Below are 72,089 nucleotides of genomic sequence, written 5' to 3' on the forward strand. Positions count from 1 at the left end.
ACCGCGCTTGCTGCGAGAAGACGCTCAGTAAGCGAGAAAACGCGCAAAAACAAAATGTGGGTGGCGACGCCACCTTGAAGTTTCCGCACTATTCGCCGTGACGTCGCATGTTTTGACAGCGGCTACCAGCGACTACGTATAGTTCCGAATCGGTAAAAATTAAGTACATTGTCCTCTGAGGGGGGGGGGGGGGGGCATAGACCTAACATACCAAGTTTGGGGTAATTTTGTTCAACCAATGGCGCGAAAATACGATAAATACACTTTGAAATCCGTGACGTCACGCGGGGAGATTTCGGCGCGAAATTTAAAAATTAAACTTTGAACTTGTTTTTCTGCTCTATTAATAAACCTGTGATGGCGAAATTAACCACATGAGAGTTCTCGGAGCACAACTTATCGATCTAAACCGATTCATTGTTTCTCTTTAGTGTTCCTTTAAGAAGTCAGGAGAGGCCCCGCCCAGACGACCGAAGCGCAGCAGCCGATCGCCTCCGCGACTAAAGAAATAGTACCGCTCATGCACGCGCCGATGTTCTCCGAAGGCGGAGCCACCGGCCGTCCCGCTCATGACGTCAGTCACGAGTGCGCGCCCATTGGTGCAGGCTTGTGTTCATCCGCCTTTGAGGAAGAAATGCCGCTGACTTCTAAAGTTGTATCCGACTATAGTGGGTCGCTTAAAGCTTCCAACCCATTACAATGGGCTCAGCCATAATTCTTCATCGCCATCAACCGTCGCATCAACAAAGTGCACATAATGCCTTATAGATGGTACCTCGCTTCTCCGCAGAATGACGAATAGTTTCGTGGTGGGCGCGTGGCGTAGTGGGTACGTTGCTAGTGTACTTGTATTAGTAGCCACAAGAGAGTTTATAACGGGATCTAGAAATGCCGCTCTTCCAGCTTTCGCTGTGACTGTGCTGCACTTTCCGCGCAGGCCTGGTGTTTTCTTTTTGTTCTGATTAATTGCTTAAGTAGGCAACTTTAATTAACTAACTTTTGAAGCAACGAAGCTGGGCAAAAGATTCCAATGAGCAAGTTGTAGATCGGTTTGCGAGATATCCGATCAGAAAGTTTCTAACTTTCTATGTACTAAGTATTAGCGTTTGTCTGCTTACTACAAATTCCCGCGAAATACAAAAAAATACCACGTGACATGCCCGCTTGCGCGCAATTGCGCGCGATGATTCTAGAGCGCCCTAACGTTCCGCATGCAAACGATCATAGCACTTGCCCTGTTGTGCTGCCTCGACAGGGCAGCGACGATGGTGGTGGCTGTGCGACGAACACGTCTTGCTAGCGGCAACACAAGCGATAACCGCTGCGCCTGCTTATCGCTGTCATGAACCGGCGCGAGGGAAGCATATCGTTTATACGCGGAACGTTAGGGAGCACTAAAATCACGGCGCGCATGGGCGCACAAGCGGGCATGTCACGTGTTTCTTTTTTTTAGGTGCGAAGCAGCTCTTTGACTAGCCTGTGTAACGCTGTCCCTCCGTGCGTCCGTACGAACGCGCCGCAACGTGCTCCCCTCGCCGCAGGTGTTGGAGCGGTGCCAAGTAGGTCACGCCGCAGCTGCGCGTTGACGTCACGCTCCCCTCGCAGTGCGCGCTGACGTCACTCTCTCCCTCGCCCTGCCGCGCGCTCGCCGCAGCGCCCGCAGCTGCCGCCTCGTCCGTTCGCCCGCAACACCTGCCGCTACCGCCGCTCGCTCCGCTACCGCGACCGCCGCTCGCTACGCCGCCGACTCGTCGGTTCACGCGCAATAAACCTGATGCGCGCCTAACGTACGCGTTGAAACATGTCTGTACGTGTCACCTCTCTCTCGCTTCACCCTCTCTACCGCGTTAGCGCCGTTCAACCCGTGACGCCACCCGTGCGCAACGCTGCTGCTTCGCGTCCCATCAGGGGTCCCTTTGGGAAGATGGTGTTAATTTTTTTTTGTATTTCGCGGGCATCTGTTGTAAGCAGAAAAACACTAATACTTAATGGATTGAAAGTTAGAAAATGTCTAATCGGACGTTTTGCAAACCGATCTACAACTTTCTCATTGGAATTTTTTTTTGCCCCGCTTCGTAGCTTCAAAAGTTAGTTAATTAAAGTGGCCTAATTAAGCAGTTAATCAGAACACAAGAAATAGTCTGACTTACTCCAGGCAATAGTCAGCAACATGCATTTGGTCGCGTCGTCATTGAGTGTGTCGGTATATTCTTAAACTTTTGGCTAGATTTAGCTGGGGCACCCTGTGTGTGTGTGTGTGTGTGTGTGTGTGTGTGCGTGTGTGTGTGTGCGTGCGTGCGTGTGTGTGTGTGAGTATTAGCATCGGGATCGAAGCAGTGACCTATCACAACCAAATATCATGAAGTAGCAGTGTCATTAATGCAGAACTATTATTTTACCAGTGAGCAGCTACTTACGCTTTAGACAACTGATAAAGTCAACATAAACCTTGTCCTTCGCTGTATCAATGTGTCACGGTGTCGCGTTCGCTTTCGGAGCTGTACTTCAACGCGCCTTTTTATTTGTTTTCTTTAATTATTTTTTGGTGTGGGAAGCCAGTACGGCTTTCTCCACACGTTGTTGCTAAACAAAGGTAATAAAAAAAGAGAAAACTTATTTTCGATCTTATCGCGGGAGCTACGAGGCCATGACAACAGTGGAGGACGAGAAAAAACGAGGCCCACCATGGTGAGAGCTAATCAGGAGGCCAAAGGAAATCGACTGGACGATCTGGAACAACTGTTAAGTATGTCTCAACGGCGGTGATATTGTACTCATATTATGAGGAGTCGGCAGCGACTTGACGGCACAAAGCAAGCTTTAAACATACAATGCACCAGGCGTATAGAGAAAAGTAACAAGACTGAAACTTGGTCGTACTTCATAATTAGGGCTCCGTGTTTTCGGATAAATGGAAAAAAAATCCGATAAACACGGGCCGGCAAAATTTTTCACAATTCGGATTTATCCGATAAACTCCGATTTTAACTGCCAGTTTTGTTCTTTATCGAGAGGGCATGTTCTAAGCGGTCACTGATATATGTCAGGCCCCCGGGAGCGCGAGACGGGACTTTAATATACGGTCCCCTGGCGGCACTGGGGTGCTCCAGACTATATCGAATATACGGACCTCGTAAAGTATAAGTAAATTCAACCTTTTCCCCACTCCCTCTTGACTCCAGAGCAGAGCTCTCTCAGCTGCGTAGCCGCTGTCAGTTCCTGAAGGGAGTGGAAGGTTGTCCGTAGCTGCCTTGCCTCGTCGTGGTTGTTCACGCTTCTCAAGGATGCAGACGACTCCTTTCTTTGCAAAACCACTCGATAGTGTATATACAAGGTTAAGCGGCAGCTATGGGCACCGTGCATACGTTAGGAGCAGCCACAGTCGCGCGCTGCCTCCAGCGCCAAAGCGGCCACGGCAGCAGATTTGGCGGGATAAGGGAGCAGACGACGCAGGCGGCGGCAAGACACTGCGCCGTGCTTTGGTGCTTCGCTTGAGGCGTTTTATTTCCCATTTGCTTCCAAAAGACGTCAAATTTTAGCAGCTGTCAGAGAACGTAGCGTTAGCGCGTGTGCTTCTTTTCGCCAGACCTCGTGTATCCTCAGGCGAACGCGGCAGCATAAAAGCATGGGCTGGGGAAGACAATGTGACAAGCCCGTTGAGCGAAACTGCGCACGTGTAACGCGGGCCTCCTCGCTCACTAAACAATCACAGCTTATTACCCTCAGGCTAACGCGGCAGAGAATAGCAAAGATACTCTAGAACTTGTTCCTTGGCGAGTTGGTCCCTAAGTTTGATAAACATGTTATTTCTGGCGCAATGTTTGAAACACGTTCGTGTAGTTCAGTCTTCGTCCTCAAAGGGGTGCACAATAACGTAACAATGAATAGATACCAATTGGCCCAAGCAAGTACCCTTATGAAGCTAGGACAGAGTAGGAGACATATGAGCGCCAATCTACCAACTGTTTATTGACAGCAAAGGCGGCAAACCAAGAGAACTTCCGACCATGCGCAGATGCGTGAAAGAGTGACGTCAGACATGTCATCACGAAAGCTATCTATTAAAGAACGATAGCTCAGATCCATATAGCACAATTGAGGTGAGGTAAAACTATTTGACCAAGGGGTTTGGGCACGTACGTCCCAGGCTCCCCTCACGACCCCACTGCGCTATGCGTTCATGAGTCCAATGCTGATGTGTCACTGGCACAGGCGGACCCCTTCCCTCTAATGTTACGCGCTTCCAATAGTTGATCCCTGCTCTTGCCAATAATCTTAGCTTGCGCAAAACGTGGCACACACGAGCATTATTTAACGTGCGCCGGAAGATGCGCATAGTCACTTTTTCCAATGCTATTGGCATGCTCCCTCGGGCGGTCGTTAATACACTGTCTCCTATGTAAGACTTGCCACAACTCAGGATACTCTCGTAGACGACACCTTCGGCACAATGCCTGAAAGGTTTCACGTGCCTCTTTTGGCACCCTTGCGGTTTAGCACGAGAGATTCGCTCGCACAGCTGCACCAGTTTATTCGGAGCGGAAAACACAACCGGAGTTCCATATCTGGTGGCCACCTTCTTCAGGTTATGGCGTGATGCCTGCCGCGTGAGCCATAACAACGGGAAGGCACAGCGCAACTGAGACAATGGACAAGAACACGCAACACACCATTGTCTCAGTTGCGCTGTGCCTACCCATTGCTATGAACCAACTCGCCCAGACCAAAGTCTTACTGTGAGCCATAAACCCCTTGCCCTTCCCTTTCCCTCCTTCCTCGTTTCTAAAGGAGGCGGTAGCTTGCGATCCTTGCGGTGGCCGCTTGCAACACACATTTGCGCATGCACACATTACCACCCCCGACGTCACACCACGTCAGCCCCACTGAAAACAATAGGGTAGTACGTGGCGCCATCTCTCGACAAGCGACCACAACTCAAGGCAGGACGGCTACAATGGGATAGCCAGCGACGCCACAGGCATATTTCTAGGGGAGGCGTTGGGCTCACCTTGTGCACGTAAGGCACCACCTGTGGTCTTCCACGCTCCCCTTCTCTCAGGTGCTCTTCCTGAGTACTGATTTTCAGTTTTCGTAGCAAGGATTCGGCCAGTGCGGCATTCAAGACCGCCCGAGGGAAGCCGGCCTTTTCGAGTCGGTCAATCCGAGTGCGAACCTGCACCATGTGCGAACACGACCTGCGCAGCGCAGATTGAAGGCAATGCAGAGCGATGTCCCGCTTAACATGCGCAGAATCATAAGGTGCCGTATTTACTCGAATCTAGGCCGGCCCCAGTAGTAGCGGTTTTTTACTGCGAGGCAAGTAAGCACAACAAACATGGTCATTTTTCTCAGTCAGGTTAATATATAAAAACTGCAAATAATTATCAGTGGGAAGCTCATGAGTGACCCCGCCACGGTGGTCTAGTGGTTATGGCGCTCGACTGCTGACCCGAAGGTCGCGGGATCGAATCCCGGCCGCGGCGGCTGCATTTTCGATGGAGGCGAAAATGTTTGAGGCCCGTGTACCTAGATTTAGGTGCACGTTAAAGAATCCCAGGTGGTCGAAATTTCCGGAGCCCTCCACTACGGCGTCCCTCATAATCATATGGTGGTTTTGGGACGTTAAACCCCAGATATTATTATTAAGCTCATGAGTGAAAGTTAGTCTTAAAATAACAGAGCTAGTTGGTAAGTATTCATGTTAAAGAGACAGGACGTGAAAACACGGACACACGAGAGATGTCAAGACACCACAAACAGAAGAGCTGGAGTGGGGGCTAGTTGGAACATACTGTAGAAGAAATTTTTTTAGCGCTGCAAAGTTGAGGACGAAAAAACATGGACGACACAGACGAAGCGCATCTAACAACTGAATTTATTGAAACAAGAAGGTCAAAAAGGAGAGGAAGAAAAGACGTAACATACGTAACAAAAGACGTGGTTTGCCTACAGTGCCCTTTCTTTCGTATGTTACGTCTTTTCTTCCTCTCCTTTTTGACCTACTTGTTTCAATAAATTCAGTTGTTAGATGCGCTTCGCCTGTGTTGTCCATGTTTTTTCGTCCTCAACTTTGCAGCGCTAAAAAAATTTCTTCTACATCACAAACGCCGACTAACAACTGAAAAGGCGCACAACGGCGGCAAAGAAAGAAGGCACGAAAACTTATCTGCGCATGTCCATGCAATAGGCGAACCTATCAATCAGGCACGCGTGGTGGTCTACGTGAGAGATAACTATTCAGACACTTGACTTCTTCTTTATGCAGGCTAATCGATGGTTGGCTCACGCATGCGCTACCATTATTATCAATATGCCTGGCCTCATCCATTAAGCGCGTTTCTTCCTTCCTGTGCCGGTACAAAATCGCGCATTCATCGAATTTTAGTGTGCACTTACACTCTCGACAATGTAAAGATAGATTAGATGGTGAGCCTCCGGTTTAGAATTGACGTTTTCAGCGAAAATGCATAAGAATGAGATTCTTTTTCGAGCCAATGGTTTCTGAAAAGGGCACCTGGCAAATCGCTGTGTCTAGTTACTGGCAGAACTGCTTAACCTCACTGAGTTTTTCACACCAGGGGCGTAGCCGGGGGGGGGGGGGGGGTAGGTTGTGTATATATAAACGCACACAAACGCACGCACGAACATACATCACACACAAAGCGGTTGCTTCTCAGTGCGGCAGTCGTCACGTGTAATTTAAACTGCTTACTGATGACATATTAGCACACAAAAGTTAACGTGGAGTGGCCATTTGTCGAACATGAGGGTGTTTAACGATTTCTGAACTTTTTAAGCCAATGCAGCGATGTTATTACGAGAACATCCACCGGCGTGCGTACATACGTACGTTCCAGAGGAACGTAATCTAATTATGCAAATATTAATGTCCAGCCTTAGGCTTTGCTTACCGTGGATTTAGGAGAAAAGGGCGAACGGTTTTCAGAAATCTAGAACACCTCGTGAAAGTTCTACTGCCCGTACTTGATTTCATCAGCACGCCGTTACTGATAGTAGAACATTATGTTAGATTGTACATTTCATGGCAAATAATTCGCGCATTTGTCCAAGGAAGCCTTTTCTATTTCATCCTTACCAGCCTATTATTCATGTCCACTTGAGGACGAAGGTCTCTTCACTAATCCCCAATTGATCCTATCTAGCATCTTCACTACTATTTGTTGTGTTTGTGTGTGTGGCATGCACAGGGAGCAAGCAGTCAGGTTGCAGTATCCCTAATACGGACTCCCTTGACGTCATATGGCACGCTGTGCAGGGGTTGATTGTGGGCTAATAGTTTCAGAACTGTGCATCCTTGCTTTTTTTTTTAATTAACGGCGATTAAAGCATGGATGCACCGCGTTCCTCAAAAATGCATCGTTCAGCAGAATCACCTTGGTTGAGAATGACTTGACGGACCTTCATTGTTCAACAGTACCTGCTGTGTCTAGCGTGTATAAGCATGCGAGAAACAGCTGCTGCGCACGTGTAAAAATAAATGTTTATTGTAAAGAAATACAAACAGCGCTAAAAACAATGCTCAGCGCTGAGGAAAACGATAAACGTGCCGCCCGATGTTTTTTCGGACAAATATATTCTGGTGCTTAACGAATACCTTTCATCTTTTCAGTGTGTCTTCAGCAGCTTCCCGCCAGCAAAACACCTGCGAAACAACTGGGTAGTTGCGCAAGACGGAAGTATTGAGCATACCCAGTTGAGTATGCGAGGACCGTAATATAGTACATCGCCAAGCACAAAATAAGGGCTTTCTCTAGAACTGTGCCAACCGAAAGTTTCGAGTTCTCTTGCACTTGATCGCAGTAGAACGCCTTGTTGTCGTACTCCCTCCAAACTCTGGGGTCAGGCGATGGGCGGGCTGCTGGCATGTCATCCTGACGAAAAAAAAAAGAAAAGCAAGAGGACACATTCGACGTTATGTTCTTAGGTCACCTGCTATTTTTGCCCATCACACAAAAACTTCTACATGGTAAACAGTTGTTCTCAATCTGTTATACACCTTGTCGAATTTTGGGTAAATAGACAACGTCAGAGAAGTTAGAAATTTGAAAGCGTTTTCAGCAGCTCCTAATGAAGCTTTCTAGTAGCGTTTTAACCATAAGCTTACCACAGTTATGAGAGAAAGCTCAGCATGATTTCCTCAGAAATAATCATCGATCTCCACGAAATACACGCGGGCATTGCACATCTGACCGAGTATGACTTTGACTTTGTTGAGCCTCTCCATGAAACTTCCAGTTTCTCTGAGAAGTGAACCACAGCACAGTCGCAATTTGATTAGAATCACGTACAAGGAAAGCAGTTTTACAATACTCAAGATTCATTCGTTAAGTAAATAAAATGGCAGGCAAACTTGGCTTGAAATTGAATTTAAAAACTTCACGCTTGTTTTTAAACGAGATGTCTCCGTCTCAGCAAACTTTTTTTTCAGCTTTCGTGCTGTTTGAATGCACAATAGCACAATATTGCAAACGAATTTTCTTCTATACGAGGTGAATGCCGGTCACGGCGAATGTTTGAACGGTAGCAACCAATGCATCATTCAAAATTAATTCGCTGCGGCAGTTCAATACTCGGCTGCGGCGGAGATATTTAGATGAGAGCGAAACGCAAAGAAAAAAAAACGCACAAACACACAAAAAAGGGTCGTATGCTCAGTTACTGCATTGTAAACACACCATGGTCGGTGCTGCTGCTTCTGCTGCTGGAGATCCTGCAAGGTGTGAGCTCCTGGCCAGTTGCTCGATAAAACTGTGACTGGCTCTCGTGTCACAAGGTTTTGTCATCTGCAAACGTATACAAATTCGGTGTATATTATCACGAAGATGAACGACAATTATATGCTTTATTACGACTGCTGTATGCGCTTCACTTCTCTGTAATAACATTAACAATGAGCAATCCAATAACATAAATATAAGCTGCCAACGACAACAGCAGTAATTTTATAGAAAAACGTTTATATATCATTGTTGAATCGCATGAAAAAATAGATTAGAGAACAAAAATGCCATCAAATAGCTAACGTTTTAACTGTATATGACGCATCGATTTTACCTTCATCGAGAGCTGCAGTTCGCACAGGCGCCACAGCTGGTGCATGACGCACGATGTAGTTGCGCACACTTAACTTAGAACTGCCTAAGAACAATTGGCAAATGGGACCAGAAACCATAGTAATCAGTGAAGGGGCACAGTAAATACGCACGTGTATTCACGAGCATGACTGCGGCTGGCTTTAAAAATTGTTATAAATTAGGCAGCAAAACTCCCTTTAAAGACTGTCGCTATTCAGAAAGTCAAATTGCCGAGCTTGACGTCATAAAAACAAGACACATGCCAACAGGCGCCCCGCACAAATTCAAGTTCACCCCGAAATAATTTCATCGACAGGATTTTTGTTTGTTTCATTTCCGCCGAAATTCTAACAGGAGTATTTTTGCATTCCCCCACCGTCAGAATACGGCGTGCTCAGACCCACAGTTAAATCAGTTAAATCCCACAACCTCACACTGAACAACACACCACCGCGGCTCCTTATGATGCCGTGTAATTACCAAACATTGATTCAAGAACAATAAAGAAATCGCAAAGAATCATTGGATGAGTCGTATATATGAGCACCCGATCTAATGAAACGACACTAACGTCTTCGGTACTCGTAAGTGCAGTTTTGTTTACTTTTTGACTATGGAAAAATTTTTCCGCTTCTTCTTAGAGGTAAAAAACGGCCCCGCCACGGTGGTCTAGTGGTTATGGCGCTCGACTGCTGACCCGAAGGTCGCGGGATCGAATCCCGGCCGCGGCGGCTGCATTTTCGATGGAGGCGAAAATGTCTGAGGCCCGTGTACTTAGATTTAGGTGCACGTTAAAGAACCCCAGGTGGTCGAAATTTCCGGAGCCCTCCACTACGGCGTCTCTCATAATCATATCGTGGTTTTGGGACGTTAAACCCCAGATATTATTATTATTAGAGGTAAAAAATGTAAATGCGAAGTATAACGACCTACCAAGCAAGCAGATCCTAACATCATTCAACTGCTAGTAAGAATATGCTTCCTTTGATTTCCGCATTTTATCATTGAACAGAAATGCAGAAAACAGTTCTTAGCCAAAAGATAAGAAGCCACACCCAATTCAAAAACACACAGCACACAACACGAACAGGTTATCTCGGTGACACCTGTCAAGAGCGACGAAGGCGCCTGAGCTGCATGAGAGTTCACAATAAATGCGACGACGATGGCAACAAAGTGCGCGCGTACTCGTATAGTTCTTTCAAAAGCCGCCAAAGGAATATTCTGACAGTTCAATACCGTCCTTCATATATATCAGCGCAAGCATGCAAAAATGTGAACGCTAACAGCGTGAACATATATGTGAAGAAAGAACTCACCCAGGCGGGCATGATACACTGGGCTGTGCCCACAGTAAGCGCCCCGTTAGATTGAAACGTCCCGAAAGCGTCGTGTAATCATGCGTCAACAGCTTGCGTGTAGCCATCGCACGTGCAAGGGGATGTTGCTATGTCCTTGCAACACCCCCTTGAAATTGAGATAAGTGTATTTTTCCATAGCGGCCAAGTACGGCACGCTCAACGAACCACACCAGCCTATCAAACATCCGCCGCTACCGTGGAATGCGCAAAAACTTCAGGCCGTCTATAAGGCGGCGGTGAAGGGTGCACGTTTTTTATATGCACTTGTCACGGCTAACTCCTTTTCTAAGGCCTACTATAGCCGGGAGTCTGAATTTTGAAGCATCCCGCCTACAAGGCGTGCGTTAGCTATAGGACTTGATTAATAGTGTAGGCGGTGTCCGAGGCCTGCGTTACGCTCGTTTAAGAAGTTATTAATGTAGTGTATACTCAGTTATTTTGCAAGATGATGATAAAATAGAAATCGGACGGTAATTTAATACTGAGGATGGGTCACGCTTTTTTTAAATCGGTACAACACGTGCAGTTTTCCAATCCAGCGGAAGTACCGCGGATTCTAAAGAGGCCTGAAAGATTACGACAAGAAATTCACTTACTGGTTCAGCGTAACGCCGAAGGTAGGGGTTGGGAATGCTATCAGGACCAAGGGGTGATTTCGTTTTCAATCGTAGTAAGCACGATAAGCTCACCCTGTTGAGAAATATCCGAAGAGCAAGAGTTCGAAAAGAGGGCTCGGTAGGCGGGGAGAAGACACTGTGTAAGTGGGCGTTTAAAAGGTTAGCAATGCTCCTGGGATCAGTTATTGCAATACCAGTGTGGACAGCGGCGTACCACTCATTGCAGAGCAGTCCAGGCAGCTGAAACACGGGGCTTGAATAATCACCTATTTTATCCTACGCAGTGGAAATCCTGCTTCGCTCGGCCGCGAACGTCGAAGGCGCGTGGCCTTTTCGTCGCTGGAATAGCAGCTGTGCTATCACCGCCCCTTGGTCTACCCTGGAATCGCCGATACTGCGCATGCGCTGGAGCAACTGACGTCATGGCATTCAAGCTATAAAATACGGCAGCTTCGGCTCACTGTCACTCATTGCAGAGCAGTCCAGGCAGCTGAAACACGGGGCTGGAATAATCACCTATTTTATCCTACGCAGGTATGTGTGCAGAACACATTTCTTAGTCACTAGGTCTTCTAGCTTTTATGTAGCTCCTGGACTGCTCTGTACTACAGTTGTACTAACCCTTAGTGTACTTGTGAACAGATGAAACATGGGTGACAAGGTGCCGACGACTATAAAAGAGGTAGCTAAACTCATTGCCGAACTTTCGGCTAAGGTAGACACGCACAACAGTGATTTGAAATCTGAAATGCAAGAGCTCAAACAAACAATACAGTTCATGGATAGCCATTTCTAAAGAAAGCGCTTGAGACGCTGAAAAGAGATAATACAGCCTTAAAGAAAGATAACGCTGCACTGCGTGAGGGCCTTGATGCAGCACGCTGTGAAATAAGAGATCTGAAGCAGTACAGCAGACAGCAGAATCTTGAAATTAAAGGGCAACCAATAAAAAAAGATGAAGACCTGGCTAGTAGCATTATATCATTTGCTGAAAGGTTTGCAGTACCAATAACTTCGGAGGAACTTGATGTGGTTCATCGAGTGCCCTCAAAAGACAAAACAAAACAAAATGTGGTCGTGAGATGTCGGTCACGCTCAACCCGCAACCGAATCCTTCAAGCGGTGAAAAAGAAGAAAATCACCCCAGCAGATTTCGGTTACGAAGGCGATGGACCTGTATATGTAAATGAACATCTGTGTGCGGAGAATAAGATTCTATTGGGAAAGGCAATATCGAGGAAGCGTGAAAAAAAATGGAAATTTGTTTGGTTTTCCAATGGAAAAGTTCTGGCAAGAAAAGCTGAAAATTCCAATGTCGTTCATATCCGATGTGAAAACGATATCTCTCTAATAATTTGAATAAAAAAAATTCGGCAGATCCCACGTACCGTGGGATTCGATGTTATGCGAAGCATGCGGCGGGTAGGTGACTGTGGCGTAACCTTTCTAAGTGCGAATGCACTTTATAAGCGACCCTGAATCCGCCGTCCCATAGCAACGGCGCGAGGAAAGGAGAGGAGCGTCTGTAGCAACGGCGCAGCGACGTCACACCCCACGTGACTGCGCGCGCTCCGCCTCCTCACCGCGGTTTGCGCGGGCGCGCGCCGGCTGCGCACCGCTCTTCTAGGTGGCATTGGGTGCAGTGCTTCGCCGCTCCTTCTCTCGCCGTTCGCTCTCTCTCCTCCCTGCGCCCCACTCTCCCGTCCGCTGGCTGGGCGCCTCTCGAAATGTGTGCTCGAGACGCCGCTGTGAAACGCCAACGACGACCACAAGGCTGAGATTATGGCCGTCAGGTACAATGACAACACAAACAGGTGCTGATGAATGTGTAAATAAATGGTTACGGTACAAATCCTCGTCTCGTCATTAATTTACGCCATTAAAATTACTGCGCCGTGTACTCTCGGCGCAAGAAATGCATTCGCATTTCCTCACGATTCCCTTCGGGGAGGTGGGGGCATTTTTTTTTTACTGAGCGACACGGTACAAAATGACGCTAAAGATTTGTATAAATTTTATACGCACACTTATATATGTTGGAGAGCCGCATATGTGTTATATAACCAGTTGTTTCGGTTGGGTAACGCTGCCAAAGGCAACGTGGGTATTACCAACACCAGAAGCGGTAAGCTGATATGTAGTGCTTAAACGTGTCCCGAGAACGCACGCACGTTTCACGAACCCGTGTGCATGTGTGCAAGAAGTTCTTGACAGTTCTTGAACAAAGGCATCATCACCGTGATCATTGAGTACCAGCAGCTGGTCACGACTTGTTATAGGATCCGGTCGTGATCGTGGTGACGAGGGGTCCATGTGTAATGAAGTATGAGGTATAGTGTAGCGGCCGTGCTACAGCTGTTGGAAATCGTGGCAGCCTCGGTCATTTCGTCGACAAATTGTCTGTCGACAGAGCCGGCGGCATGTCGGAACCTGAAGCCACCCTTCGTGTTGGTGAGGTATAGGCCGTCGAGGGTTGTAGGCCTGGATAGTGCTACGTAGACCAACATCAGTGGATGGTGTTTGTCGTATTTGTAGACTACCTGGGCGCATGTGGCCTACATAGCCTAGTCTACAAAGCGGCTGTCAATCAACCTGGCATCATCCTCGGTCAGCATGAGGCCATCGCCCAGCCTCGTAAGAAATGAAGAGGACACTGCGTCGTTCTGGCGGACTAAGTGCACTTTACGGTGCGGTGATGTGGATATCATATGTAACTTTCGTTAATGTGTTCCTCCGGGGTCGAGCAATGCTTAAATATAACTTGCTGAATCATAGGAATACAAACGTAATGTTTATTAGACTGCTATAAAAGCGGAGCCAACACGGAAACTACAGACGTTAATCTGATATGACGCCTGTATCGTAGGAGTAGACATCGTAGGAGTATCATGTAGTGTTTATTGCTTTCTTGTAAAATTAGATAGCCAGCACCACAACCACAACTGACGTCGCACCGATATTACGCCTGCGTAGGCTGTTTTTTCCAAACCAATTTATAGACCTGGCGTGGCTCAGTGGTAGAATACCTGATCGCCACGCAGAATGCTTGGGTTCGATTCCTGCTGGGACCCTAATTTTCATTCTTTCCTAATTCTAATTTTCATTTGTTGAGTCAACGCTGCCGATGTTGGTTTTCCTTAACGCTCTAGCATTTAAGTTACCAATGTCTGTTCTCGCCGTTCCTGGGTAGATATGAGCTGTCAATCACCTGTGGCGCATACCCGCACACCGCGGCAAGTGGTAAACGGGTATGTGCCACACGTGTCTAGTGGAAAGGGTTTGACGACGTACGCGACAAGATTTTAACGTTATTCATGCCATGACCCGGCAGTCATATTCGTCAAATCCTCTTACCCTCCCATGCAAATTTTGGTCTACACCAAGTTAAGGAGGCGATCATGAGAGCACCCAGACGTAGGCGGCTAGATAGATAGATACGTAGATAGAAACGCTCAAAGTGCCAGAGGTTCGCTAAGAAATGCTTCGCATTTAAAAGCTTGTCTGAAATGGACGTCGAGATACAATCTGCAAGCCATTTTGCAGAAGTGAATTCTTGCCATAGCCTCATCCATTGTAATATACGTAGCATACAGAAAAACATGGATCATTTCTGTACTTTACTTTCTTTGCACGCTTTTGATTTTGACTACATAGCTGTTTCCGAAACTTGGCTAAAACAGAGTGAAACTTACAGCATACCTGGTTACAATTTCTTTTCCACTGCGCGACACGACCCCCACAGAGGTGGTGGCGTAGCCTTATTTGTAAAATCTGGTATACCTTGCAGTGTTCTTGCTGATTACTCAAAATCGTATTCATCTGAGCTTGAAATTATTGCTGTTAGATGTCAAGATGAAGTAATCATAGTGGTTTATCGCGCCACCAGGGAAAAATTATCAGACTTCATGCAACATTTTGAAAGGTTACTACAAGCCCCGCCACGGTGGTCTAGTGGTTATGGCGCTCGACTGCTGACCCGAAGGTCGCGGGATCGAATCCCGGCCGCGGCGGCTGCATTTTCGTTGGAGGCGGAAATGTTTGAGGCCCGTGTACTTAGATTTAGGTGCACGTTAAAGAACCCCAGGTGGTCAAAATTTCCGGAGCCCTCCACTACGGCGTCTCTCATAATCATATCGTGGTTTTGGGACGTTAAACCCCAGATATTATAAAGGTTACTACAACACGTAAATACGCTCAAGCAAAAAACAGTAATATGCGGTGACTTCAACATAGATAGCCTAAAGGACTACCATTCGGAGTATTACAACATGATATTGTCATACGGGTTTCATAACGTTATATTTGCACCAACACGTGTCACACCAAAATCGTCTTGTATTGATCACATTTTGTGCAACTTCGACACTGGAGAAGCATGGTGTGCTACTTGTGACGCAACTATAAGTGATCACTCCCCTACGACTATATTATTCCCAGTCACACAGGTTCCCCGCACTAAATCACGAGACACCCATAGTCGTATTTCTTTTCCAGCCCTTCGTGCATGCCTACAAAGTACTGAATGCATTTATTCACCAGAATCTTTGCTGCCTGTCGAAGTATCTACTCCAGACGTGAATGCTTCCTATTCCAAGCTAAGTAAATGCTTAAGTGAGGCCTTAATGCAATAAACAACTACTAAGGACAAAAAGTATTATAGAACACCAATTTGCCCATGGATGAATCGGCCCATTTTAGAACAAATAAAAAAGAAAGATTTTTGGCATTCAAAGGTAAAAATGCACAAGAACAATGATTATTACTTACAGCAATTCATAGTTGCCCGTAATAAAGTAACAGCGCTGATTCGAAAAATTCAGGTGATAACGAAAAATTCAGGTGATTCACGAACAACATGGCGTATTATAAATTCGGTTCTTAAACCGTCTGTAAGCTATATGACCATGCCAGACATTGAAGTTCTCGGAATATCATTAAGTACCCTAGTTTTGACGTTTAACACTTACTTTTGCACCTTCAGTTCTCGACTGGCGACTACGGCGATCAGCGAAGAATAGATTAAATACCCTCCTCGTAACCCTAACACATTTAAGTTTACTGATATAACGGCTAGTGAAATTGTAGCTGTAGTTTGTGGTATGCCAGTTAAGTTTTCAGTCGGATGCGACAATATACCTTCTTTAGCGCTAAAGGAATGCATTGACATCCTTTGTGTGCTCTCCAGAAAAAATCTTTAATTTATCATTTTATACGTCTAGGTACCCCGAACTTCTTAAGTTGTCAAAGATTATCCCGATTTACAAGGCCGGTGACAAAAACATACCAGAAAACTACCACCCTATTTCCATTTTAAGTATCATAAATATTGTGTTTGAAAAATTATTAGTTAAACGAATCATGTCTTTTCTAGAACACGAAAGTATTCTTACAACCTGTCAACATGAGTTTAGAAAGGGCAGGTCAACCGACACAGCTATTTTGTCACTTTCTGAACTTATCAATTTTCACTTAGATAACAGTAGAACAGTGGTAGGTATATTTCTCGATATAAAAAAAGCCTTTGATACTGTCAACCACAACATATTATTAAATAAACTAGAATGCTATGGCTTTCGTGGAATGTGTCTTGAGTTCTTTAAAAGCTATCTGGAAAACCGTAAACAAACAGTACAATTAGCCAATACCCAATCAGAGTTTCTTAATACAACTATAGGAGTACCCCAAGGTTCTGTTCTTGGACCAATATTTTTCTCGCTGTTTATTAACGACTTGCCTAGCGTGGTACAAAACTTTTCCATATTTATGTATGCTGATGACACAGCTCTCATATGCGCTCAAGATTCTTTTAACCATACCATAGCATCTGTGAACTCGGAGCTTGTTGATATCCACCAGTGGTTCTCTTCAAATAGACTAACATTAAATTCACAGAAAACCAAGTACATTGTGTTTACTTCACCACGCAAAACCCTTGAGGAACACAGATGCACACTCACACTAAATAATTCAGCGCTGCAAAGAGTACATTCGATAAAATACCTAGGCGTTATCCTTGATGAAAATTTTAACTGGAAACCTCACATTGCCGAAGTCTGCAAAAAATTGAGTAAAGCTTGTTTTCTTCTATATAAATGTCGAGACCTTTTTGATTTACCGACTTTACGCGTAATTTACTTTAGCGTATTCCATAGTCACTTAAACTACTGTGTTGTTACCTGGGGTCACACTTACCGCACGTACCTAGAACCGGTAATAAAACTTCAAAAAAAGAGCAATACGATTTATAACGAATTCAGACTATACGGCACACACGCTACCACTCTTCCGAAACCTAAATATCATGCCGTTCAGCACACTAATAGATTATAAAACAGCTCTCATGGTCCATTCTAGTATAAACACTAACTATCCAGTTCCCTCATCAAAATTTTCATGTTCCAGTTATGCAAGCCGTAACAAAGTAAAAGGAAACTATCTTACTCAGCAAACAAAGAATGTATACGGTAACAGAAAACTTACAGCTAATGGAGTCGCCGTGTGGAATACCCTTCCACTAGAAATAAAACAGAATAAGAATTTCTCTCTTGCACTCAAAAAATATTTATTAAATAAAATATAGACGCCCAAATGTTACAATGTTAGAAATAGCTATATTAAATACATTTTCAAAGAAAGTTATGTAACATGCTATTACATTACTTATGTGCACGCTCATCTGCAATTATATAATATGTATGTATGCATTAGAATCTAGTTCCTTTCAGTACTTACTCGGTATTGTTATGCTGTCCAGATATATATGTCATGATTAGTTTTCATAGTATCCCAATGTCATTAATACTTTTTTGATGCGCTCATTTATTGTTGTGAAGTTTGGTATGCTCTTCTCAAACAATGCCTTACATACCTTTCTTTTTTTTTTCTGCCTGCATCCATGATCATTCGCCAAGCACTGTAAATACATTACGTTATGTTCACTTTTCCATGTGTAAAATATTTGTATTTGTAAACTTTCTTTTGTGCATTCCCTTTTCTAAATTACTTTTTTGAATGAATCCCAACTAGCCTTTGGCTAGGGATTCAGATGCATTTTTTACACTGTTGTATACTGTACACTATTTTTATGTCAATAAATTCAATTCAATTCAATTCAACTCGTTCGCGAGAGGGGTGGGCTGGCGTCACTCACTCTGTCCGCCGTATATGAGGGTGTTTCAAGAAATGTGTCCAACCTTCTCAAAAAATCAGGAAAATGCGATATTTGCTCGGGGCTTTCAGAACTGCTTTTTCTGTAGCGGCAGGAATTTTAAAGTAGATAAGGACATCATTTAGGACAATAATTAAGAAAGTTACATTAATTAATTTTTAATTAGTCGAGATAGGTGATTGTGTCAAATGGAAGAATTGAAGTTCTTCACGCGAGAAACCCATCCGAGCTTTGAGATTTCGAAAAAGCGTCCTCTAGTAATTATTGTAGCGTAATGAAATTCAACGAAATGCAACGGCTTTCAACAGCGAAAGCCATCGAATTCGGTTGAATTTCGTTACTTCGTAATTATTACTAGAGGCCGCTTTTTTGAAATCTGTGTGTTGGGATGGGTTTCTGGCACGAAGAACTTCAATTCCCCAATTTGACACAGTCACCTAACTCTACTAATTAATAAGTTAATTAATTTATCTTTCTTTAATTACTGTCTCAAGTCATGTTTCTAACCATCTTAAGATGCCTAGCGCTACAGAAAAAGTAATTCACTCATTTTAGACGTCTCAGAAGAATATGCCAGTTGCTTTCTTCCATGTTTCTGTTTATATTTTGCCACTGAATTTGGTTGAAATTCATTACATCGTAATTATTACTAGATGCCACTTTTTCGAAATCTCAAAGTTGGGTTGGGTTTCTGGCATGAAGAACTTCAATTCTCCTATTTGACAGAACTACCTAACTCCACTAATTAAAAAGTTAATTAATTAAACTTTTTAAATTAGAGTCCCAAATAATTTCTTTAAGCATCTTAAAATCCCTGCCGCTACAGAAAAACCAATTCTGAAGGCAGCAATGAAATACCGCATTTTCCTGATTTTTTGAGAAGGTTGGACACATTTCTTGCAACACCCCGTATATGACTTCAAGTATTTTTTATATTCATAGAGCTGATCAGTGTATATATATATATATATATATATATATATATATATATATATATATATATATATATATATATATAGATATATATATATATATATATATATATATATATGTATATATGACTTCAGGTGATTTTTTATATTCATAGAGCTGATCAGGTGACTTGCATTTTAAAACTGTTTGTTACAAATCAAGGAAGAATCTGCCCAATCAGATTGTGCAGGCTGGGCCGCCCTATACCGCGACAACACAGCAGTGTTTAATAACATTTTGCAAATATTGCCGCGAAGTTTAACAAGTACACCCAAATTTAACCTGATCATCTCAACATTGCATCAGCAAACTTCCCAGTCTTAGTTTGGCGTTGTAGATACAATGAGTACGAAGAACCTGCTATGACTCTAGTACCTTAAATTCTCACTTAATAAACATGTGGCTGACAAAGCAAGGTACTTCGCAGAAGTCTTCAGGATAAGCCGAGTGCCAATTTCTTTACTGTTAGAGCCCTCTAATATAAAGTCTTTCTTACGAAGAAGACCAATTTCAGTCTATTAAAACTTAAGTAAACCACATTTAGCTGGTTGTGTACACTTATAAGATTATAAATGACTACAAATTTATATGCTAGGTGTCGTTCCTTGCCCTCATATCTTTCCTTGCTTGGGTGGGGGGTGGACGGGAAAGCGGTGAAGTGGCTCTTTACTCCTCCCCTCCGGGGCGGAGTAAAGGAGTAAAATCGCCTACGTAAACTGTGTAAGCTCAAATTTTCCTTGAAAAAATGTGCGATTATAACGTTAAACTACCCATTGTTTCCTTCCGTATAGGTCGTCAGATGTTAAGATTAGTCGAAATTTTCTGGGTCATGCTCACAGCACCTGCTCGTAAAACGACGCAACAAATGACGCGTAAGTGATCCACTGCGTAATTACCACTTACGCATGACTGCGTAAAGAAGTAATAATGAACTATTTTCAATACGGCGTATTGTTTATCATTGGTTCTTCGCTATTCGTCAAAAATTTTCAATGTGCCATAAAATCGCCTCCTTGTTACGCGACTTCACAAGTATGCGAAAACTCGCGGCGTTAAAATGAAGTGTGCACAATAAGCAGCACATTACTGTGCTGAACAATAACTATTTTTTTTCGGAATAGCCAGGCAGTGTCTCTTTCTGAACGTAATTTAAGATGGCTGCCCGCCAATCACAATGGCAGCGGCTGCTTATAGCAGCGGGCGAGATGGATTCATATGTGTAATTGTGTATAAAAAATACTCTCAGTTGTAGTATAACGATGTTGAGCTGTTTTTGCGCGTGTACAACTCTCTGTGAACTCATCGTTGCTTACAAAGAGGTAGAGAGAGAAATAAACATTATTAGGAACAGACACAATCCTTTGCAGGTAGGCAGCCTTCTTATTCCAAAAAACCGTGGACGCTGACAATCTCCCTGGTCAGGTAAATCAAGTAACGGGGCATACTTGAAAGCTGGGCTTCTCAATGTGCTCGAGTGCACTGTTACAAGCCGCCGCGATCGCTGCAGGCTACCATATGATAAGCAAAGTGAAGCAGGCTAATCGGAGACTAAAGTGGGAGTCTATTTTAGCTGTCCTGGTTAGGCACAACTAAAATACTGTAAACTTTTGCACACTCATCAACTCACAGCAGCTTGGATATGGAGCAGTGGCGATGCTATTCATTTTCAAAGAAAGAAACTGAATTTCCTGAACAAGGAGAGCGTTTGATCGGGCCAGTGCTGGGCAGTATCGAAGATACATATATCTTGGATACTATCTTAGATACTCATCGGTTATCTTGTATCTGTATCGCGATACGTCTCGCAAAAGGAGTATCTGTATCTGTATTTCCGATACATTAAATAATGTATCGTGTATCTTAAGATACAAGATACCGCTATCGCAACACCACTATGCGAAGCAATTACCGCTGGCTGAACTGTGCTTCTCAAGCTGGTACTGGCGCATTAAGCCACCTGAATGAAACTAAGGGCGGCAACATAATTTTATTTTTCCGCCAGTCTTCTACTGAGGGCAGGCGACGAGGTCTGCACGTTCCTATTGGTGGAGTGGAGTCATGTGGCAGCTCGCGGTCTCCACACAAACAAGCGCGCGAACGTCTACGTCCAGCCCATGTAGCTTTTGTTTTCTCGATTTTTTGTTCTTTTTAGTTGTGTCAGTTCCATGACACTTGCTCTTAGCCACGGCCCTGCGTCGCGTACTCTAATGAGTGCAGCGCCTATTACGCAAATTATTATGCCGCTTTCGTGTCGTAATTGAAGATTCTCTTGCGTGGTGCTTCGTAACGAAATCTGAAGTATGCAAGAACGAAGTTGCCTTGCGTCTCATGGGTTTCACAAATCAGCGATTTGAAGCATCTCGTGGATGTAAGTTTGCCTTACATGCGATGACATTGACCTATATGTAAATAACGTTCTAAGGACAATAGATCCACGGATACCGATGCTCGATCTAATAGAACAAGCCTTTACCTAACAAAAGGTATCTCGGTGTACCATATTATTTCTTTTCGTGCTAATTATATATTCAAAGAATTTTTGAAATCCTAATTTGATTATTAGCACTAATGCTTTCTTACTTGTTATGTTGCATTCCGTACCTAGGTCTCTTTATTGTTTTTTTCGGTGTGGTCGCTGCAATATCTCTTTTGTAACGTGCTGCCAAAATAAGCTCTCTGCTTTATTGTTACTTTTAAATGTCTGCGTTATTTCTCCTACTGTTTACACATTTATACTTCACTTGAGTTTACTGTTCTGCCAAGGTGATTTTGAAAACAAATATATAAATATATGGGCGTGCCTTTGGTACTATACAGGAGGAGGGAATAACTTTTATTTAAGACGGCAAGATTTGAGGGATGGGCTCCCTTTCCTAGGTGGCAGCCATAAGTCCTTGAGCTCTGGCGGCGCCCTCGGCTTGCCGAAGGACTTGGAGTTGCACTTCTGGGTCTGGGCTTAGCAGTGCGGTCTCCCACTGCTCGTAAAATTAATATTTGAGATTTAACGTCCCAAAACCAAGTTATGATTATGAGAGACGCCGTGGAGGGCTCCGGAAATTTCGACCACCTGGGGTTCTTTAACGTGCACCTAAATCTAAGTACACTGGCCTCAAGCATTTTTGCCTCCATGAAAAATGCGGCCGCCGCGGCCAGGATTCGATTCCGTGACCTTCGGGTCAGCAGTTGAGCACCATAACCATTAGACCACCGTGGCGGGTCTTGAGTATAGAGTACCAAACATTCTGCTTACCGCTTAATAAGGCAGCGAAGTTGAGTTTGCGTTATAATAATGAAAATTATTAGGAGCCATCTCAAAGACGTTGCTTGGGGGCCCTCGAGAAGATTTTAGACGAGGGATTCGAGAAACATATATACCAAATGCTCCGCTTTTCTCATGAGCGTCCCAACGAGCCGTCTCAGGCAATTTTCCATAGGCAATGAATTTTCTACTGTCTTACCTTAAGTTAGTTCAGTAAAGAGTTTCGTTTCTCCAATTTGACTGCCGCCATATTAGTCGCCGCTATACCACGTGACAATACAATACGTCTGAGACGTTTCCGGGTTGCAGATGTTCTTTTGTTTAAGAAAAATTGTTCAAAGATCGCACGTTAGTCGATAACGAACGCTTTACACCAGCAGATACGTAGAATATGAACAGCCATTGCGGTTTTATGTCCCCTACGTATACACCATTCGTTACAAAACTCGCTTCCAGCTTTGTTGCTGCTGTACACCTGTCTGGTGATCAGGTATTGCGTAGTGGTGGTTTACAGACAAGGTTAAACTCCACGCCGGTATTTGCACCTTCGTGCGAAGGCTTCTTATTGAAGTTCTTCCCGGTAAGTTGTTTCGGAATTGAACTAATGTACTTTGAGCAAGACAGACAAAACATTTAAGATACTAAAGACATTTCATTCAAATGAAACAAAATTGGTCAGAGTCAAGGGACTTCAAGCAGACATTTTTGTGCATTGGCGTTTGCTACTGCGTCATATGGATATATAATAACTAACTTGCGAATGTATCGAAGTATCTTAAGATACAATTGGCAAGTATCGTATCGGATACAATTATCGCGATAGTATCTTGTATCTGTATCTGAAATACTTCTTGCCTGAGTATCTTGTATCGTATCCCGATAAAATTTCGAAGTAACTTTGCCCAGCCCTGGATCGGGCTATAAAACGTTTACTGGTTCCCGCCCATATTTCCGTCACCGATTACTTAAATTTCGGGCCAGGCAGAACAAAATAGAATCATGACAGCTTGCTGTAATGTTATAGAACCCCTGCTGAGCGATAGCCTCCTCTGCAATGCTCGAGCGCAGGGCGCGCAAGCTTGGAATAGGCAACCCGCACAGCAGGTGGCCTACAATGCGTGGTCATGACGCCCGGAGGACAGTCGTCACAGCAGAATCGTGGGGCAAATTTTATTACATAATTACGTTATTGCTGCGTTCAAGTAAAACTTTGCCTGACTTGTTAGTTCCCCAGTCTGCAGGCGACAATAACCACTGTCGAAAGGAGGGGGAGGGGACTCCGCCCCCCTAACATTTCTCAGTGGGGGGCTAGCGCCCCCCCCCCCGTTAGTACGCCTATGAGTGTGGATAGCGTTCGTTATCTACTTATTTCGCTCTTTAATAAAGTTCCAGAACTTCTGTGGATCTTCCCTAATAAAATTAGGTAAAGTATCGCTGAAATAAAACTTATTTGCTTCTGCAACAGATTCCGAAAGAGCGACACGAACATTGGTTAAATTGTCGACAGCAGATCCTTTATTTCGTAAGCGTTTGGCTTTGCGTTTTAAATGAATAGTGCGCCTTTTCATCCAAGGTGTATGTTTATTCGGCTTTTTACGTTTGTTCGGTATAAACCAGAGTTTCATACAATAACCTAGAGAGGAAACTGGCGCTGCGATCGTTCAACCACCATGGTAATGATGAGAAGTACAGGCTTCGGATTGGATTTTGTTAGCTAGCTAACTGTCTACGGATCTTTTTATACAGTATCAGTTTCGTTCTTTGTGAAGTGTGGGCAGTGGGGTGCGTTGCAAAGCACTCAAGCAGTGCCTTTGTTCAAAGAGGCTGAAGACCGCTAGGTTTTTTTGCTTTGCTGCCACGCTGCAGCTTTACAGGTTGTATTTGACCGTTTTTAGCAAAGCGTCGTGCACTCACCGCTGCGCATGGATGTAGCGTCCCATGCCAGTGCAGGAAATTGCATAGAGTTCACGTTTTGTGATAAGTGCTACTTGCCAAAACTCGTTCAAATCGGCTGCAAAACGACGGCGAAGCGAAGTAGACGCACCGTCACGCTCCTATGACTCGACTTCACAACAAAACGAGAGATGCGTCGGGGGCAGGCCACTTGGACAGACGCATCTGGCATCGCAGCAAATGATACGTCAAAGGGACACTGAAGAGCAAAACGATTTTTCTCGCATTAGTAAAGTAGTCTTCCACGATACCAAAAACACCATGCTTGCTGCGAGAAGACGCTTAATAAGCGAGAAAACGCGCAAAAAGAAAATACAGGTGGCGACGCCACCTTGGAATTCCCACACCATTTGCCGTGACGTCACATATTTTTGACGGCGCCTGCTTGGGCCTACGTAGTTCCTAATCGGTTAACTCGAAGTACATTGTTCTCTGAAGGGGCCAGAGACTTGACATAACGAGTTTGAGGAAATTTCGTCGAGCCAGTGGCGCCAAAATACGTTAAATTCTCTTTGAAACCTTTTACGTCACGATTTACAAAGTTCGGCGCGAAATTTAAAAATGAAACTTTGAACTTTGTTTTCTCCTCTAATAATAAACCTATGGTGGTGAAATAAACTACACAAGAGTTCTCCGAGCACACTTTATCAATCTAAATCAATTCATTGTTTCTCTTTAGCGTCCCTTTAACCCATATATGCCCAGCGTCCTATATGTTGGACACTGGGCATATATGCGTTAAGTGTTTCTCACTCAATACGGTACCGTTATTTCCATAAATAGATAATGCGTACTTTCGAGGGAAAGACAAGCGCGTTTGTTTTAAGAGTTGTAAACAAGATAACTCATTATATTGTGATGCCAAATCTGGAACACAATTGCAGAGCAATGCATACCCTGGTGGTCGAATTTGTCCAAGTTTCACTTCCAACTAACCGTCACGCAAACTTTTTGTAACAAGTTTTTCGTACAAAAGAATGAAGCAAGTTTCAATTGTAAATAAGTTCATATCGCTTTGTTTTACACTCGGCAAACAAGCGTCGCGAATATCAAGAACCTAATCCATCCTAAGCAAATCCGAAGCCTGTACTTCCCATCATTCCCATGGTGTTTGAAGCGCCGCTCATAGAGCCCGTGTAGACACTAGCGCCAGATTCCCCTCTAGGTATTATTGTCAGGAACTCTATGGTATAAACTGATCAATGCAAAATAAGCGCATGACTTTAAACTTGTTCCAAAGCTCAGGGACGTCACTCTCACGAAATTCACAAAAGCAAGAATCAAGATGGTCTGATATCGGCAGCCCGTGCAAAATCTTTCACAGGCACATACGTGTTATGCGTATGTTTAACATTCAGCGACAATATCATGGTCACATAGGCCAGGCTCGACAGGTACACTCAAGAAAGACGAGATCAAGGAGCGGTTCCATGTCTGGTGGGCTCGCGAACTACTTGTACAAGGTTGTGGTCGAGCATCATATCAAAAAGAACATGTGCGTCTCGCACAGAACCGGCACCCGCTCCCAATCAATACCTGGCAGGTTGAAATCACCAACCACTACAAGTTTATTTTTATTAAATCGTGAAATGTGATTTTTGATAAATAAACTGGGGCCGAGCCAGGTGGCCTGTAAATGGCGCATAAGATAAAGACATGACCATAAATATTCAGAGGCTTTTAGTGTCCTTCGACTGGGTCAACCCGTCCTGTTTCTTTGTGTTATGCCCTCGTTGAATTTGCGCCGAAAAGTTTCCTCAGTTATGAACCAACTAGCTCAAACCAGGATTCTACTAGGGTCAACAGAATAATCTGAACAGACGACTTCGCAACAATGGCCACACCGCCGCCCCTGAAAGTACCATCTCGGCGAATTATTTTGTAGGCAGGTGGTATTAAGTCCTTGTCGCTAATCTCGTCATGTAGCCAGGTTTCTGTTATAACTACAACATGTGGGGAGTGCGAAAAAAGAACAGATTCCAATTGATTTGTTTGATTCACTATACTGCGTGCATTAACGTTTAGTAATCTAATAAGCTTTCTCTTGACTTGTCAATTGGAATTCTGATTGGAACGAGAACCAGGAGCTATCTCGCGTTGGTTTGTTGTTTCATTCCAGATGAATACATCATTGTCAATTCGTAGCTTATCGTGCTGAAGCGAAGCTTTCTTTCCGAGTGACTTATCATGCTTCGCACTTTCCCACACGTTTCTTCAGAGTGGCTTGCGAATAGTCATTTTGAACAAAAATGGCTGTTTCCTTCAGTTTAGAAACATTCTTAAATATCGCTACTTTCTCGTTGTAATCCTGTAAAAGCATTATGACTGGTCCAGTCCTTCCAAGTCTATGAATACGGCCAATGGAGACGCACCGAGCTTATTTCGCGCTCAACCGACATGTCAATTTCTCACCCGCAAATTGCACGATACCGAGGAAACTGCAGCAGAGTCTTTATTCACAGAGCAGGCTAGCGCACCACTCCAGGAAGGAAGATAACACGGAAGCGCTCGAAGGTGGCCCCCATGGTGTCGCAATGGGTGTTGAGGTAGTCGACGGTGTCCTCCATCACTTCCGGTTCTAGTTGGTACTCGCCGACGAGGGGATCCTGCTTCCAGGTGGCCACGACAGCGTCCGTGTAGTCTGTTTTCAGGTACAGCAGCTGCGTCATGCGCAGGCCATATACACAGTCAAGCAATTTACACCTTTAACCATGTCTATAACTAACACCCTTACATCCTAAAAAGAACGCGTCTTCACAAATCAAAACACCCATATCAGGGGGTCCTGCCAATTGTCTAAACACCCCTACCACTGAAAGACAGGCAACCAGTCAGGGAACACCCTATTTCATCTGCATACGTGCCCAACCACGCACACAACACAGCAAATGAGCAGAGCGCTACATAGCAATGCACAGACCCTCTGGTATATGTAGCCACGGTATCTTGAGCCGCCGTTCGGTGCCGGTGGGGATATTCCTGTTCTGCACCATTAAACAATAAATATTCAGAAAATACGCGTAATTTTTATGGTGCGTTTGTAGACAGCCCTAAATAAGACCCTTTCAACTAAATGTGCTCAATATTCAACGAGTTTTTAATCAGCGAGTCCCAATCATCAGCTGGCACGCTGTCGTATGGGCCACATGTGTTCAGATTACCCATAACACTGTTAAAGGGACCGACAACTGGGCAGAACGTGTGATTAGATCCTGGTAGAAATGAAAGGACCATGAAATATAGTGACAGATTCCAGCATCCTTTTCGCGTTGTGAGCAGGATTTATATTTTTAAATCGTGTTTAAGTGACAAAAACCGGTATGTCGCGCAGCCCAGCGGAAGAGCCTTGAAGCTGGATTATGAAGACGGTCACTTAGCTGTGCGTAGTTACGTAGTCTGACGCTGTCATGAGCGCCATAATTAGTCCTCAAAATTAGAGTACGTATATTACTATCTTGCCCCATTCAATTCTATGCTGCTTACGAGGTAATAACAGTTGCACGGTGAGAATAGGCACTGCCTACGCGACCGCCAGTAGACATTTCGAGCCACGGCTCATGCACGCGGAATGTACGCATGCGCAGTAAATCACCGCGCTCGAACACGAACCGCTCTCGCGCTCACTGTTTGCAGCATGTGTTGCTTCCTGTGTATAAGACTTCGTATTCGCCGCAGATGGAAAAATTCTGATTACAAATGTTTCGAGGAGTTTGCACGTTATCATTCCGTGATCGGACACTTTGAGCTTTCCGTTGCACTGAAGAAAATAGGTACCATGAAAATTGGTTGTCGGTCCCTTTAACTCCTAAAGGGTGTTTTAGGTACCAAAAGGCTATTCGAGGAAGCAAAACAACCTTAGGCTCCCGTTTTTGCAAATTCTTGTTAGGCAAAGGGGTGTTTTGCTTGCTGGAAATCGCTTTAAGAGAGCAAAGTGGTTCACAGTGTAGGACGTAGTTTAGTCACAAACGAGAGAGAATGGGTCTGGCCTACAGTTTTCCCAGCAACCAAGACTCCATGAAAATAGCTGCCGTCCATTTTCGCCTCCTGGACGCGGAATTGCGCGTTATTTGTTTCGTTTTATTATTGGTCCATTTAATGTTGGTACGGTGGTGCTAACGTTTCCATGTCATTACATCGAAAAAAAGAGCTCGCGATACATTCCGCCATCGAGTTATAAAAGGGACACTAAAGGCAAATAACAATTTATGACAGAGAAAAAGGTGAATGTTTGAGAACGCCTAAAATGTCAGCAGTGCTCTACTAATCGAGAAATTAAAGTAGGATACGCCACCAGTGGGACATTTTGGAATGAGCCCGATGACGTCAAGAGTCCCGAGTACAATTAATCACCTAGCACTCAAACTACTTATAATAAAAAAATAACATTCCGTACATGACAAGACGTACTAAAATGCTGCTTGTGCGTTTCTATTTCATTCACGGAAAAAATAACTTCGCGTTACCAAGGAGAACGGCGCGGGTGGTTTAAAAGTTCCGTATTTGCCGGGCTGCTCTCCGCTTGGGACTCAGAGGTAGTTTCGTTATTGCGTACTGTTGCGTGTGCTTTGCACGCTCGTGAAAGTCGCTCTGACGGAAACTTCAACAAAATGCCGCGTCCCTGTTATGTTGCCGGGCACCTGAATGGTGTGAGCCGCTTCTGCAACAGCAGCTGCAGCGAAGAAACCGACGTGACTTTCCAATGGGTGCCGCAAATAACCCCCTACGCCGAAGTGGCCGAGTGCCGCGCCTCTGCGACAGTGTGCTAAACAACCAAGGAATCTGCGTGTGTGCTCGCTGCACTTTCGTGCAGAGGATTACGAGATCAATCGAGACCTGTAACGTGCCCTTCAGAGCAGAAACCGCAGCGTCGGTTGCCGGGCAATAAAGGCGGGCAACGTTGGGCAAGGCAAACGCTACGTCAGGAGGCCCTTTCCAGGCGGGCGATCTGAAGCGCGCTAACGCTGTGCGGACCACTAAAATGTGATTTTCAAAATAGGCATTTCCTCGGCACGAAACAAACACTACGAGGTTTCTGAAACGCTATTTAAGCAATCAACGTCGACTTAACATTTGCCTTTAGTGTTCCTGTAACATAAATCCTAACGCCTCGACAATGCCTCGCGGTGTGGGGACACAAATAAGCATTTACCAAGCTGCAGCGCCACAAAACTTGGGCCCACAAAGTTCATTCCTAGCCTATTCAACCGCATCCGCAAGAAAGGTGCGCAATTACGTAATTAACTGACAATGCGTCAATTATCGCAACACAAAAAGATTGTCAGAATGACCATGTTTACAACTCGGAATACTGTGCGAGGCTGCAGGCCTGTAGTACGTGTAACATCACTGGTCACGGTTGCCAGTTTACTTAAGCAAATGCAACAAAAACCGGACGATCACGTAGTTAGAGAAAACATCACACTGTTTCTCTCGCGTATTAATTGCCTCAACAATGTTTAGATTTTTATTTTTAGGACATAACATTTGAATGCTCCATGTTTCGGCGAACATCTCGAAGCCAATCAGCACGAAAACCCGCAGGGTGAAGTGCGTACTAACACCTAATTTACTTCCGTACCTGAGAGTGCGAGCAAAGGAGTGTCATAAATACAGGTCACCGTGTGTATAACACATCGCTGGTACGGACAGTGAATTTGGGTGAACATCGGTAGGAGGCAGTTGATATTTAAAGAAAGGCTGATTTTAAAGGCCAACTCCGGCGATTTTTGGAGGTCAATGGATCTCAATAAAATTCGCTGGGTACGTTCCTTTTCACGTACCCGTTATTTTTTGCCAAATTACGAGCTGGAGACGCATAAATGAATTTTATTGATTGCCCCGACTCTCCCCACCGCGCTTCCCAGAATTATTGGCAACATTGTGTTCGTGACGTCACTTTTGTAGAAGCGGAAGTGACGGAACCGAGGCGCCACTAGAGCCATGGCCTCCGAGATGGCGGGCGCGCGGCGTGTTTCTCTCCGGCCGTCCCAATTTCAACCTCCTTGGTCCCAATCGCCGCGCTCCCCAGCAAAGCCAACGTGTTCGCCTCGAGCGCCCGGCTACCGCGAGAGGGCGCATTCACCAGACGGCCGGAGAGAAACACGCCGCGGCAGAAAGCAGAGCGCACGGGATTTCAGCGTGCGCATGGTTTTTTTTCTTTTCCGCGTACAACCAAGAATCACCGCCAGAATCTTCTGGCTGCACTGAAGGCAAGTATTTTTTTTTCTGTTACTGCATTTATTTTGGTCCAACTTACGAAGAAATGCAGGGCAACTGCTGAATTTTCCTCATATATAACATTATAAGGAGGTATCAATTCGTGTGAGGCAGTATTACTTTTTTTTTTCATTACGGTCCGTCTCAATATTTTGCCAGCGTCCGTGGTGTGCCCGAATCACTGGAGCGCCAGATCGAACGCGTTTTGCTGAAGGAAGCGCCACGCCTTCTGCGACGCTATTCAATCAGCTTCCCCAGCCACGGAACGCGCGCGCGCGTCTTTCCAGTCCGGCCGTGCCCCAGCGAACGCGTCGCTGTGCGTAGTTGACACGGCACGCACAGCTACGGAGATATTCCATACCTCGGAGACAACGAGTCCGATGTATCGCAACGCTGCCCACGCAGTGTCCGGACTTCTGCGACGCCATTCAGCTTCCCCGGTAAACCCGTCGTTGCGCGTGGATCTCCTACTTTTGAGACACAATCGAGTCCGAACGCCTGAATTCCCTACTTCCGAGACACGATCGAGTCCGATCCGTTGCAGAGGCATCGAAATTATAAGTGCTTAATATGGGCGGCGCAAATCTACACAAAAAAAAAAAAAAACATTTGAGAATATATACGCCCCAGCATTGACTTTGCCTCTCGTACACCTTGACCCAACATTTCCAATTGAGCGCGAGGTTATATAAAAGCGCAAAACCATTTTTTTTTTCTCGCCGAATGCAGCGCCAACAGCATGGCAGCCTTTTCGATATTAGAGTCACTGGAAAATATTTTTCCAGTGACTCTATTCGATATTAAAGTCACTGTAACGGGAAAAGTACCGCGTTCCTTTTCTCTTCGCCGCCGCGCCCTTTCGGCGGCTTCGCCACATAAATGGTCCAGCTCGCTCGCCTCGCTAGTGTCTCCCGGCCGCAAACGCAGGGCGCTTTGGAGGGCGATTGTTTTTATAGGTTCAGGAAAGCGTACAGGAACATTACGACATCCCGTATCGTTTTGAGACTTTATCGAAAGCCTATCGAGGCATCGAAGAATGCCCAGGTAAGGCCCTCTTTGCCATTCCCAGCGGGAAAAAGGATGCCAAACGACGGGCTGTGTGGCTGCACAGAATTAGGCGGGAAAAATATGTTCCCACGACTGATACCCGCATTGTGAGGTAAGCGCATCATTGAGAATTCGCGAATATTTCGGGGAATGTTGGCGCCTACCCTGCACTAGTGCAGCTTGTTTCGCGTGGTTGTCGCAGGAGGTTCATGCACAATAACATTTTATAATCTTTGGCGTAAAATTGACGCCTTTGGGCTCACATATAATGATCAGCGCGCCATGAAAACTGACTGCTACAGATTGGTACTGCCTGAGGTGACTGTATGACGAACACAAATAACAGATGGTAGCATGAACATAATGGCTGATGCTGTCGCGGCCGGTTCGCTTGCTTGATATGCCCCGAAATCGGTAATGCGTGGTGTGACTGTATGACGAACATAAATACCGTGCGGTGACATGAAAATATTGGTACGCATGTCATGTAAGGCATGATTTACATGCCATGCTCATGATGCACTCGCGGCCGGTTCGCTTGTTTGATATGCACCAAAATCGGTATTGCGTGACGTGACTGTATGACCAACATATATACCGTGCGGTAACATGAAAATAATGGTACGCATGTCATGTAAGGCAGGATCTACATGCCATGCTCATGATGCTCTCGCGGCCGGTTCGCTTGTTTGATATGGCACCAAATCGGTATTGCGTGACGTGACTGTATGACCAACATATATACCGTGCGGTAACATGAAAATAATGGTACGCATGTCATGTAAGGCATGATTTACATGCCATGCTCATGATGCACTCGCGGGCCGGTTCGCTTGTTTGATATGCACCAAAATCGGTATTGCGTGACGTGACTGTATGACCAACATATATACCGTGCGGTAACATGAAAATAATGGTACGCATGTCATGTAAGGCAGGATCTACATGCCATGCTCATGATGCTCTCGCGGCCGGTTCGCTTGCTTGATATGCACCAAAATCGGTACTGCGTGACGTGACTGTATGACCAACATATATACCGTGCGGTAACATGAAAATAATGGTACGCATGTCATGTAAGGCATGATTTACATGCCATGCTCATGATGCACTCGCGGCCGGTTCGCTTGTTTGATATGCACCAAAATCGGTATTGCGTGACGTGACTGTATGACCAACATATATACCGTGCGGTAACATGAAAATAATGGTACGCATGTCATGTAAGGCAGGATCTACATGCCATGCTCATGATGCTCTCGCGGCCGGTTCGCTTGCTTGATATGCACCAAAATCGGTATTGCGTGACGTGACTGTATGACCAACATATATACCGTGCGGTAACATGAAAATAATGGTACGCATGTCATGTAAGGCATGATTTACATGCCATGCTCATGATGCTCTCGCGGCCGGTTCGCTTGCTTGATATGCACCAAAATCGGTATTGCGTGACGTGACTGTATGACCAACATATATACCGTGCGGTAACATGAAAATAATGGTACGCATGTCATGTAAGGCATGATTTACATGCCATGCTCATGATGCACTCGCGGCCGGTTCGCTTGTTTGATATGCACCAAAATCGGTATTGCGTGACGTGACTGTATGACCAACATATATACCGTGCGGTAACATGAAAATAATGGTACGCATGTCATGTAAGGCATGATTCTACATGCCATGCTCATGATGCTCTCGCGGCCGGTTCGCTTGCTTGATATGCACCAAAATCGGTATTGCGTGACGTGACTGTATGACCAACATATATACCGTGCGGTAACATGAAATAATGGTACGCATGTCATGTAAGGCATGATTTACATGCCATGCTCATGATGCTACTCGCGGCCGGTTCGCTTGTTTGATATGCACCAAAATCGGTATTGCGTGACGTGACTGTATGACCAACATATATACCGTGCGGTAACATGAAAATAATGGTACGCATGTCATGTAAGCAGGATTACATGCCATGCTCATGATGCTCTCGCGGCCGGTTCGCTTGCTTGATATGCACCAAAATCGGTATTGCGTGACGTGACTGTATGACCAACATATATACCGTGCGGTAACATGAAAATAATGGTACGCATGTCATGTAAGGCATGATTTACATGCCATGCTCATGATGCACTCGCGGCCGGTTCGCTTGTTTGATATGCACCAAAATCGGTATTGCGTGACGTGACTGTATGACCAACATATATACCGTGCGGTAACATGAAAATAATGGTACGCATGTCATGTAAGGCAGGATCTACATGCCATGCTCATGATGCTCTCGCGGCCGGTTCGCTTGCTTGATATGCACCAAAATCGGTATTGCGTGACGTGACTGTATGACCAACATATATACCGTGCGGTAACATGAAAATAATGGTACGCATGTCATGTAAGGCATGATTTACATGCCATGCTCATGATGCTCTCGCGGCCGGTTCGCTTGCTTGATATGCACCAAAATCGGTATTGCGTGACGTGACTGTATGACCAACATAATACCGTGCGGTAACATGAAAATAATGGTACGCATGTCATGTAAGGCATGATTTACATGCCATGCTCATGATGCACTCGCGGCCGGTTCGCTTGTTTTGATATGCACCAAAATCGGTATTGCGTGACGTGACTGTATGACCAACATATATACCGTGCGGTAACATGAAAATAATGGTACGCATGTCATGTAAGGCAGGATCTACATGCCATGCTCATGATGCTCTCGCGGCCGTTCGCTTGCTTGATATGCACCAAAATCGGTATTGCGTGACGTGACTGTATGACCAACATATATACCGTGCGGTAACATGAAAAATAATGGTACGCATGTCATGTAAGGCATGATTTACATGCCATGCTCATGATGCACTCGCGGCCGGTTCGCTTGTTTGATATGCACCAAAAATCGGTATTGCGTGACGTGACTGTATGACCAACATAAATACCGTGCGGTAACATGAAAATAATGGTACGCATGTCATGTAAGGCAGGATCTACATGCCATGCTCATGATGCTCTCGCGGCCGGTTCGCTTGCTTGATATGCACCAAAATCGGTATTGCGTGACGTGACTGTATGACCAACATATATACCGTGCGGTAACATGAAAATAATGGTACGCCATGTCATGTAAGGCATGATTTACATGCCATGCTCATGATGCACTCGCGGCCGGTTCGCTTGTTTGATATGCACCAAAATCGGTATTGCGTGACGTGACTGTATGACCAACATATATACCGTGCGGTAACATGAAAATAATGGTACGCATGTCATGTAAGGCAGGATCTACATGCCATGCTCATGATGCTCTCGCGGCCGGTTCGCTTGCTTGATATGCACCAAAATCGGTATTGCGTGACGTGACTGTATGACCAACATATATACCGTGCGGTAACATGAACATAATGTACGCATGTCATGTAAGGCATGATTTACATGCCATGCTCATGATGCTCTCGCGGCCGGTTCGCTTGTTTGATATGCACCAAATCGGTATTGCGTGACGTGACTGTATGACCAACATATATACCGTGCGGTAACATGAAAATAATGGTACGCATGTCATGTAAGGCAGGATCTACATGCCATGCTCATGATGCTCTCGCGGCCGGTTCGCTTGCTTGATATGCACCAAAATCGGTATTGCGTGACGTGACTGTATGACCAACATATATACCGTGCGGTAACATGAAAATAATGGTACGCATGTCATGTAAGGCATGATTTACATGCCATGCTCATGATGCACTCGCGGCCGGTTCGCTTGTTTGATATGCACCAAAATCGGTATTGCGTGACGTGACTGTATGACCAACATATATACCGTGCGGTAACATGAAAATAATGGTACGCATGTCATGTAAGGCAGGATCTACATGCCATGCTCATGATGCTCTCACGGCCGGTTCGCTTGCTTGATATGCACCAAAATCGGTATTGCGTGACGTGACTGTAATGCGAACGTTATTAACAGGTGGTAACATGAAAATAATGGCACGCATGTCATGTATGGCATGATTTACATGCCATGCCCATGATGCTCTCGCGGCCGGTTCGCTTGATTGTTATGCACCAAAATCGGTATTGCGTGACGCGACTGTATGACCAACACAAATACCGTCATGATTTTCACGTTACCACTTGTCATTCGTGTTCGTCATACAGTCACCTCACGCTATACCAATTTGGGTGCATTTCAAGCTAGCGAACCACCCGCCATCGCAGCATGAGCGTGGCAAGTCATGCCGTACATGACATGGAAGTCATGATTTTCATGTTACCACCTATCACTAACGTTAGTCATACAGAAATAGCTCGTCATAAAAATTTTGCTATATATGCATTTCATTAAACGACCGCGAGCGCCCCGAAACCATGTCATGTAAATCATGTTTTACATGGCATGTCTCTCATGATTTGCACGTGATAACCAGTCAGTTATGTTCGTCATACACTTTTGTCACGCCATACTAATTTTGTTGTGTGTCAAGCTATCGAAGCGGTCGCGAGCGCACCATGAGCGTGGCATGTAAATCACGCCGTACATGGCATACATGTCATTATTTTCATCTTATCACCTTAATTTAAATTTGTCATACAGTCATGTTATGTCATACCAAATTTGGTGTACTTCCCATTAACGAAGCGGCCAGGACAGCACAAAGCGGGGGCAGATTAGATAGATAGATAGATAGATAGATAGATAGATAGATAGATAGATAGATAGATAGATAGATAGATAGATAGTCACAGAAATTCGCAAAGAAATGCTTCGCATTTAATAAATGCAGACAGCCGAGCGCGTAAATGCCGCGCAGTTCGCATTTCTTTATCGCGTTAGTACGCGTGCGTGCGCATGCAGGCAAGTGAAAATTGACGCTACTTCTTTCCTAATCAGTCAGAGAACAACGGTATGCTTCATTCAGGGCTGCAAAAGCGCACGCAAAGCGTAAAACATGCGTTACTCCACGTGAAATCAACACCGCACCGCCGCAGCTTCGGCGGCGCTGGACCAAATATGGCGGCGCGCACGACGGTCGCGGTACTTTTCCCGTTCCAGTGACTTTATTCTATATTTGGTAAGAGCGCCGCGGTGCGGAACACGCGGCCGGAGGGAAACGCCGCGCGCCCGCCATCTCGGAGGCCATGCTAGAACCATAGAGTTTCCTAAAATTAACTAGAGGGGAATCTGGCGCTGCGATCGTTCAGCCACTAAGGTCCCTCTATTTTTCAAAGGTAGCGCGAACTCCTCCTCTCAGTGCCGTTTCCTCCTCGCCCGGCCGCCATTATTGGGCGAGACTCGCAAGGCGCGACCGGCCTGCATGCGGCGCGTCGAAGCGCTTGCTTGTACTTGCTTAGAAACGCGACAATTCTGGGCGCAGATTCACACAGCTGTTCGTACGTAAGATGTGAAGTAAAAATAGTTTGTGGTTGGTCGGTACATCAGCTATCATTTCGCGTTTTATAAGCAACAAATCGCACACTGGTGCCGGCATATATAAGAAATCTCATTGCGGCACCTTACGCGCGAACAGCTTTCTAGACCTGGGACCTGTTTTGATAACTTGAAAACCTAGCATTTGTGCATTGTATTTGAGTTCATAAGTATAGAATGCGTCGCTCGCACCAGGCGAACAAGAGGCAGAACATATTAAACGCAATCCTAGAAAGTCTTTGCAGCTGCCGTTTTTCTTTTCGGATACCGTGGTGTTTGTTCACAAGATGCATTTTGGACAATCAGACGCTACATCAAATTATGAACACACAAACGGCGGAGGCACCTATTTAGCGCGCATTCTTTTAAATTTCGAACTGGGTTGACGCGCTTCCGTGGCCCCCTCAGGTAAATATCTTTTTGGTTCCATCGCGTGCTGCTCGTGCTCATTAATTGGAGCTAGCTCTTTAATTGGAGACTGTTCCAGACTGGCCGATGCAGAAATATGGAGGGAACCGCATTAGGTTTTAGCTTCTTGCAGCCATTTGTCGCAAGGATGACTGGCTCGAACTGATCGTCCGTGAAGTGTTTCTGAAATATACAGACATCCCTCAATGTGCCCTCTGTAATCTGCCTAACGAAATACTGCCGAAGTGCTCAAAACTACAACAAATAATAAAGCGCATCAAAGAGAAACATGCAGCAACTGTCTATAATAATTATTATTGAACACAGAGTATCAGTAACACTGAAAAATGCGGATAAATTTAAAAAAAAATATAAAAACCGAATACACAAAGAATAAAAACTTACACCTGCTTCAAATAAACATATAGTTCAGGGAGAAAATTAGAGGGTTGGAGATCAAACATGCGTTTGAATATATAGTTTGCATACGGGCAGCTTTGCAGCATATTGCTAAGTAATTTTTTTTTTACGCTCAGCAAATTACGCTGATCAATCGATGCTACTTACCTGCCATGTCTCTTTCTTTATCGTACACATCTCATCACCACCCTCTATTTATGAGCGCTAAAGGACAGCTCCGACATTCTGAGAGTAAGCTTTTTAACGACTTTTGGCAAATGAATTTTGTAAAATCTATGGGCCGCGCCAGGGTTGAGCGAGAAAACAGAGATCTTGCAAATATATTTTTATCTAACGTTCCAGTAAATTTTCGCTGTAAATATAGTGTGCGAGAAAGCGTGGCCGATAATGTCACACCGCTTTTAACTTAGGCATCAGTATCGAGCCTTAGCTCCATCTAAAAAAGTTCGAATGGCAAATATACGCGAAAGGGTTTAGTAGTGGTCGATTTACCTCACAAAGCCTCCCGTCGTGGCAATCGAAATTCTTTCTCCCGATAAAATGGAACCATATCGCTCGCCGTTTGAGGTTTTCCTTTCCACGAGGAACAAAAAAAAGCTTGACACCCTTGGCAATGCTGTTCGAGCAGCCAACAGCGCAACAAGTTGGCATCTGACTGCAGCCCATGGCATCTTGCAAACTGTAAAAAGCTATAAGAAGCCCGCGCTCACGTACTGTACAGCGCGCACGTGCGGCGCTGTTTCTACGCCCAATAATGGCGTCGTTTTCCGGCGCCAGAGCAAGAGGTGGGGGGGTCATCGGGGATAACTGGTCACGTGTCGAGCCTAGTCCAATAGGGGAGCACAAAAGGGTGAAGAAGAGAGGAGAGACGCAGAGGGCGGGGAGGAAATTCTCCCTTTCCTTTTTGGACAATGGTTTGCGCTACCTTTGAAAAATACAGGGACCTTATCAGCCACCATAGGATTGATGGGTAGTACATGGATTTGCCTAGTCTTCGTACTTGCAGGCTTTGAACGCACTTGTGGCTTTGTTTATTGCTATGTTTGGTTTTCTTACGAATAAAAGAATGGATCGTTGTGACCTTCGTGACCAGATTTGAATTGATGAGCCTAAAAAAGGTTAAAGTGGTGAAGTGGAACTGCTGACTTTTGCTGAACTTCGTTTTGCGACAAAGCGGACGCCGGCGACGCGGAGCCAAACGGAGCCGAAAGAACGAAGTTTAGACAAGTCAGTGTACTACTACAGTGGTAGTACAGTGCCTAGTGGTAGGGTGGCTAGAAGCAACGTTTCTAGAACTAGAAGCAACTTGAAGCAACGTTTCTGGTAGGGTGGCTAGAAGCAAGTTCTATAAACGTTGGCTAGAAGGGGGAGGTGTCCTGAGCGCGGAGCGTTTCCCTTGCCAGACGGGGTCCCTCTGCGCGCCGATGCCGCCAAGGGCGCTGCATGTTTGTTTTTTTAGTTATATGAGTACATAAGCCACTAGAATGAAGCTTAATAGGGCTTACAATTTTGTACTGTTTCCTGTGTGACAGTCGTCTGGTTTTTCTTTTTTTATTTGTTTGTTCGGCCACCACGTGGCTGAAAGGCACGCGCGTGCTTTGAAGAGTAGCATACTTGCGGAGTTTTGTGATACCATTTGAATTTAAGTGTATCTAATCCGCCGTGTGAACGATCTAGCCATGGTCAAAAAGACCGTAAAGTGTTCAGGGTGCGGAATGGGATGGAAAATAGAGGTTTGTACGGATGAGAAGACAGAGGGAGCTGACGCCAAGTGTAAGCAATGCGAGTTAGAGGCGAAAATGGAAATAATGATGGCTGCCCAGAATGAGCTCATGGTAAGAATCGCCGAGCTGGAGAATGCGTTGGCGACAGAGCGGGAAAAGCGAGGGCTATGGGGGAAAGGCTTAAGTCAGCCGAGGAGGGGTTAGCAAAGGTAGTCATGGTGAACAAGGAAGCAAGCGACAGCGGGAACAGCGGGGCATCGACCCCCACAGTGGTAGACGCGAAGGGGAAACAGGTTTGGAAAAGACAGGTGCAAGGGTCACAGGACCCAGCTTCCGCGAAGTAGTTTTGGGAAGGGGAGGGGACAAAAAAGCAGCAGTGGCACGCGCTAGTAACAGAGGCAGTGGCCAGGTGCGGGACAGTCCAGCAGAAAAGTCGGAGCACGTGATAATCGCCGGGGACTCGAGTTTAGTTAGATGCGCAGAAGCAGTAAAGAAAAAGGGTGAGAGGCGACAAACGAGTTTTAATAGGGAAGTTCCCGGGACACAGGCTGGGATCAGTGATGAGACAAGCTAGCGCAAACCTCGAAACTAAGGCTAACTGACGTAACCTCGTGATAATTGCGAGAGGTCTAAACGACGTCTTGAATGAAGAATGAGCCAAACTAGCGACCACATTGGCGAAAGGGGTCGATGACATGCGCGCCATTTCCCCTCAGGTGCAGATAGTGGTATGCACAATACCGGAAGTACCAGTGAGAAATATCAACTTGCAAAGAGCGGTTGTCGACGCAAACAGAGATATGGCGAATTAGTCGAGAGAAGGGCTTCGAGGTAGTGGATATAAACAGGGAGGTGCACAGGTGGGGCGGTTTCCAAAGATACGGAATTCACTTCGATAAGAGGCTTGGTCATGAGGTGGGCTGGCGACTCGCAGGACGCGCAGTAGCTTTTTTTGGGGAGCACGCGGGCCCTTCGGTGCCCAGGGTAGGTTGTAATGAGGAAAACAACCAGGGGGACTCTTTGACAGGCAGTATAGCAAAAAAACCAGAGAAAAGGTAAAAGAAGGGAGAAGGCGCGTGTTGCAATTAGTTACATAAACATGCAGGGTGGCAGAAAAAAGGCAAAATGGTTAGTGATTGAGGAGCAGTTAAGCAAGGAACAGATAGGTGTTTATGCGGTTACAGAAACACACCTTACAGACTTGGAAGAGCCACCACATATTGACAATTATATTTGGGAAGGATGTAAGAGGATCACATCAGAAAGGAGAGGTGGGGGTGTTGGAATGCTAATTCATAGCAGAACAAAATTGGATAGAGTGAAACAAACGTGTTCAGAGCACATGTGGGTTTCGGGCACAGTAGGTGGAAAGAAAACGTGGCTAGGTGTAGCTTACTTGTGGACAGGGAATAACTGCAGAGAAAAGAATCTGGAGATAGTGAAATGCATAAGCACCGATATTAAAGAATTTGGTCATGATGCCGAAATAATCCTTCTAGGGGACATGAACGCTCACATTCATGACCTTGACGGATATTCAGACAGTAAAATTAAAAATAGAAGCGTGGGTGGAACAAAATGATATTTTGGGAGAACTTCAGAATGGATTTCGAATTGACAGGCGGTTAGACGATAATCTGTTTGTTCTTACCCAGTGTATAGAAATATCGAAAATAGAAAACAGGCCCTTATACGTAGCTCATCTAGATATTACCGGGGCGTATGACAACATTAATCAGGAAATTTTGTGGGATATATTGAAAGAAGTGGGCATAGGTGACGACTGTATACAGCTTTTGAGGGAAATATACCGAGAAAATACAGATTGTATAGAATGGGAAGGAATAAGTAGCAAGGACAGCATTGAAATTAGCAAGGGGCTGAGACAGGGATGTCCTTTGTCCCCGTTGTTATTCATGCTGTACATGGTGAGGGTGGAAAAAGCGCTAGAAGGTAGCAACATCGGATTTAATTTGTCACACAAACAGGTCGGCACGATGGTTGAGCAGAAGCTTCCATGTCTATTTTATGCTAATGATATTGTCTTATTTGCGGACAGTCAAGATGATATACAGCGATTGGCAGATATATGCGGAAGGAAATGTGAGGCTCTAGGACTAGGATTTAGTGCAACAAAATGTGGATTGATGGTATTCAATGATCACGAAGACCATGCGGTCTTTATACAGGGCCAAAAAATACCGAGGGTAAGTCAGTACAAGTACCTCGGAGTATGGGTAAATGAGGGGGATAGATATATGGAGGTACAAGAGAAAGCATCGGTAGCAAAGGGAAAGAGGAATGCTGCAATTATGAAGCACAGAGCTTTATGGGGGTACAATAGGTACGAGGTGCTTCGAGGGCTGTGGAAGGGTGTGATGGTCCCGGGGCTTACATTTGGGAACTCAGTGGTGTGCATGAAGTCAGAGGTCCAATCAGGAATGGATGTAAATCAAAGGACGGTGGGCGGCCTCGCGTTGGGCGCTCACGGGAAGACGACAAATGAGGCGGTAAAGGGTGATATGGGATGGACAGGCTTTGAAGTGAGGGAAGCGCAGAGCAAAATGAGATTCGAAGAGAGGCTGAGGAAAATGAAGAAGAGTAGATGGGCAGAGAAGGTTTTCAGGTATTTGTATAGAAAAAGCGTTGACACGCAGTGGAGAAAAAGAACTAGGAGGCTCACCAGTAAATATACGGCTAGCAGTGCGGGCGATATGGCAACAAGGAGCATTAAGAGGAAGGTCAGAGAGGCGGAGAGGACTTATTAGGATGGCAGCGATGGAAAAGAAGCCGGCTCTGAGTAACTACCGAACAGGAAAAAACAAAATAAGGAGGGAAATGTTTTACGATAATTCAAGGGGAAGCGCTTTGCTGTTTGAAGCAAGGTCGGGCTGCCTTAGAACGCGTAGTTATAAAGCGAGATTCAGTAACGAAGAAGAACAATGTACATGCTGCGGGGGAACTAAGGAAACGATGGAACATGTACTGATTGAACGTGGCGATATTCACCCAGGTATACGTGTGGGCACGAGTCTACATGAAGCTTTGGGTTTTAGGGAGAACAATGGAAAGCTGAACACGTCCGCGATAGAAATAGGTAAGAGACTGTTAGAGTATTGGTGGCAGAAAAGTAGAGATAAAGAACAAAAATAAATAATGGGGGAAAAATAAGGTCATGCTGCCTTAAGAGGCAGAGAGATGGACCGTGAATTTATATATTTTTTTTAGTATAATAACATAGATTCAATCGATGTAGATAAGGTATTAGGCCAACATGAAACAAGGAAGCTTTCTTTTTTCTTTTTTTGTTCCTTCGAGCCTGGTGGCAGACATGTCATTGCCCCGTTTTAAAGGGGACGCTCATAGCATCCATCCATCCATGCATGGGACAGCCGCCGCTGTCGCAGATTTTACCTGAATGAAGCCTAGCGCTCGGCAGTGCGGCGTCGTGTTTTTTTTTCTCAGCTTTCACGCGGTTTTTTTTTTTTGTGCATGGATCATGCATTTTTGAGCTGTGATGATAATGCCCTATAAAGCAAAGAAGCTGGACGTTCTTGTTTCATTCCTGACTGAAACTTTGGGCACAGGTCTGTGAAGGTTCGAAATGCTCGAATAACAAATCGAATGGTGTTCTATTTGATTCGGGACTCGAATTGAATAGCACATATTTAAAATTCCGAATAGTTTTCGAATAATTAGCACTGGCGGAAAAACCCCAAAGGAGCAACACACTAGAACATCGAGGCACCACTTTTCTCGTTTTAATTGTTGGATAATCAAGATACCTGCATGCAGCCGAATTTTTTCACGGGACTATCGATGCCGTACTAATCACAGATTAAGGCGCTTCTTTTTAAAACTTTAGTGTCGTCAAACGATGGTGTCTTCCATCTGCTATGCTCATGATGAGATTCCTGGTGTTGATTCATCAAACATTGCTTGATTTTTACGCCTCACATTTATTTAAAAGCTGGCTACAACCACTGTATATCAACTTACAGTTACTAAATATATCGTAGGCTGTCACAGTTTATACGAGCTTACGTCAGTTAACGCAACTGTGGCATTTTTTGCCGTTTGAAGTTAATCGTATAATGTTCCTTTATTAATGTCAGTGACTATTTGTTCCAAGTAAAATATTCTTGAAATATAGAGCTGTTTTGAAAATTGTTGCCTTTTTTATTCAAATAGTATTCAGTTAGTATTCGATTAGGTTCAAAATTGACTATTCGCAGTTCGCACAGCCCTAGGTGCAGGACGCGTCCACAGAAAAAAGCACCCTTGTTCCAAGCACCGGCGTGCAAAAAAAAGAAAAAAAAGAGCTGTTTGAGAAGTGGGCTCGTGCGATACCGAGAGCTGACGCTGAAGAAGTGGTGTCCGCCTTGTCTATTATATCGCGGACTATGTGACAGGGAAGAGATTCTTTGCATCAGTGAACCTTGCAAAGCAGCGCTTGCCTCATCACCAAACAAAATGAGACCCTATAAATCTGCCGGCGTGTGTATCTTGGCAGTGGGACCATGGTGAGCTCCTTTATTAACCAGGCGCGCTGTACGACTTGATTCAGTCGGTTGAGAACAAGCTGACCATTTTTTTTTTTAGCACAGCTCGCCTCCACGCACAGTGCGTTGCAGAAATGCGGCAAGAGATCGAGCAAACGTCGCAGGTCGGCTACAGCATTACGTTAACGCGATCTGTTGCACACATTTATTACTTAACTCGGGTGCACTTCTTTTAAAAAGGAGGAAGAAAAGAAAGCCAAGTGGGCCCTGTGTTCTGTAGAGAACTTTTTATTGCACAGTTCAAATAAACTTGCTTCGTGTACGAATGTGCTTTCTTTTCAATTAATGTTTTTTCCCCTCTGCCGACAAAACAGACACATGACATTTTGACCAGAAGCCAGTGAATAGTAATGGGCCCAAGTACGAGAGCAGGCAAGTTTTTAACAATGCGAATAAGCATTGAAAATGACTTCAACATGTTGCAGTGATGCGTAATTGCAATTGGTAAGATGGCATCACACAAGCGAAAAAAAAAAAACACGGTGCTTAAAAGTGACGCGCCTAAAGTGCCTCGAGTGGTATTACTGTCGCGCAGTGTTACTCGGTATTACTCTTCTAGTTCACTATAATCGGTATGCAACCTGCCAGGCACGTAAACAGGGGGACCTGCCCCCCCCCCCCCCTTACCGAAATTCGTCCAGCCTTCTATATTCCCAAGCAACATTTTTTTTCTTTTTGCCATGGAAAGACTTTCTTTCGAACAATCAGGCCTTGGGCACCCGTCGAAAAAAAAATCCTGGCTACGTGCCTGCAACCTTCTACATGATAATGCATACGAACGCGATTTTTCTAAGGAGGAGATAAAAGTCAACACTTTAGTAGTGCATTCGCTGAAGAAAAACGATTAACGTTGGAAAATGTAGCACGCAAAAATAGCGCGAGCCATGTTCGTCGCACGCTGCTAGCAAGGCTGCGCTGTACGTCGTCTGCTCAACGCCACTAACGCGCCCCTTGCGGCATCGGTGCACTTTGGGGACCAGTTTCCGAGGCCGCTTTTCACACCTCCCCATTCTAGTCACCCTAACAGTGGCTAGAATGGCCACCCTAGCTAGAATGGGGAAGTGTGATGAGCGCGCCCGCATGGTCGTGCCGCTTTTCAGGGAACTAGATGGCGCTGTGGCCCGTATTCACGTCGCGCGCTTGAAGCAGAAGCGTTGCCAAGGCCGCGTATCGCCGCATTTCGTTATTCCACTTCGCGTTTTTTTTTTTTTCCGCTAGTGTGGCTACACACATTGCATGTTGTAGCTCATTGATATGTAATGCTACGATGACGTGAACGGATGGCAGAAGATTGCACGGATGCGAAATGCCCTCAGCTAAACGCGATCAACAGGATGTTGGATTCTTGTGATTACAATAGTTTAGTTCGCCCTTAGACTTATTAAACAACTCTTAATGAAAAAAAGAGTGTGGACACTTTATTGTATTATCGTTTATTGTAATACACTTTATTGTATACTTGTCCAAACACAACACAAAAACACACAGATGCAGTCGCACAGGTTAGAAAGCAGTCATGTGGCCTGAATGTTTATGTCAGACGGCTAAGCATCAGATGTTTTTTTTCTCTCGCGGGTAGATGCACGCTCTTCGTTCGGCGACTTCGTGTAAAAGTGGAGTCGCGTTATGAAAAAAAAAAAACTTTATCATCTGGTTGGTTAGGCGAGCAGATGATAAAGCAACTGAGGGCTCTTCGTTCGCATTATCATGCATTCAATCAACCAATCTGGGTTGTACTTCATTCCCTTTGCCGACTTACGTCATGCACCCTGAAAACACTGCATGATGGCAAGCTTTTGCTTGAGTGTGAGATCTTTTAGTCGGTTTTCAAGGACGTTTTCTTCAAGCTCCTCACTTTGCTGTTTCAATTTCTGCATCTTCTGTCTTCATGTCTTCATACCGCGAAAGCTTGGCCCTTAATCTTTTAAGAGCTTGTGTTTGTGCCCTCCTCCTTAATGATATACGAACAGCTCGAGTCAGGCTGCGTTGTTTCCGCGCAGATCTTTCGTTAATGAGGCCTTTCCTGAGATGCTTGCACGAAACGCATTGTTTTTTCGCTTGTGCAGTTCCCCGGCATTTTGAACTCGATATTACGGTACCAGTTACCGCGTACCTCTCGTTGCCGATGGCAAACGGAATTTCTTCAAGAGTTCCAGCCCCTGAGCACACACTTAGAGCGTCTACCTTCCCTAACAGTGAGGCAGGGTCGTCACATGCATCGTGCAGTGTCTGCACTCCTTTCACAAACACTTCTTGCTTCACCCCGTTTTCTTCTTGTGTGAAAACAACCAACTTCCTGGCACAAGATGCTTTTGTCTTTTCCGGGTTCACACACGCTGTAACCAACAATTAGAGGAGATACACTCAATGTATGTTTCCCCCACGAGGGCGACGGACGGTAAGGCGAGATTGTCAAACGGCATGCACGAATCGCTGTCCATGTCAACACTGTCGATCGCGTTCTCAGCACTTACTGATGAGGCAGTTTCTTGTGCACGTTTCTTCCTCGGTGGGGCATACTGTCCTGTCCTCGTAGGGCGCTTTCTCTCCGGTGGTAGCTCCTTTGAGCAATAGGCAGGGAGGTTCGGCGCGAACTGCGTTGGAACTGCTCCCGGAAGCAGCACAGGCCTGGTTCTGTCAATGCGGACGAGCTCACCATTCACAGTGTGCACCAAAAAAGGAGAGTTTAGTCTTATTAGACTTAAAGCCTGTCGTACACCCAGGCACAAAACAGTGACTCTGCCTCCGCGGCATGGCTACAAAGGACGGGGGGGCGAACATTGCGCGCAGATCCGTAAAATTAACCGCACGCACGTTTCACTCAACAAAGAGAAACAGCAGGCTTTTCGGCGCGGCGGAGCTTCAGCGACGTGAATGCGGGAGCGAGCGCCCCCACGCGGTTCCCTCTCCTCAGTCTTCAGCGCCTCCCATAGGAACCGCTCGCCGGTCGTCACACTTCCCCATGCTAGCCGTTGTAGTACTGCCCAGGCACGTAGGCAGGGGGGGGGGGGCAAAATTCGTCCAGCCTTCTATATTCCTGGGCGATTTTTTTTAGGGGCGTAGCTCCTCTTAGTCTAACCTTGTCCCATGTCAGGCGTAACCGCGGCAGTATCTCCCGAACAGTATAATAGATGGCGCTCTCCCATAGAGCTGCATGCAAACTGCAGTTGGGTGACGATATACTAGATGGCGCTGTCCCATAGAGATAGAAAAGAAATAAATAAATAAATAAAGATAATAAAAATGAATAAAAAATAAAAAAAGAAAAAATAGAAAAATAAAAAAGAAGGAAAAACGGAAAAATAATCAAAGCGGCGTATCGCTTTGATTACTGCTGGGCGAAACCACTGAACATTTCACGGTGTACACATGATTGCTTCAGGAGCTTCGCCCAAGCTCTTCATCATTCACCCGTGGATATGCTGTAATTTTTTTCTTTTTGCTGTGACGTCCAACTTATGCCGACCGGACCCCGGGCCTCGTGTGCTTACACCCATTCTCTTAATCGACGCCTCGAAGAAAAGAAGACCCCTTTCCCTTCCAGCCGGAGGCGATGAAGACTGCATTCCGCAGCGGGGTTCTTGAAAGCGTCTGTCAATGGTCCTCGCGGGGCCCACTGCGCAAACACCAGGATTGGGTGGCAGCGTCCTTGGGCAGCGGTCACTGTGGAGGCGAGGCGCCGTGCGCGCCCCTCACTTTTATGGCATGGGCAAAGCGGAGCGCCTATTGTTGATTCCGTTCATGCAACTTTGCTATAGCCCCTGTGCCGGGCCAGGCCAGCCATCCCGCCAGCGGGGCCGCTGCCTCCACTGCTCCCGGGGCTCATTATCGCGTCTTCCGTGAATGACCGCCTGCGGCACTCAGGGAGAAGAAGCAGCAACTACGGGGAACCGTACCGAAGACACCTGTTACAAGCGTTGAAACATGACCTTGACATCTGGTCGTCAGGCGCCGGGGAAACGGGAGCTATGGGGACGGCCAGAGGCTTTTCTGCACAGCGCTCAGAACACATCGCTCAGAACGCATTTTTCGACTAGTCCAAAAATAGTGAAAATTAAAACAAAAATGTATCAACTATCATAGTCATGAAAGATCAGCGCCTTGAGATAAAGGAAAAAATCATTTCGGAGCAATTGATCAAACCAGTAATTTTATATAAATTATTTAGCACGACACAGTTTCACTTCCGTACCCAAAGTTCGAAGCGCCTTCTAGGCAACACAAAATATTTTCCCGAAATATAGCACCTCAATAACTACTTCTCACATTCACATATACTAGCACGATTTTTTTCAGCATGATCGGAGATGGCTGAAAATTTACCAGGTACACTTGATATGGAATGACCCATAGATATATATGTACAGTAGACTCCTGTTAAACGAAAGCTGAAGGGACCAGGAAAATCTGTTTCATTTAACAGGAGTTTCGTTTACTGAGAGATGAAAAGGGGTGCAGAATTCAAGCACAAAACCAATCATGTTAGAGGCAGTTGTTCCATTTAAGCAGCAATTTCATTTAAGAGAGTTTCGTTTATTGAGAGTCTACTGTACTTTTTTCTTTGCCGTGGACCCGCAATGGTCATTACAGCATCCAACAACGTCTTGCGTTTGTACACGTACATACGTAAGCTTTTTGGGTTGTGAATAAGAAAGAATGAATGCACGCAACAATTACGGAGGGGGGGGGGGGCTTCTCACATGCTGTCCCTACGTACTATTGGGGTGGGGGGAGTGAGCTAAGGAAAGCAGCCGCAGACATCAGCTCAAGCGGCATCCTTTGTTCGGTTGACCAACTAGTACAGTGTGCTCGTCGCTGGTTTCATGCAACACCCTCTAGACTAGAAGGTGTTGCCATCTTCTCACCTTGCTGCCGACGCGCAACTGGACGACCACTTGCCTACCCTGTACGTCCTTGGAGTGGAAGTGGTGTAGCCCTGTTTCCATCAACCACAGCAGAAGCACCAGCTTGCCCTGCACACGCAGTGAGAAAGAACTTCGCTGACCAGCCACTTAATTCAGAAAGAAAACATCTTTAACGAGCCCACACTGCCACCACCGTTACCGACAACGATAATAATAATAACAACAACAACAACAACAATAATAATGATAATAATAATAATAATAATAATAAAATACAGTTGAAATGAAATTTAACAAAGTGATGACTGCTTTTTTCAACAGGGAAGTTTGTTCAACAGGGGAGTTCGTAAAATTCAAGAAGGGGATTTTTCGGCCCTGCGAAATCTAAAATTGTAACGAAGCGACACCAAAAGCTACCGCTGCATTGTATTCGCAGCTAAGCCACACCTGCGCGTGTGAAAAGTCAGCAAAGGGAGCCCAAATTCCTCCTGCATGAAATCGCCAAGAAAAGAAAAAACAATTAACAAACCTCGGTGTTATGGAGGAAGTGAAAGAACTGCATGCGCTTGACCAGCAGTGGCCGTACGCACTCTTGATAACCCATAAGCACCCACGCGTCGTGAGCCCCAGCAAACCGCCTCAGGAGATCGACGGCGTCGTAAATCACCTGACTTGGAGTGGGCACAGGAGCTGTGGGTTCTGTGCATGGGCGTGGAGAGCAGCCTCGACAAAAAAAGTCACAGGGTCCCTTATGCTTGATGGGTTCGAAACAGCGCGAAAGATACGAGGACACAGAAAGAAACGGACAGGAACAGGCGCTGAACTACCAACAACGCTTTTTTATTTGTGTGAACACAAATAAATAGGCTTTTCACATGAGAGGAGGGGGAGTGATATCGAAAAAACACATGTGCCCTACCCTATACAATGCATCAAATTAACGTTGCAGATAGCTAATCTCTTTGTCGGTTAACACTATCGAAGGTGAACTGACAAGTGCTGACCCGACGTTATGCATTACGAAGGCTTCATGTTATGGCTTCATAAACTTCAGGGGAATGGAAATTTCTTCGTTAGATGGTGAACATGGCAAAATCAGGTTTCGGTAGATAGAGTTTTAACTGTAATAACTGTGCACTGATATTGAGGTACACACAATAAATCTCTCATTAAAATGTGATTAAAATTTGGAAGTTCGGGCAAGGATCATTCCAGAATTAATACTAAATGTCTAGAACAAAATGCAGCCGCAAATTAGGGCTGTTAAGATATGCGCCCCCACCCCCTGGGTGGGGCACTCTGTGTTTGAATCAACATTTTTTTTAACATCGCTGAATGAATCAACATGAATCAACATTTTTTTTTCAGTCATATCTTTTTATTTCGAAAATTCATTGATGCATGTGGCGTTCAATTAATTATAAGCAAAATATACTTGTGAAACAACCCATACTCAAGAATGATGGTTCACATCCTGAAAAACTAAATTCGAACTAACATTATAATTTTTTTTCTCCTGTATGTTCCTCATTCAAAAATAAATTGGTTGTGTTCAGATAAGAACGACGGTGCATGTACACGGACTCCCTTTAATTTCGCTGAAAAGAATAGATATATTTGCTGTCCGAGTCCCCAGGGCGACGAAACCAATCTTAGTTTCGCGAAACATTTTTTTTGCCTTAGTCAACAAAATTCGGAAGTCTCCACTAAGCCAGAACCGTTCTTTGCGAATTGCGAAAAATGGGATTTTGACGAGATCCTACAGAACTGTTGTAGCTGCGAGTCTCAAAATTTTTCTTGACATACTAAGAGTAGCATGCGTTTACAAAACATTGTTATGTTGCAGTTTTATTAACCATATTTTAAAAAAGAAAGTCGCAAATGCGGCACATCGCTCAATAATGCTCGAATTTCAGATTTCTTGCTCCGCATCTATCATAGTTAGAACTTCCCTCGAGTCTAGTTTTCGCATACAACCATTTCTTCAGCCCTAATCTACACAGGGCGCGAGACAGGCACAGAAGGAAGAGTGGGTCCACGCAGATAGTGTCTTGCAGGCGGCACCTACGATCTCCGCCTTCTTGCGCCTGGCGTCCGACAATGACGGTTCACCTTCACCGCCAGAGGAGAAATTTGTGCTCAGTAAATGAATAAGTTTAGCTCCTCAGCAGCGTTTTTCTCAGGAACAAAATTTTTGACAGACGCAGACGCATCTGTACATTTTACGGCAACCTGTTTGAAGAGGCTGAAGCAGTTTCCAAGACGGAGAGAGCTTCTTCTGGCATGAAGCCCATGAACAAGGCGTTATCTAAATCTTTCATACTCCGAAATATTTTTTCTTGTGTTTGTTCAGATAGCGCTAAACGCTCGCTTTGAGCTGTGCAACTCAGCCATACATCTCAGGGGAGTACAAGAAGCGCATGTATACTCACATAGACTGAATTCTAGCAGAATTCTGGTTTGAGCGATTTGGTACTGGTTCATGACTGAGGATACTTTTGGTGCAAATCGAACGAGGACACATAACACAAAGAAACAGGACGGGCGCCGAACTTCCAACTAATTTTATTCCACCAGTTCGAGGCATTACATATCCACCCTCAAGGGTGTGATTAGCCACCTCAAAGCCAGTAGGTTGTCAATTCTGCAAGCTGACAAGCAAGGAGGCTTTGTCGTGTTGTAGTATACCCAAACTTGTAGTATACCGAAATTGGCCTAGCAGGGGATCAGTGTATGACGAACACGATCCACTGGTCATGACATGAATAACGCAAAATACCTGTCGCGTACGTCATGAAACCCTTTCTCTCAGTCACATGTGGCACATACCCGCATACCAGAGTTCGTGTTTTGCGGGTATGTGCCACAGGTGATAAGAGTCTCAACCAACACAGTAACCGCGAACAGACACACACTGACACACCAGAAGAGTGATAATAATAACTGTTGGGGTTTTATGTCCCAAAACCACGGCATGATTATGAGAGACGCCGTAGCGAAGGGCTCCGGCAATTTTGACCATCTGGTATTCTTTAACGTGTACCGATATCGCACAGTACACGGGCATCTAGCATTTTGCCTCCATCGAAATTCGACTGCCGCGACCTTCGGGTCAGTAGCCGAGCACCGTAACCGCTACACCACCGCGGTGAACACAAGGAAAGTGAGGAAGCTGTAGACAGAACAGTCCTGGAAGACGCTAAACTACCATCCACTCGTCCACGTGGCCCGCAACGAGGGCCACGTGGATTACGCAAAAACCGGGATCAATGCCTCCAACAATAAATCTGCCGAGAGAACCAGGCCTCCCATCATTACCGGTGACTTCAACATTGCTTTATCAAGACCCAACAACCCCTGGTCCTTATACTGCGTGAAAGACTGCTTGGATGTGGACAGGGCATCAAAAGACCTCGCTGCCACGACCAGGACAGGAGGCATCATAGACCATTTCATCGTGAGAGGCATCCAGGATTTCCACCAGCTGTGCTATACCTCGCAGTTCACTGCACTTAGACCCATCGTAGCCACGATAATGAGCGGATCCAAATACCAAGTCTGGTCCGGCTGCTGGGGCTCACTGATCACGGTGATGATGACCCTGTTCAAGAACCCCTTCTACACATGCACACGGGTTCTTGCGTGCGTGCATGTGTTTGTTCTCCGTGCGTGCATTCTCCGTCATAACGGACAAGTATAAGCATAACAACTGTAACAACTGCAACTGTGACTGTAACGTGCGTGCAGTGCGCCTGCGCGTGCCACTCGGTTGTGTATATACCTCGGGAAACTTTCCTGAATGAAACTTAGTTGTGAGTAACGCCTGTCCTGTGCGTCTGTGTTCCTTCATTGTCTTGTTCTGATTCACGCTATCTAGTATTGAATAATATAAGCACTATATATCAGCTTACCGCGTCTGGTGTTGGTAACACCCATGTTGCTCTTGGCATCGTTACGCAACTGTAAACAACTGGTCATCTAATACATATGCAACTCTTCAACACATGAGTGTGCGTATATTACTACCACATTTCTCTAGCCTCATTCCGTAACGTTTAGCTCAATGTGAAAAATTAAGCCACAGTCACCATCCCGCGCATGCTTCGCATAACATCGATTCCCACGGTACGTGGGATCTGCCGAATTTTTTTTTTCTTCCCCACTAGATATTTTTTTTTTATGTGCGACTAACTTACAATCAAGAACATGCCTAGTAAACAAGCAACCAAAGAAAAGCACTGAACAAGACACGGCGGTCTCGTTCGCGCTTTACGTACTCGAGTGATGCTATTCGCACGACGGAGTGCAGTTATTTGCAATGTCACGAAAAACGAAACGTGCCCGCTACTTACGGAAGTCACTACAAGTCTGCACGTCGTGTTTAGCTCCAGACGCTCCTTGATGAGAGCTCTCAGGATGCTGGACGCGTCCATTCCTCTAAAGATATTACCATCCTCCTCTTTGACAGGCATTACTGTAACGCGTGTCGTGAACAACGCTGTGGACGAATCAGTCGCCTTTCTCCCAAGAACAACGCCGCACTGAGCACAACGCAGTCTCCCATCTCCCCGCTCGAAGTTTCCTCCACAAACTCGCACGTTATGCACAGTCAAATGAGTTGTTGACGTGAACAACTCGTCAGGCTTCGGTTCGAGAACAAGGGGAATTTCACTGCCGGTGGTAGATTCGTGCTTGTGGCAAAACCATTCTCCAGCTGCTTCTCTCCAATTTTCGGACGGCAGCGGCAGGACTCTTCGGAAACTGGCGTCTTTATCCAGAATTTCTGCAAAGCAACTGCCACACTTAAAGCAATACTGGGTACCAGCAACAAGTGCGGACGCCACGAGGTGTTCCAGCTTGGACTCAGCCTTTTCGAGAAGAATGTTGAACGTGAGTTCGCGGCACGGCATAGGTTGGACAAACTGCTCACGGTCCCTAAGAACTTCGTTCTCCTGAACAGCCGAAAGCCTGTTGGCTTTGAACACGACGTTGTCGGAAAATGTCAGCTCCGTCTGAATACTGACGGCATCGTTTTCCTTCACGACGATCTTAAGTTTCGACGATGAACAATCGACTTCGCCGGTGATGGGGCCATTCTGGAAGTTCCAAACCAGCGCCTGAACTTTGCTGATGCCTAATGACGGCCGAATCTCAACCGAACAGTCCATGTTTGAAAGGCGTTTACAACGAAACACACACGCTCAGGAACAAACACCAATCCACGTGCGGATAAGCAAAAATACCCGCCGCTTTTTGGCCCAACGTTACTAGAACAAGAACAAACTCAGTTTAAAAGCTCCGCCGGAGAGGCGGTCCGCGTGGCGGTCGCGAGAACTAGTGGCGCTGCAGTCACGTTAGCTCCCGCGGCTGGCGCTTGTTGTGATCTGCGCCGCCGATGTACGAGCGCACGTGGGTTACAGCGTCGTTTGCGCTTTGTTAGCTCGTCATTTTTTTGCGACTGTTCTTGACCAGGCTTAGTGTCTTGTACGAAGACACATGCATGATGTACGAAGCGTAACGAGGGCGTACAGATTCACAGTGCGGTATGCCGACTTGCTTTGCGCCGGGCTGCAAGAGCGGCTACCGCAACGACGACTCCGCTTCATGACACTTCTTCGGACCTCCAAAAGATCCTACGCCATTCAAGCTTCGCATCGCAAAGATAAAAAGCTTACTGCGAAATTCAAGGTCTGTGACGTTCATTTTGAGAGTGACGACATTGTAAAGCACTATCGTCGTGTCGTTGCGGGACAAGAAGTTTTGATCCTACGTGGAAAGTGGGAACTCGCGCCCGATGCCGTGCCGCGCTTGTTCCCAGCACTTCCACCCCACATTTCAAAGCCAAAATGTTCGGGGTTTAGGCGCAAATCCCCCCAAAACGCAAGGCGTCCCGCGAAATCCCAGTGCCCAGTTTGGAGGAGCCGCCAGAAATAGAACAGCAAAACGAAAGGCAGGCGATTACCTATATACGCTACCGAGACTGAGAGTTGCATCACACTGACATTCGATCAGTTGTCAGCTGTCGCTATGCCTTCAAAGCAGTGGATTTTCGAGAGATTTTACGACAAGGTATCGAACAAGATGTGCGGAATATTTTACACTCGCCGGCTCGGGAACGGGCTGCTCAGCGCAAAAATTTGACACGGTACACATAGAAAAGACGAGGACCAGCGCTGGTCCTCGTCTTTTCTGTGTGTACCGTGTCAAATTTTTTGCGCTGAGCAGTTTAATAATGGAATACCAACTAGCCCAAACCCACACTTTGCTTCGGGAACGGAGACTTACTTGTGCAAAAGATAGTTGTAGTTGACGAGCAGTTTAACTGCGTAGTGAACGGCTACAGCACGAAACGCAAACGGCTGTCGTACAGTGTAAGAAGTGCTGCGGGCATGAAACATCTGCTCGGTGAAGTTGAATACTGACGACTCTTCTGGCGACAGAGTACGCGCGAATAACTGCTTGGTGCTCACATCACGGCCGATCTGTTGGAATTGTTTAAGGCACCGTAGAAGGATGCGACGCGTAGAAAGATGAGACACCGAAAATACAACTATCCGCTGAAAAAATTGCTCAGAGACGACATCTATTCGATGTAATCGCACACTGAGATTTCATTTACCGAGTTCTCGTAAAATTTTCCGATTTTGGGTCAGTATCCCTTTAACCGTCGCCAAAACGTGTCTTGTAAACATTGCAGAGCATTGGTGATGTTTTTCGAGACAGTTTTTTTCAATAAATTGTAGAAACATGAGTACTGTTTTTTTAGAACGTTTTTGTATCTCGAGTAAGTACGCTTCTTTGTACGCTATAAAGGCTTTCACAAACGTGTTGGGTTGTTCTTGGTCTAGATAAAACGGCAGCGGCTAAAATTGTGGTGGTAGTTATAAAAATTAAGGCTCATTCACTCCTGCGACTAGCGCCGGTCGCGCGACCGTTTGCGACTGGCGGTCAAAAAGCGACTCAAAGCAACCGATGTTCACACCTGCGTGCGACCTATATACGTCGCCACATAGAATCCACGTCTGCTCGCGTTGCAGTTGCCCCGTAAAATAAGCTGACGTCCTGTTTCTGCGCACGTGTTATCTCAGAGCTCTGCGACTGCAGTCGCGCGACTGAAAAATCGAGCAGCGAGCGACTGGGCCAAAGCATCGTGGATTTTTGGGCTAGTTGGTTATATGCTTCAGAATGGGGCATAGCGCTAACACACACGGACGAGGGACTGTTGTCTCTTCATCGTCCGTGTGTGTTAGCGCTATGCCACATTCTGGGGCCAAAGCAGTCGCCTTGCGACCAAAACGGCCATTCGCGACCATTTGCGACCGTTGCTAGTCGCCGGTGTGAACAAGCCTTTACGCTGAAAACCCTCATTCGCTTAGAAACTCCTATGCTTGGAAGTTAAGTGCAATGTAGACAGCTCAAATATTGTCACAGAGTCGTGACGTCGACGAAGGCAGCAGTCAGCAGGTCCGAGATGAAACTCTTTATTTGGCCGAACTTGTGGCCGGGAAACTGAAAGTCAAACTCCAGCAATACACTGATAGCGGCGAACAGAGCATCGACCGTCGATCAACTGACAAGCGGTGAAGCGCGTCGGCTTTTATACAGGCGCTATCGAACTTTGCAGCAATATCGCTGGTGGCGGCGTTATCTCTCGACAAAGCTAGAACATTCGCGTGCGGGGCGCAATCTTAAGAAACCGATCCACTACAATCGCGAAGCTTCTCGAACACTGCTTCGCGGACAGCGTCGAGCGTTGATAACCGTCCTTGCTGGTCAAATCCGAATACATCAAAATAAAACAAGAAGTGGGCGTGGCAATACAGACCGAACATCGATTCTTAGGCAATCAATGAACAACGCACGCGGGCCAATGCATACGGACGACCTTATGCACATCCACCTAAGTATCCACCTAACTAGTACAATAAGAAAGTTGCCGCGCAGTTGCCGCGAGCAACTGCGCGGCGGACCGCAGCGGCAGCAGACGACGCGCCGATAGTGGCGCAAGACGGAACTGCAGCGCCGCTAGTTCTCGCGACCGCCGTTCGGACCACCCTCCTCCGCTGGCGGAGATACGGAGCTTTGAAACTGAGTTCGTTCTAGTAACGTTGTTTTGGCCTTTTTGGCAGTGGTGATGTTCATACTTATTGGCATCCCCTTTGACGCGAGGGGATGACAGTCTCCTAACCCAGTTGATTTATTCAGGTCTTATATTTTATCCGACTCTGAGCTTATTAACGCATTGATATTTTATCTCATCATTAAAGCTCTTTCTCTATCGTGCGGTTACACATGTCCGGGCTCTTCGTGAACGACACCAATCTGAACCAAGTCCAAAGCTCACCGAAACCCATGAAACACAAAACTTCTATAAAACGTCTTTATAACGTTTAAAACCTCTATAAACCTTCATAAAACGTTTTATAGAGGTTTCGTGTTTCGTGGGAACTCTATGGTGGTTGCTTCTCCGTGGTGGATGTTAGATTTTACCGTGAACTGTGTGCATTAGCGAGAACCGTCTCTGCCCGTGGGGACGTGGTCGCGTTGTGTAAGAGTGTTGTAGAAGGTGATTCATATGCAAGTGGTTGCCGCTTTTGTTAGTTCTGCGATGTCGCCGTGTTCAGTGGACGCTTATGAGTGGAGGGTACTAGCTGGTAAAACAAATCTTCCTAAGTGTTGGCCGCCAAATCTATAAGCGATGATAACGAGCTGTACGAGCATGAAATAAAGGCCATGTGTTATACGATTTGTGAATATTCTGTTTGACGCACTAGTGTTGTGGCCTGCGTGGATGTGTGTTGCGTGATCGAGGGTCGATCGCTATCAGTTGGACTGTCATTTGGGCGAATTACTTGAACCAACACTTTTATTTAAGCTTCGTCTTGCGTATCTGCGTGAGACAGATACGGAATGCACAAGTTGGAAGCGACGGGATATGAACAGGCGTTCACCCGACGTTATTGTCAGAGTGGCTTAATTATGCTGTCGCCGATGATGACAATCGGGTTTCTACGCAGTGTCGGTTTAGGTAACTGTATACAAATTAAAAAGGAAATAAAATTTTGTCCAGCTTAAATTCCCGACACCTAAACGTCTTTCTAAAAGTCAACATTGCCACAACACAGTTCTGTCATGCGGCGAGTGCACGGAGGGTACTGCGGTAAAGCATACATAGTACGCGCGCGCGTGTGTGTGCCTTAATTATACACGCGCCGTCCTCTGTCTCATTAGTGGTGATGCGGCGGATAGCATTGCCACCAACTCCAGGCTCTGTAATGAGCCCATATCAATTTACTCTGTAAAAAAGAAAAAAATTTGGCAAGCGATTCACAAGGCAGTGAGCGTCTAGTTCATTGCAGGATTAATTCAAAATTGTTGCATGGCACCTTTAAAGAAGTGCAAAATGCCTGTGACAGACTCCAGTGGTACTCCAGATTCCGTGCCATCACATATATATGCTCCAAAATGAAAATGATTATAAAGGACGTATATACTCAGGCTAGGCATAGCAGATGATCATCGATATTCCAATAATTTTCTTTGAAAAGTAGTAGCTTATGGTTCACTTTATGGAGTTCTTTCGAGTAATCAAGAAAAACAGCTATTGAAGAGTGGTCTAAAATTATAGGTTCAGCTTGTCATGGAAGCAAGTTGAGCTTTGCAAGAAAATTATGAAAACCATGCTGTGCCAGAACTAACAGCAAGGTGGTTTCAGGAAACTTATGGTGACCCAAGATGATAGCATGTGTTAAAGCATCTTACAGGGGCTACTTGTTGGAAAGATGGGGAGGTAATTAGGCAAGTGCCTGTCATCAGATGAGGAGATGCATCATCAAGTCTTTAAAAAATGTCTATGAAGGGGATGCTAAAAATTTCTTGAAGGAATTAACACACCACAGTACTTATTAAAGTCTCCAATTTAATGAGGTTAGCACTGGGGCTAGCAGGTATCTTAAATGAGCTGGTCACTTTAGTAATACCCCTTGTAGGTCAATAATTAATTTTTTTCACAGCATGGTGCGGATGAGATAGGATTGTGCAAGTGGGGCAATTAGAAGTAATGAAATTATTTAACATACTTTTTTAATAATGCCTGAACAGTCTTAATGCAGAATGATGTTTCTATCAGGGTGAATTTACTTTTGCTTATGCTTCTGGTGGCATCATTGCAGTTTATATTAACTGGTTTCATGCACTGTATATCAAGCACCACTGATGACAATGTGGTTTTTACAAGGTTAATTTACTGATTAAAAAAATATAACATCAAGAAACTGCATGCTTTGTTACAGCTTAATCAGGCATATAATTTGGGACTCTTTAGTGAATTGTATAGGAGAGGTCTGTGTACAGAATATCATGGTAATCTTTTAATGCTCCATCTTTGTTTGCGTAATGCTTGAAGCCTTTTTTTCTATTAAAAATTGCTTAGGAGCAAGAAATATCCAACACCAGGATTGGGCCTTGGGTAAAGCAGGTAGTAAGAGCAAGCTCAATCACAAGCCATTCAGGAGCACCAACTGAAGGAACTAATACCTGTAGGGCAAAACTTCCAGTACACCATGAAGGGGATGGGAGGGGGGTGCAGGTTAACATTTCAAGAGGGCATCCCCTGACCGTCGTCCTTCCCTAGCCACGAACTTGTACTGTCAACGTTTATCATACTCCTACTAACACAAGACAGACTAGGTAAAGTCCCTAGATAAAAAATCTAGGGACTTTAAGACTAGGTAATGTTGCTTCTTTATTGCAAGATGGAACATCAGACCTTTTCAGAATTTCCTCACCGGAAGCCATTAAGTTTGCCTAAAAGCCTTTCCTTGTGTGGTGTCCCTTTTAGATGCGAAGTATCTTAAGGCCGAGCTCAATCCGGTGGTGTGCGGCATGACCACCCTTACTGCGCATGTGCATACCCTCTCCACACACCACCTCTCCACTCACCCTCTCCACTTTCCCTCTCCCTTCCCCCTTCCCCTTACCCCTCTCCCCTCCCCCTTTCCACTCTTCCTCTGAAACGCGGGCTAGACATGCCGAAATTCTCTCCTGCGCAACGCCGCGATGAGCTCAAGCGCATGCGCGTCCCCTCTCCTTCTCTCTCCTCTCCTACGCTGCCCCACTCTCGCCCGCCTGTTGACCGCGTTCCCCGCTCGCCCTGTGAGAATTAACGGCCAGGCTAGATGGAAGATACGACGCGCGTAGCGTCCCTCTTCGCGTTCCACGACGCGAGGTCGGTAGCATGCCCAACGAACGCCAACAGAGCGTGATCGTGCAAGTGCTCCGGCTTCGCATCGCCTCATGGTCCCCTTTAGCGGGAGATGGTGTAATTTTTTTTGTTCCCACACAGTTGTCGCAAGCAAAAGTATGCAGCTTGTCACAGTCTAGCTGGTGCCACACAGGGATGATTCCAGCCATCGTGATGAGTACATACTCCACTGGAGCTGTCAGACACTGTAGAATCATGGCCTGGTGTGCATGCTTAGGATCTTAAAGATGTAAACAGTGACCACTTCTGCTTTTGTCCCCTTCACACTTGCACAAGATTTTGACAGAGACGTTAGTTCTGGCAATGCTGCCACGGTGGTAAGAAGGAACTTCAAGATGTAAACAGTGACCACTTCTGCTTGTGTCACTCACATACACAAGATTTTGACAGAAACGTTAGTTCTGGCAATGCTGTCACAATGGTAAGAAGGAACTTCAAGATGTAAACATTGACCACTTCTGCTTGTGTCACACACATACTCAAGATTTTGATGAAGACGTTAATTCTGGCAATGCTGTCACAGTGGTAAGAAGGAACTTCAAGATGTAAACAGTGACCACTTCTGCTTGTGTCACTCACATACACAATATTTTGACAGAGACGTGAGTTCTGGCAATGCTGCCACGGTAGTAAGAAGGAACTTCAAGATGTAAACCGTGATCACTTCTGCTTGTGTCACTCACATACACAAGATTTTGACAGAAACGTTAGTTCTGGCAATGCTGTCACAGTGGTAAGAAGGAACTTCAAGATGTAAACATTGACCACTTCTGCTTGTGTCACACATACACAAGATTTTGACAGAGATGCTAGTTCTGGCAATGCTGCCACGGTGGTAAGAAGGAACTTCAAGATGTAAACAGTGACCACTTCTACTTGTGTCACTCACATATACACAAGATTTTGACAGAGACGGGAGTTCTGGCAATGCTGCCACGGTAGTAAGAAGGAACTTCAAGATGTAAACAGTGATCACTTCTGCTTGTGTCACTCACATACACAAGATTTTGACAGAAACGTTAGTTCTGGCAATGCTGTCACAGTGGTAAGAAGGAACTTCAAGATGTAAACATTGACCACTTCTGCTTGTGTCACACATACACAAGATTTTGACAGAGATGCTAGTTCTGGCAATGCTGCCACGGTGGTAAGAAGGAACTTCAAGATGTAAACAGTGACCACTTCTACTTGTGTCACTCACATACACAAGATTTTGACAGAGACGTGAGTTCTGGCAATGCTGCCATGGTGGTAAGAAGGAACTTCAAGATGTAAACAGTGATCACTTCTGCTTGTGTCACTCACATACACAAGATTTTGACAGAAACGTTAGTTCTGGCAATGCTGTCACGGTGATAAGAAGGAACTTCAAGATGTAAACAGTGACCACTTCTGCTTGTGTCACTCACATACACAAGATTTTGACAGAAACGTTAGTTCTGGCAATGCTGTCACAGTGGTAAGAAGGAACTTCAAGATGTAAACATTGACCACTTCTGCTTGTGTCACTCACATACACAAGATTTTTACAGAAACGTTAGTTCTGGCAATGCTGTCACAGTGGTAAGAAGGAACTTCAAGATGTAAACATTGACCACTTCTGCTTGTGTCACACACATACACAAGATTTTGACAGAAACGTTAGTTCTGGCAATGCTGTCACAGTGGTAAGAAGGAACTTCAAGATGTAAACAGTGACCACTTCTGCTTGTGTCACACACATACACAAGATTTTGACAGAAACGTTAGTTCTGGCAATGCTGTCACAGTGGTAAGAAGGAACTTCAAGATGTAAACATTGACCACTTCTGCTTGTGTCACACATACACAAGATTTTGACAGAGATGCTAGTTCTGGCAATGCTGCCACGGTGGTAAGAAGGAACTTCAAGATGTAAACAGTGACCACTTCTACTTGTGTCACTCACATACACAAGATTTTGACAGAGACGTGAGTTCTGGCAATGCTGCCACGGTAGTAAGAAGGAACTTCAAGATGTAAACAGTGATCACTTCTGCTTGTGTCACACATATACACAAGATTTTGAGAGACGTTAGTTCTGGCAATGCTCCCATGGTGGTAAAAAGGTGTACACCCACAGGAACACCATGGCAAAGCAAGCTGAGGTTCATATTGAATATAATATTCCACTTGCAATACAATGGTAATTAAGTACTTTTGCATTCATTTGTAGTGTCAGGCATCATATCATTCTGCCTAACCCTGATCTCTTTTACTTATCGTCTACATAGTTTTCCAGGTTGGTGACAGTACAGAAAGAAAAAATTCTTTGCGGGAGCACCACATTTTAATTTCACAAGACTCCACTGAACCACTTACAACATATGCAAACAGTGATATCTTAAATGCCACCGTTTTTTGTCCTAACAAAGGTAAACTGGTTGTTATCTTCGGTCTATGATCTTACAGGAGCTTTTTAGCATATGCAGCAAGATGGCAAGTTGGGCCAGTTGGTTAACGTTCATGTTTGAAAATTTGGTTGAAGCGCATCGAAAAACACAGAATAGAAGAAGCAGACAGGACAGTGCTTTTACACTCGCAGCTGAAGCTTTATTAATCAGAAAAAGGTATAGACACAGACTAGAAGTGCTTCTTCTAGTCTGTGTTTTTCGATGCGCTTCAACCAAATTTTCAAGCTTATGCCCTGTTGTCATCTTGTGTCAACGATGCCATATACAATAAATAGTTTAACAAAGCTTATAACTCAACTAGATGCACGTGCATAGCTTCAGGGAGGTAATAAAATGCAGAAGTGACACTCACATAAGACAAGAAACACAGGACATGTGTTAACTTCCATCTATCTTTATTTGTGTCTTTGCCAGCAAACATGTAAGGAAACAGACACATACGCAGTATGGCAAGGTGCACTGCCACAGTCATTTAACATCAAGAGACATCACAAGACAACGCTCAAGAAACTTTTCTGCCTTTCCAAATTTCAGCAGATGTGAAATTCAGCAGAATACACACATCACTCCTTCCCCATCATGAAATGCTTCCAAGAGTTCACATGCCATTCTATCACAACCCCTGCCTGGAATCCTTACCTCATATTTAATCTCAACTGACATGCTCTGCCAGTCATGCAACAATAAGACACATTTGCCTGTCCACTCTTAACAGCCTGTAAGTCCACTCCTAAGAAACCCCCCCTCCCTCTCCACCCTCCACCTTCCCAGTGGTCATAGGCCAGATGGGTCATTATATTATTCACCTAGCTATACAACTATGCTTGTCGAACATGAATATATGTGATTCATACAATTGCTTTGCCAAAAACAAATGTAGTACAAGTACAACACTCTCTATGAAAGCTTTGTTAAAGTATTTTATAGAGCTCTGCGAATAGCAAAATTTTGGGTGCAAAGCGAATTCGAATGTCGAAGTGTGAGTGCGAATCGAATCGAATATTTTTCGAATATTTCTAGAATGTTTCTCGAATACTTCGAAGTGAAATTGCAGAAAAAAAAGTTGGAGAGGATTCCTAAGCATATTCTTATGAGATAGCAACATGAAAGTGTTTCTTTTCGCTAGGTTGATGAAGCACTGGCGGGGTGGTGTTTCATAGTTGTCTTATCAAGAATGAGGCAATGTAGAGGCCGAATTGTATTTATGTACATGACTTGGTGCAGCCAAAGTGTTGCTGACAACACTTTACACGTGATAGGCAAAGATGCCATTTCCTCAGCCTCTCCTGCTCTTTCAACTTCTGTGGAAGCCCAACTGATGTGGCGGACAAGGGTCTGCTCCCTTCAAGCCCGGAGTTCCAAATCTGCCTCATAGACGTCGATAAGAACATCTGAAATTTTGGATGATAAAAAGCTTCGGCTTCCAATTTTTCGGACTTCCTGCCCAAATTTCTGGTCCAAAACAGCATTAATTGAGCCCCCACCTCTGCCACATCTTTCGTCTCCATGTTAAAACCAGCGTTTTCTTGAGTTAGTACATTTGCGACCGTAGCAGAGCTTGAAAGGCAGCTTTGCCGCAATACGGGGTTGTGATGAGGTGAAGCATATTATAAATCTAGGGACCACTTTCAATAGGACGTTGACTGTCTCTTGGCAAAGTTCGACCGTAACGGAGCTTGAAAGGCAGCTTTGCCGCAGTACCAAGGTGTAATGAGGTGAAGCATATTGAAATTCTAGGGACCACTTCCAATCGGACGTTGTCTCTTGGCAAAGTTCGACCGTAACGGAGCTTGAAAGGCAGCTTTGCCGCAGTACGAGAATGCAGTGAGGTGAAACGTGTTAAAAATCTGAAGGGGTCACTTTTAATCGGACGTTGACTGTATTTGTTTTGGGGAAGTTCGAATAGTTCGAATAGTAAAATTCCAGTGCGGAGCAAATCGAATAGCAAACACTATTCGAAATATACTGGAAATTTCGAATATTCGTACACCCCTAGTATTTTATGATCATGGCACAGAAGCAGGGGCGTAGCCAGAAATTTTTTTTGGGGGGGGGTTCAACCATACTTTATGTATGTTCGTGCGTGCGTTTGTATGTGTGCGTGCCTATATACGCAAGAAAAACTGAAAAATTTCGGGGGGGGTTTGAACCCCCCCAACCCCCCCCTTGGCTACGCCCCTGCACAGAAGCGTGAACTGTTGGGCTAGTTGGTGAAACATGTTTTGAAATAGAAGAGCGAAAACTTGTCGATGTAGCACATCGACGAGTTTTCGCTCTTCTATTCCAAAACATGGCACAGATACTTTCTCTGGGAAACGTGTAAAGCCAACATGGACAATTATACACACCAGGAAAATTCCGACGCTGCAAATGTTCTAAGGGTGTGCAGATATTCAATGATTTAACACATCGAATTGAATACTGTCATATTCGGTTCAGTAGCCATTATGTGTAAAACTGAATTTTTTTTAATAGTATTACTAATGTTTCAAAATCTTAAGTGCACCAAAATAAACAGAAATTTTGTGTAAAAGTATGATAAATTTCATCCCTGCTGGCAGATTATAAGCACTAAACATGAGAGCTTACATAGTGCATCTGGCTACTTCGCTCTAGGAAAGTGATTTTACCAGTTATACAATGAAAGTTAAGTACCAACTAGGGGCAACCGAAGTTTTTTGTGTCTTTTTAATGGCCATAAAACTTAGTGTGCCATGTAACTTTAGTTTTGATTGAAGCTTTCGAGTGACGGCGTCTCGCTCACATTCGCCGCTGCATGCTACAATCGACATTTTTAAATGCGAAGCATTTCTTAGTGAACTTCTGCAACTTTGAGCATATCTATCTATCTATCTATCTATCTATCTATCTATCTATCTATCTATCTATCTATCTATCTATCTATCTATCTATCTATCTATCTATCTATCTATCTATCTGTCTGTCTGTCTGTCTGTCTGTCTGTCTGTCTGTCTGTCTGTCTGTCTGTCTGTCTGTCTATCTATCTATCTATCTATCTATCTATCTATCTATCTATCTATGAGAGGGCATATACACAGCGCATTCTTCCAACTAAAATTTGTTTGAAAGGAACACACACACATATATATATGGACAAAAGAAAAAAAGAGGAGAAAAGAAAAAGCCTGCGAGTGAAAGGCAAAGAAGATAAAACCAAAAATCGGCCCGCTTGGAAAAGAATAACACATGAGCGCCGTGCCTTGGTACTGTGGTTTTTGGCATGACGTAGGAACGGGGGCGATACAGCCGTCCCTACGTCCAAGGTATACCTCTAAGGTACCGACCTTGGAGGTACCACGGCACGGCGCTGACTTGCTATTCTTTTCCAAGCGGGCACATTTTTGGTTTTATCTTCTTTGCCTTTCACTCCCAGGCGTTTTATTTTTCTTTTCTTATCTCTTTTTTTTTCTTTGGTCCTTTGGTCCGTATATATATATATATATATATATATATATATATATATATATATATATATATATATATATATATATATATATATATATATATATATATATATATATATACATATATATATATATATATATATATATGTGTGTGTTCTTTTCGAATAAATTTTAGTTTGAAGAATGCGCTGCGTCTACGTCCTCTCCTTTGTCTGTTGTCTAGTGTTTGCGCTAAATACCATTATGACTGACTTGTTCCAACTCGCCCAACAAGCAACGTTGATGGGACGTATACCACAATTGGTATGGCACAACATGACTGTATGACGAACATAAATGATAGGTCATAACATCAAAATCATGACATGCATGTCATGAACAGCATGATTTACATGCCACGGCCTTGGTGCTCTTGCGGCCGTTTCGTTAACTTGATAATACCAAAATTGGTATGGTAACAAGATTGTCTGACAAACATAAGTGACAGGTCCTATCATGCAAATCATGACACGCATGTCATGTACAGCATGATTTACATTACATGGTCTCGGGGTGCCCACGACCGTTTAATTCTATGGATATATACCAAAATTGGTACAACAAAGCATTTCTGTATGGCGAATATAAATGACAGGTGGTAACATGAAATCCTATGCGTGTCATGTACGCAATGACATACATGCCCCTCTCATGGTGCGCTTGCGGCTGTTTCGCTATCTTGACATGTATACCAAATTTGGTATTGCGTGACGCGACTGTATGAAGACTGAAGACGTGACTGTATGACAAACATAACCCAAGTAACCATGGATATCCGCTCAGTGTCCATGAGCCCAATGTCTAGTGCCAGTATGGGACATTCACTGGATGTACATTAGAGATACCATAGTGGATATCCATTTTTGGAGTTGTGACGTGCATACGAGTTATAATCGATTATGGATCTTCAAAGGATATTCATGTATGCCTTTATGAAGAGTCCACAAATGAACATGTTTTCACTACATAAGCTGAAACAGCAGCTTTCTTACACATATGCCAATGCGCATCGTTACAGGTCATAATCAGAAAATTATTTACTAGGTTTAGAACCCAGAAACATCATTGAGGTACCACGTACAATAGAATATTTTCATGTATACCCCATACTGATTGAAATATAATATTGACTTGTTTGCTTGATTGTTCTATTATGTGAACTAATTGCCAGTAAACAGTTTAGTTGTGTAACTGGCAGCCCAAATGACTGAAATAAGAACTATATACGTTTCATTATATTAAAGGTTGTACATGCATGAATGCATATACAGTGAACTAGATGTCATGACATGAATGACTTCATTTGCCTCAAAGGCAAGCACGGCGATGTATGCAGCTCTATGCTGGCTGCCTCGCATTACGTCGGTTCCCACAGTGCGTTGGATCTGCCAGATTTTTTTCTGCATTGTGTCTCTCTGCGCTGAAGTGCGGTGCAGCAATGAGCTGAGGGTGTCTCATCATTTCAAGTCGAAGCACCGCTCGAACACGGCCTACGCTTTTTGCTTCGAGCTGCGTATCCGTCGAATGACCCTTGTGCCAGTGAACGGAGAAACTCTATTCGTTATGCATTATTGGTAAGGCGTGCCTAGTTTTTAAACCATGAATAAACAGGTGCAAATTTCACCTGCTATCAATCGGGCCAGCTTCACTAACAATGCTACACTAACGCACGGCTTCACGCATCAGTGGTGCGATCTTGTACGCGTTACAAAATAAACACGGAGGCGTGGCATGACAACCAGCCGCACGTGACCGCACGCGAATGGCCCATTTGAACCGCGACAGACGTCACGGCTCTGCATTGACCAATCGCGTGCGGTCACGTGCGGCCGGTTGTCATGCCACGCCTCCGTGTTTATTTTGTAACGCGTACAAGATCGCACCACAGAACACAGCTGGCAATTAGGTTGGTAGATTAAACCTGATTACTACCGCCAAATATAGCGTGCGTCTCAGGATCTGGCAGCGTTCGTTTTGTTCCATTATGGCGGAACCCATGCGGTTATAGGTTTCAGTGCCATGGACTCTATGGGGAGCTTTTACTCTAGAGCAGTATATTAACTCTATGCTATAGTGTATGCTATGCAAAACTGACTGTGCTTCTCCAACAATGTTATTAAACATACCTTAAGCAAATTCTCTTTCTACATAAAAAAATCACTTCAAACTGAGTGCGAATGAAGAAGTTCTCTAACACTCCGCGCACACACACACACACACACACACATTCGGCCGATGGAGTGGTGAGGGATGCTCCCCCCCCCCCCCTCGCGAACAAGTTGGTACGCCACTGCAAGTGGTGACAAGCAGCGTAGCAGACGTCGCCTTTATTGCGAATCGAAGCGCATTCCACCTCGTTTCCTTGTATTTCGGCGTTTTAACCGGCGAAGATGGAAGCACAGGTGTTGCTTGTAGGCTGTTCGAGTCGACAATAACGTTATTTGAGAGGGTTTTACCCCTCAAATGGGTGTTCGCCAGCAGCGACGCGAGTCGTCTGCTACTCGAGATGAAAGTTAAGTGCGCTTTTTCAAACGTGAAGAAACCGAGATACGCTTTGAATTCATAGTTGCTGGACAATTACAGGGACAGTAAACTTGTCTCGCAAAAGCGCGTGGGTTGGCAAATCTACGAACGAAGGTTTGACAATTTTTTCTTTCTTGGCGCAGCAGCTCGAAGCGCGGCAGGCCACACTGGTGCTAGAGGTTGGTGTGGTGGTTGGTGGTGGAGTTAACCAGCTGCGACTGTGAAGCAGCAAATCGTTCTGCTGGTATCTCGGGGCGCGAATCAACATCGGCGAAGAAGAGGCCGTCTCGTGACTCGTGCGCGGCTCTTGGACCGCCGAGAAAGCTCCTCTCGGGATCCCGTGCTTGGCGCCTGAGAGGTGCTGAGCGCCGCTAACGAGCTCCGAAAGGCATCGGCGCAGTCCACCGTAGCTCTCATCGGGGCTCGAGATCTCTGCAGGCGTCCTCCGTAGTCCCACCTTCTGGGGTATTGCGCTTTGCTGCCTCTTTCTCGCTGTCAAAGCATCTTATAACGTTCGCGCTGAGGAGCGGAGAAGTCGATGCATGTGCGTTGATCGCCGCGCGCCTGTATAACCTGTCGGTCTGGTAATGAGTAGTAGGGTTGAGTGAACGCGTTAAGGATCAGGCTAATCCGGCCTGCCCCTACGTTCTGTCGCCTGAAAGAAGCCAGATTGCTTTTTTTTTTTTTTTGCGGCTGCGTTTAGAGCAAGGACCGCGTTCAAGTCGGTGTATCGGCCATGCTCTTGGGCCCTTGGGTTTGATGACATATGTACGGCCCTCATCTTCATCCTGAAATGATATCTGTAAGCCAGGTCGTTGCTGCTCGAATAGGGAAACTAGTGCACTGTGCGTGAGTGAACTGTCGTTAGCTGCCAATTTGCATCCAGCCGTCACTTTCCGTAGTGCCTGCCAACGCGCGATTGGTTTCTATTCTGGATCGGTTGATCAACCGGTTTCCATCTGGAATGTTTTGAACATCACACTACAGAACATGGGCTTCCAACTGAGACCAACGCACACACTGTTGGTCCCAGTTCGAACCAGTCGCATGTCGAGTGCGCGTTGTCACCTCACACCGGTGTCTTATACCGGCGTCGCACGGGCACTTTCTGTTGAGCCCGATCGGTATCGAATGCATGTCGAGCGAACCGTGTAACACCCGGGTTAGCTTCGGGACGCTCGTATCGTTTTGCGAGCCCCCAAGGCAGAACAGAAAACGGAGAAGACCTCGCGAAAGAAAGGAAGGAACAAAAAAGTATCGATGAATATATCAGCAGGGACATATTTCACTTTCGCGCATTTGGTCTCAAAATCAGATGCTAACAAAATGTGGCGTGATCGTGCCATGATCGATGCTGCGTTTGTAGCACAACACTGTTGTTGCTGGTGTGGAATGTTTGCGAATGGGAATCGATATTGATCTTTGCTAGTGTGGCTGGTTTATTGAGAAAAGCACTGTTGATGTATTGGTATGCTGATAGGCATTGGGAAACATATGCACTTTGGATTTTTTGTTATTTGCTTTCGGGAAGCCTTCACATCATTCGAGTTTAATCTATCATTTCATTGTTTATTGTTTAAAGGACCCCTGACAGGAAAATTTTTGTTTGTCACTTCTTTACTGTAATTTGTAGCTTTGTGTCTGGTAATCCCTAAACTCAACCTTAAATGCTGTAACGTATTGTATAACTAATGCTAGCATAGCTGATTGTGACCATTTTATCGTCACTTCAAAACGCCCACCTAAAAACCATAAGAAACTAGCGCCCCATGCGGGGGAGCGCCAAAGATCACGTGCACTCAAGCTGTGGTGACGTTGGAAGCGCAGTTTTCAAATCGGGGCCCTGTGCGCGGTAGAGATTGAAACGATGTGGGTGCCTCGGTATGAGTTAAACCTGTTAAGTGCGTGTACCCTCATGAAAACTGCCTCGAGAGCAGCGCGACAACAGAGTGAGAGGGGTGAGGAACAATAGCCCTCGCCGGGTGCCAGTCGTGGTATTGTGTGCGTCCCGCAAACCTTCTGTGACGTCCACAATACTTGCTTTACTCGTGGAACGTCACGAGGGGCCTCGATCTACGTCATACCAGTGCGATGTCGCGAGGTGCAGCCAACTCAGATGAGCACTCATGCTTACTTTGAAACCAAATTAAAATATCTTAAAGGCAACGTTCGCCACTAATAATCGGTCAGAAGTGCCCCCGTATACAGGACATTCAAACAACACAAACATCTCGAGGTTTCAGTTTTGGTGTAAGGGTCCTTTAACACCTTGTGACTAGTGCAGCATAGCCTCAGCTGCTTTTGCGCCATAAAAACCAAATTAGTTAACTATTATTACCACACATGGTGGTAGTGGTAAAGCTGTCACTAGGCAGTTTTAGAATAGCATATGCAAAGCTTAGTGTTTGTCACCACTGTGCATGCGTTTTACACTATCTTCTTGCGGGCCTCCGTTAAGTAACGGAAATAGCGGGCGCCCCCCAAGGACCGCTAAAACTGCCTATTTGTGGAATGCAAATGCAAGGGCAAAATTTTTAAAATCAGATGCAAACAATTGGAAAATGTGCCTTGAATATCCTGTTCTGTATTTCCTAAAATATTTACAGAAGGGGGTAAAGTTGCTGAAAAAGCTGGTGGAGATCCTTCAGATGTTCATGACCACTTTTTGATGAAGGTAATTCCAGTTGACAAATAAGTGAGCAAGAAGGGAGAGGCAGCTTCCTCTCACTTGGAAGGCAAAGGGAGCAAGTGAAAGTTAATGCAAGCAGAGAGCTATGTGCTCAGGCAGGGATAACTGTTGGCATAAGTTGCCTCTAGTGCTAATCATTGACACATAAGACAGCTCTGTGAAAGGTGTTTACGTAGGAAAACATGTAACAAGACGTTCTTGAGATGCACCTTGTGGTTAGTGGGTACAATACAAACCCCAAACCATGGCTTCCAAAATATTCATTGCTCTGTGTGTGCTACCTAATCATGGAGATTATGCTGAAAACCCATGCTGGTTCTTGAGTTGTGCCTCCGTTTCACCTAGCAGTAAAGTGTTTTCTTTTTTCCAGTTTAAGTGTCAGAATTCTGTGTTTTTGCATGCGTTTTGTGATGTATCCACTTGTATTCAAGTGTCATTTTGTACATGAAGAGCGTCTCCATATCCACACTTGAATGTTTTGTGTAACTCAAGATAATTGGCCATCGGGTGGCCTCTAAAATTGGAATGTCCTTATCAGGAAAAGAAAATGATGAAGAAAAGCTCCAGCTTCCCATGTATGCTGGGCGATAAAGCCCCATGCTGCAGAA

At 45.1% G+C, this 72,089-nt stretch overlaps 1 protein-coding gene across 1 annotated transcript; it reads right to left on the reverse strand.

Moving 5' to 3' along the window:
• Nucleotides 1–26,858: 26,858 nt before the first annotated feature.
• Nucleotides 26,859–54,363, reverse strand: LOC119390176 (E3 ubiquitin-protein ligase E3D). The gene is made up of 3 exons (XM_037657732.2): nucleotides 53,463–54,363; nucleotides 49,111–49,218; nucleotides 26,859–27,085 (listed from the first exon to the last, which is right to left on the reverse strand). Exons 1-3 carry the CDS (start codon nucleotides 54,276–54,278, stop codon nucleotides 26,894–26,896), a joined length of 1,116 nt encoding a protein of 371 aa, XP_037513660.1. The 5' UTR covers nucleotides 54,279–54,363; the 3' UTR covers nucleotides 26,859–26,893.
• Between the last annotated feature and the right edge of the window lie 17,726 nt (nucleotides 54,364–72,089).

The sequence above is a fragment of the Rhipicephalus sanguineus genome, chromosome 1, assembly GCF_013339695.2.
Source record: "Rhipicephalus sanguineus isolate Rsan-2018 chromosome 1, BIME_Rsan_1.4, whole genome shotgun sequence".
NCBI lineage: Eukaryota > Metazoa > Arthropoda > Arachnida > Ixodida > Ixodidae > Rhipicephalus > Rhipicephalus sanguineus.

Excerpts from the sequence above, each read along its gene's own strand:
- LOC119390176 (XM_037657732.2), bottom strand. The coding sequence starts at position 54,278 with ATGGACTGTTCGGTTGAGATTCGGCCGTCATTAGGCATCAGCAAAGTT. Across the intron at positions 49,219-53,462 it reads GCAGACTTGTAGTGACTTCC|GGCAAGCTGGTGCTTCTGCT; the intron begins GTAAGTAGCGGG and ends CTGCGTGTGCAG. Across the intron at positions 27,086-49,110 it reads AGTTGCGCGTCGGCAGCAAG|CTGCTGTACCTGAAAACAGA; the intron begins GTGAGAAGATGG and ends CGCATGACGCAG.